The sequence below is a fragment of the Arvicola amphibius genome, chromosome 1 (assembly GCF_903992535.2).
Source record: "Arvicola amphibius chromosome 1, mArvAmp1.2, whole genome shotgun sequence".
In the NCBI taxonomy this organism is placed as follows: Eukaryota; Metazoa; Chordata; class Mammalia; order Rodentia; family Cricetidae; genus Arvicola; species Arvicola amphibius.
Window position 1 is genome coordinate 100,942,780 of NC_052047.1, and position 72,089 is coordinate 101,014,868.

General features: G+C 38.8%; 1 protein-coding gene across 1 annotated transcript; it reads right to left on the bottom strand.

Moving 5' to 3' along the window:
- Positions 1-2,611: 2,611 nt before the first annotated feature.
- On the bottom strand, positions 2,612-45,670 carry LOC119822670 (vomeronasal type-2 receptor 116-like). The gene is given in 11 exon segments (XM_038342155.1): positions 2,612-2,710; positions 2,713-2,856; positions 2,859-2,884; positions 2,887-2,989; positions 2,991-3,499; positions 23,416-23,419; positions 24,025-24,150; positions 24,544-24,771; positions 26,075-26,875; positions 27,606-27,897; positions 45,471-45,670. Coding segments are annotated over 11 exon segments (2,532 nt in total).
- Positions 45,671-72,089: the final 26,419 nt, after the last annotated feature.

The following is a 72,089-nucleotide window of genomic DNA, read 5'->3' on the forward strand; positions in this document are numbered from 1 at the left end:
ACAGTATGTCTGCTCTAATTGCAAACTCAGGAAGGTGTAATCTACTGGTCTTTTGCTCTAACATAACAACTACTAATATTCTGTATTTACCCTTTACCTTAGTTCAGTTAATATAAGATTATAGCCCAGGAAATTAACTGTTTTTATCCATACCCTTAAAAATACAGGGGGAAAAATGAGTCACCAAAACCAGTCTCAGAGAGAAAAAATATTTGACCCTGCCTGGAGTCAAAAGCAAAGCCATCCAAAAAGATTCATTTTTAACTTATCCAGCTAGAACACTAATGTAAAATCAAGCACCATGCCTGCCTCCTAAGCCCATACATACTGTGACCCACCAAGGGTGTGTTCCCAGCCACCAGGGAAGAAAGCAGAAATGCTCAACGAACACACCCATACTTCTGTGTTGTTTTGTTTTTTACAATTAATTCATATACTTCTAGTTACACTTATAAAATGGTAATATTGTATGAAAACTTTTTCTTAGAAATTCTGTAGTGATTTAAAGTTCCATTCTTAATTAATCTTCCTGCTATCTGCAGGAAGCTTCATAGCCATACCCAATCTGAGATGCAAGGTGCTTTCTTGCCAGATCCACTGTTTTGTGATTGTATTAAATACATGTTTGATACTATTTTTACCCCCTGTGGAATTGCTAAACTTGTCTCTATGCCTATACAACTGAAAGCCTTGTGGAGAATAGCCTTTTTTCTTCTTTTCTCAAGGAATAATGAAACCTCTAGAAAAAAAACATTCCTGAGTCAATCAACTTGTTCTACCCCTCAGATCCCTTTTCCGAGCCAGTTTTCACTTGCTATAGATGCCCTTCTCTGAACCCTGGGAGATTTAATGGGTTTAGTGCCCTCAAAAAACAACCTCAATAGCAAATGGTCTTTTTAGAGTCTCAATCTAGGTAAAGTTAAAGCTGACTTTGGATTTGGAGTGTGGCTCTCTCATTCTCTAAACCCAAGTATGCTTATTAAAGTGAAATCCAAAACCTCTGTCTCATCTCAAGAGCCATTTGACATGAGGACAGAAGAAAAACAAATATATAAGAAACTATTTTATTGCCACTAATCTCATAATCCTTTGATTTTGTATTGGCAATTCATTCTTTCTTAAGGTTTAAAATTTACAAGATATATAGTCCAAAACATTTTGTCATGATATTAATGCTCATATAGAGTTCTAACTAATTCTAGAAAAAGGTTTCATCTACCTTACTGTACGTGATTTTGAGATTGAATCTCTGATAATTTTCTACAATGAACTAAGAGCATGCGTAACAACTTTTACAGTCTCCAAAAGTAAATGGGGTTCTACAACAACTACTCCTCCATGACTATGATAGCATCACTATGCTAAATAACACCATCTAAAATCAGTTTGGGGCTACAAACTGCTTAGAACAATTTTGAGGTGGTTAGCCCGAGATGATCCAGCCTAAACAAACTGCTCTGGCCAGGACTGAGACCAAACACTACACTTTTCAATTATGCAGATACTGGATAACAATGATAAAGATACCTCTCCTCAGGACTTGACAATAACAAAAACTTTTCTTTTAGGATCCCCTAAAAATACTATCTTTCTGAGAGGCCCAGGATTTTAAATATAAAGAGCTTTTGAAAATGAGATTTTTGTATATCAAAAAATAAACGACATAACTTTAAGGAGGTTTATTGTGGACCATGGTAAAGGGAAACAGTGCATTACCGTGGGGAAGCCATATCACAAGAATCTGAAGCAACTGTTCTTGTTGCATCAGTTTTGAAATAGAGATTCCTGATATTGGTGGTTTACCTTACTTTCTTCTATATATAACCTTAAGACTCATAGCCATGGCAGTGCAGATTCTCTGCATTTTGGGTAATCTTGTCTGTTGATAACATCATTGATCCCAACAGAGTTGTGATTCATGATGATGTTACATTCTAGTCAAATTTAAAATTTTGAGTAGTCATCACCTGTGATATAGTTACTTCATAAAACAGAAATAAATAATTAAATTTGGTTTTCTTCAATTACAAATGAATACTTTTCCTCAAGATGGTGGAGAAAGAGTTTATATTGGGGGTCATAATGTGAATGAATGGAGGCTGAGAACACAGGTTACTTAAAATACAATATGATGGTACATCATGTAATTTTTAAAGTAATAAAAAACAAAATTAATTACAACAATAGAGACAATTTCAAAATACATTTTCTGGATATATCATATGGTAATTTTCTTGAAATTATTGGAAATACTTGAAATTATATGCTATGACTAGTGTTGGATTGCTACCCTAAAATACCTTGGTCTTGCTTTGTTGGTAACTATGACCAGTTTATATATATAAAAGTATTTATCTGGAAGGCACATATAAGTTATAGCTGGCTTATAAGAAAATTAAGACAACCCAAGAAATTTAGTCTGTATATTCAAAATTCTAATGTTGCACAAATACAGAATATTTAGTCAGTCAGTCAGCCTTGAGGAATGTATAAGTATGAGCAGCAGTTTAACCTATAAACTCTGTTGTCACTGCTCAGAAGCCATAAAATATATAACATGAGTTATCCAAAAGATTGCTTATATCCACTGACCTTTAATCTCTCATAGCCTTTATAATGAGTTCTTATCATGTCTCATGAGAATGATATAACACTTAGGGATGAAGATACAACCTAGCAGCCCTGCACTGGAAGCCAAGATGGAAGAGACCACTCCACAGCTACCATGACCTTCCCCTTAGTACTGTGGTAGACAGGGAGGAAGGTGACCCAGACACTGCAGAACACCAGCATGCTGAATGTCAGATGTTTTGCTTCATTGAAGATGTCTGGCAGGTTGTTCCTGGCCAAAAAAGCTCTACTGTGAAGCTCCCTATGGACAGGCTCCAAGGTATCCCAGGACACAGTAGAAGGCTGTGACTGAGCCCTTATTGCACACAAATGATGATCTGGACCATGTTCAGAGTGTGTCATCTGTGTCTAAAAAGGGGAGGATATGTTCCAAGCCAGATTCCACAGAAGATAATTTGTATAGATGTACATATGGGGATGATAAATTTGAGTGCCCCTGATTTAAGCAATCCCCTCATCCATCTTCCTGATGTAGTGATCTTGAAGGCCAGGACTACAGTGATGGTTTTGGCTAAAACAGTAGACACAGACACCGTGAAAAATACTCCAAATGTGATCTGTTGCAGGATGCAGGTGGCAGTGTTGGGCTGACCAATGAAGAGCAAGGAGCAGAGAAAAGAGAAGGCGAGAGAGATGAGCAGGGTGTAACTGAGAGTACTGTTATTGGCCTTCACAACAGGAGTATTTTGGTGCTTCACAAAAATCCCAAGAATAATTCCTGTAAATGTACACAAGCAAAGTGCAATGCCAGCCAGTGCCATTCCCAAAGGGTTTTCATATTCCAGAAATGTCACAGTTTTTTGGAGGCAGTGTGTTCGCTCTGTGTTGGCATACTGATCATCTGGACACTTCACACACTGATCAATATCTGGCAAGAAAAGTAATATGACATCAGTACAACTTCAATGATTTTCATTCATTGTCTTCCACCCACTGGAAGTAGAACACTGGGAAAAGTAACTCAACTATTCTGATCATTGAATACAATAATAATAGGATACTGCTTTTAGATTTTTACCTAGTTAATACTACATACCCTCTTTTGTACTAAGTAAATAAACTATATTCTCTTCATTTGTCATAAAGCCTTTTCTTATTTCCATATGAATATATCATATAAAAACAAAAACAAAACATGAACATCAAAACTAAATAAAGCAAAACAAAAAAGACAAAAAAGGAAAACTAGTCAGGCATGATGGCACACAGTTTATTCCTTCGATCAGGAAGCAAGGGCTTTGAATCTTTGAGTTTCTAAAAAGAATTGATTACAAAGTGACATGAAGGAGTACTGTGGAGTTCCATCTGGATGGGTGAGTGTGTGCTATCTTGGGGAGACCTGCCCTGGAAGAGAGCACAGCCCCCTCTCCCAGCTCCTGGTGCAGGGGTCTCTTTGGTACACACGTCATTGCCTCTCCCAAGCCTTCCCTAGTGTATTCAAGGTCCTTGGCTCAGGACCAGTGTCCTGCTCCTGCACCAAGGCCATCCACCCAGAGGGGTGAGAGGCTGCCGTCCAGACAGGCCTGAGGATTCCAGAAAGGGAGTGCAGGCTCCTTCAGATTGTGCTACAAGGTTCGCTGTGTGATACTCGACCCCGCCCTGCCACTAAGTTTGCCCTTTTGTCTGCAGTGTCCTGGGGCTACCAGAATCCCTGATTCGGTGCAGAAAAGTTCCATCCAGTCAAGAATAGCTCCTGCTCCTGCACTGAGGAGATCCACCCAGAGTCAGACACAGCAAATATTGGACCAAGACACCAAGTCTCTCCTGGCTGCATTTGAAGGAAGAGAAAGGCAGGCACCAATGCAAGAACTCTTCCAACAACCTGAAAGGCAACATGACATCACCAGAATCCAGGCATCCTGAAACAACAAGAATTGTACACCCTACTCTAGAAGAAATAGAAGAAATCGACCTCAAACTGTAATTTATGAAAATAATAGAGGATCTTAAACAGGAGGTAAGAAACTGCCATAAAGAAATGGAGATGAGGTCATTCTGCAGAGGTTTCTCCCTGCACCTTCTACCCTTCTCTTCCTATCCCATCCCAGCATCCCTAAAGCACAACTCCACTTCTTAGGGGCCACAAAACTGCCCTGCTTGGCCCATATCTGGGCTGGGAGTCATTGGTGAGGGGGGAGTTCCTTTATCTCACTCGGCTTGCCGCTGGCAAGCTGGGCCTTTGTCTGAGAAATCTGCCAAGCAAGGAGCCATTCGCCTGAAACAGAAGACCCAGCGGAGGGAAAGAGGTGAGAGGCTGCACTCCAGGCAGGTCTGAGGATTCCGGCAAGGGAGTGCTGGCTCCTTCAGATTGTGCTGCAAGGAATAGCTCCTGCTCTGGCACTGAGGAGAGCCACCCAGATTCAGTCACAGCAAACATTGGACCAAGACACCAAGTCTCTCCTAGCTCCATTTGAAGAAAGAGATGGGCAGGTGCCAATGCAAGAACTCCTCCAACAAACCGAAAGGCAACATGACATCACCAGAATCCAGGCATCCCGAAACAACAAGAATTGTACACCCTACTCCAGAGGAAATAGAAGAAATCGACCTTAAACAGTACTTTATGAAAATAATAGAGGACCTTAAACAGGAGGTAAAAAACTGCCATAAAGAAATGGAGATGACAAACAAAAAGGTAGACGAAATAAATAAATCTCTCAAAGATACCCAAGAAAAACAAGAAAAAGCAATCAAACAGGTAAAGGAAACAGTACAAGACCTGAAAAATGAAATGGGGGTATGAAGAAAACACAATCCGAGGGAAGACTGGAAAGGAAAATTCTGAGTAAACAAACAGAAACTACAGAGACAAGTATTATCAACAGAATTCAAGAGATGGAAGAAAGAATCTCAGACTCTGAAGATACTATAGAGGAAATAAACTCACAGATTAAAGAACAAAACAAATCCAACAAATTCTTAACACAAAACATCCAGGAAATCTGGGACACCATGAAAAGACCAAACCTAAGAATAATTGGGGTAGAAGAAGAAGAATTACAACTCAAAGGCCCAGAAAACATATTCAACAAAATTATAGAAGAAAACTTCCCCAACCTAAAGAAGGATGTTCCTATGAAGGTACAAGAAGCCTACAAAACATCAAATAGACTGGATCAAAGAAACCATCCCCACACCATATAATAATCAAAACACAAAACATACAGAAGAATAGATATCAAGAGCTGCAATGGAAAAAGGTCAAGTAACATATAAAGGGAAACCTATCAGAATTACACCTGACTTCTTTATGGAAACCATGAAAGCCAGAAGGTCTTGGATAGATGTGCTGTAGACACTAAGAGACCATGGATGCAAGCCCAGACTACTATACCCAGCAAAGCTTGCATTCACCATTGATAGAGAAAACAAGATATTCCAGAACAAAAACAGATTTAAACAATATGTAGCCACAAATCCAGCCTTGCAGAAAGTAATAGAAGGAAAATCACAAACCAAGGAGCCCAACAATGCCCACAATAACTCAGACATCTAGCGACCCTTCACCAGCACAACTAGAAGAAGGGTAACACACAAACTCTACTACAAAAAAACGTCTGGAGTTAACAACCACTGGTCATTAATATCACTTAATATCAATGGACTCAATTCACCTATAAAAAGGCACAGGCTAAGAGATTGAATACGAAAACAGGATCCAACATTCTGCTATTTACAAGAAACACACCTCAACCACAAAGACAGACATCTACTCAGAGTAAAGGGTTGGGAAAAGGTTTATCAAGCAAATGGACCTAAGAAACAAGCCAGTGTGGCCATATTAATTTCTAACAAAGTTGACTTCAAACTAAAATCAATCAGAAGAGATGGAAAAGGTTATTTCATACTCATAACAAGAAAAATCCTTCAGAATGAAATCTCAGTCCTGAATATCTATGCCCCTAATATAAAAGCACCCACTTATGTAAAAGAAACATTACTACAACTCAAGGCAGCCATCAAACCACAGACATTAGGAGACTTCAACACTCCTCTTTCACCAATGGACAGGTCAATCAGACAGAAACCTAACAGAGAATTAAAAGACTTAATGGAGGTAATGAACCAAATGGACTTAACAAACATCTATAGAACATTCCACCCAAACAGGAAATAATATACCTTCTTCTCTGCGGCTCATGGAACCTTTTCAAAAATTGACCACATACTCGGTAACAAAGCAAACTTCTACAGTTACAAAAAATATTAGTATGTTGAGACCAAGGTCCTCCCAACTCCCCCCAGGTCCAGGAAGGTGAGCAACCAAACTGACAAGGCTCACACAGAGCCCGTCCATGTCATAGAGACCAAGCCCATCGCCATTGTCCTTGGCTCCTCGGTCAGCCTCCACCATCAGCCACCTTCAGAGAGTCCGATTTGGTCACATGTTCCATCAGTCCCATTCCAAGTGGACTTGGTGGTCTCCCATTAGTTCTGTCCTGCCATCTCAGTGGGTGAACGCGTCCCTCATGGTTCTGACTTTCTCATGATCTCTCTCCATCCGCTCCTTATCAGAACTTTGGGAGCTCAGTCCGGTGCTCCAATGTGGGGCTCTGTCTCTATCTCCATCCATCGCCAGGTGAAGGTTAAGGCTCACAGTCTCAACATAGTATAGAGAACCCTGATGGCTGTTTGGCCTCAAGTGGGAGGGAGTGGGGGTGTGGGTGGAGGGGAGGGGAGGGAAGGGGGAGGAGGAGGAGAGGAGATGGCAATTTTTAATAAAACATAAATAAACTGGAAAAAAATAAAAAAAATAAAAAAAAATAAAAAAAATATTAGTAATCACCTGTGTCTTATTGGATCACCATGGATTAAAATTAGAATTCAACAACAATGCTACCCCCAGAAAGCCTACAAACTCATGGAAACTGAACAGTCAACTACTGAACCACAGCTGGGTCAAGAAAGAAATAAAGAAAGAAATTAAAGTCTTACTTGAATTTAATGAAAACAAAGACACAACATACTCAAACCTATGGGACATAATGAAAGCAGTACTAAGAGGAAAGTTCATAGCACTAAGTGCCCACTTAAAGAAAATGGAGAAAGCACTCATTGGAGACTTAACAGCACACCTGAAAGCTCTAGAAAAAAAAGAAGCAGACTCACCTAGGAGGTGTAGAAGACGGGAAATTATCAAACTGAGGGCAGAAATCAATAAAATAGAAAACAATCCAAAGAATCAATGAAACAAAAAGCTGGTTCTTGGAGAAAATCAACAAGATTGACAAACCCTTAGCCAAACTAATCAAACGGCAGAGAGAGAACAAGCAAATTAATAAGATCAGAAATGAAAAGGGGGACATAATCACAGACACAGAGGAAATTCAGAGAATCATTAGATTACTACAAAAGCCTGTATGCCACAAAATTGGAAAATGAAAAAGAAATGGACATTTTTTAGATAAGTACCGTATACCAAAGTTAAACCAGGACCAGGTGAACATTCTAAATAGTCCTGTTAGTCGCAAAGAATTCGAAAATGTGATCAAAAACCTCCCTACCAAAAAGATCAAAGGACCAGATGGTTTCATTGCAGAATTTTACCAGAACTTCCAAGAAGACCTAATACCTATACTCCTTAAGGTATTTCATAATATAGAAACACAAGAGTCATTGCCAAATTCCTTTTATGAAGCTACAGTTACCCTAATACCTAAACTACACAAAGACTCAACCAAGAAAGAGAATTACAGGCCAATCTCACTCATGAATATTGATGCAAAAATTCTCAATAAAATACTGGCAAACCAATTCCAAAAGCACATTAGGAAAATTATCCAGTATGATCAAGTAGGCTTCATCCCTAGATGCAGGGCTGGTTCAACATACGAAAATCTATCAATGTAATCCATCATATAAATAAACTGAAGGAAAAAACCATATGATCATCTCATTAGATGCTGAAAAAAGCATTTGACAAAATTCAACAGCCCCTTTATGATAAAGGTCCTTGGAGAGATTAGGGATACAAGGGTCATTCCTAATATAATAAAGGCTATTTACAGCAAGCCGACAGCTAATATCAAATTAAATGGAGAGAAAACTCAAGGCTATCTCCACTAAATTCAGGAACACAACAAGGTTGTCCACTCTCCCCGTATGTCTTCAATATAGTGCTTGAAGTTCTAGCAATAGCAATAAGACAACACAAGGGATTCAAGAGGATTTGAATTGGAAAAGAAGAAGTTAAACTTTTGTTATTTGCAGATGATATGATAGTGTACATAAGCAACCCGAAAAACTCCACCAAAGAACTCTTACAGCTGATAAACTCCTTCAGTAACGTGGCAGGATACAAGATCAACTCCAAAAAATCAGTTGCCCTCCTATACACAAAGGATAAGGAAGCAGAGAGTGAAATCAGAGAAGTATCACCTTTCACAATAGCCACAAATAGCATAAAATATCTTGGGGTAACTCTAGATGGTAGACATAACAACCATAAAAGTTTTTCCTATCATTCTGTAGGCCATGCCTTCAAAAATTATGGTAGTTTCTGCTGCATATGAGTTAATACCAACTTCTATAGAACTGAACTTGTGCGTTCTCCTGTCAACAGGAAAAGGGATTCACTTTTGTGCAAATTCCCACCATGATTTGTTATTTCCTAATGGCTACCATTTTAATTGATCTAGAATGAAATCTGAATGAAGATGCGATTTGTGTTTATGTGATACTCCTTAGTTTTATTACTTATCAGTCATTTCTATTTCATTTTTTGACATATGACTGCTTCTTCAATTAGTATATTTCAGAATTTCAGATGAAATATATTGAAACTTCAGGATATTAACTGAGTTGAGTCAACTTGACACAAAAAAAGTCATTTAGGGAATAGTACTCACAATTGAGAAAATGATTCTTTAAGTTTGTCGATAGATAAGTATTTACTGAATTTTCTTAACTAATGGCTTTTAGTTGTATGTCCAGAACTTTCGTGATGGTACCAACCTGGAGAGGAGGTTCTAAGCAGTACAAAAAATCAGGCTGAGCATGCTATAATGAGCAAACTAGTCAGCAGCACTCCTGCATGGTGTCTGCCTCCACCCCCACATTCCTGCTCTTGCTTTCCTTTATGATGTAAGAGTAATGCAATGGTGAATTCACAAACATATCCTAATGTTTTATCAAGACTAATTCCCATTTCCTCTCATCTACTATTCTGTTTCAACCTTCCTGAATCTTTTCCCCAACTTCATGTGTTGCTTTTTTTAAAGATCACTGAGTTTATTCACTACCTTATTAATGTTCCTGGATGTGGCATCATCTGCTGGACTATTCAGTCTCTCAGGAGCCAAGTGCCCCAAATCAACTGACACAGTGACTCCAAATCACCATTCAATTGTCATATTTTAGGGATGTGAATTCATGATCCCATATTCCATCTACTCAGGGAGCTTGCATATCATGACCTTGTCCAGGTCTTGAGCATGGAACTCACAGCTGGGTGAGTCATGCATACAGCAGTACAATCACCATTTGGAAATTGTTTTTCGGTGCTGGAGAGATGGCTCAGTGGTTATAGAGCACCAGCTGCTCTTCAAGAAGTCCTGAGTTTCAATTCCCAGCAACCACATGGTGGCTCACACAACCATCTATAGTGGGATCTGATGCCCTCTTCTGGCATAAAGGTATACATACAGATAGAGCACTCATACATAAAATTAAATAAATAAATCTAAAAAAAGAAAATAGTTTTTTCTGCGTGTTTCTCTAACTTTGGTCCTTACTATATATTTAATCACTCTTTGATGATGAGCGCTTAGCAATGGTTTTAGGGGATGTCTTATTGGTGTATGAACCCTACCTCATCATTCCTTCATTCTGTTTTCTCCCTCCCTCCCACTTCTTCCTCCCCTCTCTCTTTCTATCCTTATTTTTTTCCTCCCTCCATACCTCTTTCTCTCAGCTCCCTCTGACCTCCAGACTGTGGGCACACGTCATTTCTCAGCCTTCTCTAGAACACTGTGATTATATTTATATGCTCTGTTTCCCACCATGGTGGTCATGGTCTCTATTACTACCTGGAATCCTGAGCCCCAAATTAAATTCTTTCTCATATAAAAACACCTTAGAAATGGTGTTTCTTTGCAATAGACAAAGTGAATATGACATGAATAAATGACCTCCAACATTATAAGCCCCGCCAATCAGATGGTGACAAATCACAAAATTTGAAAGCTGGAGCTCTTAATACAAACTTGTAAGCAGCCTTACAGTTTTCATGGTTTCTCAGGTCGCTTCACAGTTTATTCAGATTTACCTCTTATTCTTTTAGTATGCTTCTCTTCTTTCAAAGTTATTCTCTGTAATCCTTCCTGCTTATCTTGGCTTCAAGAGGACAGCTTTAATGTCTGTATTAAAGTCCATGGACTTTCTTCTGATTTCTTGAGAATTTTACATCCGAGATTAAGAAACTTTCCTGTGGGATGGTATATTTTACTGACATTAGAATACTCCTGTGTCTTAATGAGCTTCCCTGCATGATGGAGTTTTTATCTAGGAAGAAATTGCTACACTAAAGTAAAACTCTTGATAATGTTCTCCCTAGTATTGTTCATAAAAAATGTGCAACACTCTTTTAACTAGTCAATAGAAAGAAAGTTTCCTGGTCAGTTCCCTGCCTATTACTATGTCTTATGACTCAAGTATATTTCGTCTATAACAACAATAGGATCTTATCATCATTTTGGGAAAGCTACCAATAACATGAAAATCACTTATAATCGTTGGGTATTTATGGTACCCAACTTCCCAATCTTCTTTATACAAGGTAAATACATATGTGACATTTGGTAATTTATCTGATAGCCTGGGGTGAATCAGTTAGTCATTGACTCAATACATGAATTCTGCATTGAAATTCTTGTTAGGACTTCAAATTTTTGAAGCTCTACAAAAGTTGGTTTCCTAAGTCATTGTCAAAAACAAAAGTTAGCTTTAACTATCCTTTACTCTGCACATCAAATCCACCAAACCTTCTTGCTCCATTATTTCCTTTCTTAACTTTAAAGCATCATATATTCTATCCACTATTTATTTAAACCCTACTCATCATGTACCCTCTCTAGTTTCTTGACTTCTATGTGTGCTCCAATTTAAAAACATACCTAAAGGTTTAAAGTTAGTATCTGAAAAAAAATAAAGTTAGTATCTGATGTGGGAGAATTATCTATAGTCTGTTATTGTGTTTTAAATAAATACTGATTGGTAAGAATTTTAAAATTAGCTGTAATAGTAGCGGTCCCCTGATTTATTTTTTGGCATGTTGGGTTTTGGTACATAAGAAGAGCCTTAAAAAAAAAACGATCTAATGAATGTTCTCGCTAAGAACAAGAGCAGAGGATAAGATGAACACTTGGAATATCTGCTTACTAATTTTTAACTTAAATTAGCTTTCTTTTTAAACTAACATATAAAACACAAAATTGTACAGGTAAGTGGAATACCATGTGATGTTTTAATACACCAATATATTGTATAATGTTTCAATTTGGTTAAACATATCTGTCTCCTCAAGCACTGACCATTTCTTTATAATGAAAATATCCAAAACCCTTTTTCTTGAAATATTAGAAAATTAGAAATATTGAAAAATTAGAACATTTAAGAGGCTAGAAAAAGAAAAAAGCTCTTTTCTCCAGATTTTCATTATTTGAGCCACATCCGGGAGTTGGATCACCCAAGTCCTTCATGAGCTATCTCAGCTTTCCTTTCTGTCATGTGCAGTCTTCCTTATTAGGCTGGCTACTCCTTCCAGGCAGAAGCTGTTGACTTTGCCTTCCTGTCCTCCCATGCTCCATGCTGTCAGGAGGAGGAGCCATGTTCTATGTGAGCTGGGTATAAAAACCGTCAGGGATTTGCAGGAACGTGCTTCATATTTTCCCAGGAACCTGACTTTGCTCAGAGCATGGCCCCATTGCTGTGGACCATCTCCAAACCAGTCTGTGGTCACCTTCCTGGTCCCAACTCCCGAAGTCTTTGTCACCCAAGTTACAGTTAAGAAATGTGCAAACCTCAGTTCAAGGCAAATGTGTGAAATCTTGTTCTTCAGATATTGGAACTCTGAAGCAAGTAACTAAGTTTTTTTAGAGACTCAGAAAAAATGCATTTTAAGCATGTATTATTGATTTTAAAAATTAAGAATGCTAAAACAGTTATGTTAATGTTTTACACATTCAAGGATTTACTTCAATCCAAATATTATGTCGTTGTAGAGAAATTGTATTTAATGTGAGATATAGGTGGGGTTTTAAAAGACACAAGGAGAGGACTTTAAAAAATGAAAGTTTTGGGGTTTGGTGGCCTCTTAAAATAGCCTTCCTCCTCAATTACTGCTTATTTTCCACCAGGGGGCGCACCGAGCATCGCTTCCCCTTGCTTTATCAGAATTCTCTCTTCCCTGGAGGGTAGAAGACAAGTCTCTAGATTTCATCTCCCAATCTTCCTACTCCAGAAAGTTTGAAGTAACTGTGTCCACCCCCCCCCCCAGTAACTGTTATCTCCTGTTGGGGCAGCTGGCCCAATCCCTGCGTTCAGGGGCGTGGCTGCTCCAGCGGGGTAGCATTGCCCTTGAAATAGGATTGGGGGCCGGAAGGCAGCCCGTTCTTGGCGCTCGCCCGCGCTCTCCTTCTGCTCCGTTGGACCCTCGGTTCTGTGAGTTCCCTTATCTCCCTTTGTATTAAAATTGAGTAATTATAAAAGGACTACTTTTGGTTATTTCCAATCTTCGCCGCGTCATCTGGCGCCCAACGTGGCTACATCCACTTAAAAACCTTACGTGGGTCAAACCGCGACTCTGCGGCCCGGCCGGAGCGCGCGCTCCCCCCTCCCTCCCAGACGAAACCGCGGCTTGCTCCTGCCCGCCAAGCCACCTGAAACCAGGCCTGCTGCCCGGGAGCTGTTTGCCCGGTCTCACGGGCTGCTCCGCGCGCTGCGGGACCAGAAACCGCGGCTCGCAGTGCGTCTGGCTCCGCGCCCCGCGCAGCTCGCGCGCCCCGCCGCACTCCCCCTCCCCACACCTCGGCGCCGAGTCGCCCGCCAAATCGTTTGTGAAGTTCTTGCAGGGAACCGAAGCCCCGCCCCGCCACTTCGCCGCTGCTTCCACAGCTACGGTGCTCTGCGCGGAACGCCATCTTTGGTTTCCTAAACCACGTGAAACTCGGGGCCCTGCGCCATCTAGTGGCAGACAACGGTAATTACAGGTAATTTTTCATTTGATTGAAAATCAACCGTTTGGATTAACAATGTCTGACAATATCACTATTAACGGATTCTATAATTTGTTCAACTACACGATGACTGAATTTTTGAGCGATACAGATGTGGTTTCCTTTGGCTGGATATTTACAGGGCTTGGTATCTTCTTTATTTTTGTTTGTTTCATTACAACGTGGTTGGAAAATAAAAAGGAGATAGAGTCCTTACAGGCAGGAGCTAAAAAACTAAACAAGGACTTAACTGGTTTGGAAAACACTAATAAACAACTTGAAAAGATGGTTGCAGCTCTCGAGGAAAGGCATAATAGACTTTCCTCTGAGATGGCCACTAATAAACAGCTTGAAAAGATGGTTGCAGCTCTCGAGGAAAGGCATAATAGACTTTCCTCTGAGATGGCCACTAATAAACAGCTTGAAAAGATGGTTGCAGCTCTCGAGGAAAGGAATAACAGATCTCTCTCTGAGATGGCTTTATCACTTGAGAGAAAAATGCAAGGTATGGAGTCAGGAACAACGGATCTGAATCATAAGTTACAATCCCTGTCGGTAGGAACTGAAACATTATCTGAGGAGATTCGAACCGTTAAATGTACTAACAAGACTTTATCAAAGAGCTATGAAAGATTGCTGGACAGAATTTCAATACAAGATGGCACCATTCATGCCATGAAAATTCTGTCCAAGGATGAGACGTTATCGGTATTGGACAAACTTCATACCCTTGAATCCTCTATGAAAGCCTTGGAACATAATACTGGACAAGAGATTGAGGCATTGCAGAAGGCAATGGTAAATAGATTTGAAAAGATCGAGGAAATTATGGACTCTCATGAACAGGAGCAAATAGTACAAAAGAAAGTCCCAACCACATCGAATAGAACTCTCCGGGATAGCTTCAATAGAACTCTACCTATCTTCCCAGTGATAACTACAGAAAAGGTGACTGGTTCTAAAAACCCTAAGATCACCAAGGAATATACATGGGAACCTATCCGTATGAATGATCTGAAAGAAATTAAACAAGCTGTTATGAATTTTGGGATGCATAGCTCCTTTGTTAAGGAGATGCTAAAGTCTTGGTCCCTTACAATTAACCCAACCCCTAGGGACTGGTTGGACCTAGTCTCAGCTGTGTTAGAGAACGGTCATCAGTTGAGCTGGAAGTGCATGTTTAGACAAGAGGCCAGGCTTTTAGAACAACAGGAAAGATCAAAGGGAGTTGACATCACCCTAGATCAAATTATGGGTGAAGGACTTTATTCTGATCCTCTAGAACAAGCTAATTATGATGAACACACTCTATCCATATGTACTACCGCAGCCTTGAAGGCTTGGGACAGGGTTCAAGACCCAAGACAGAGAACGGAATCATATATCAGAGTTAAACAAGATCCGAGAGAACCATTTGTGGACTTTTTACATAGACTAACTAAAGCTGTACACATAGGGATATCTGACCCAGAGGCAAGGCAGGTAATAATTGAGTCCTTGGCTTATGAGAATGCCAATGTAGAGTGCAAAAGGGTATTGACGCCCCTAAAGATCAGATCAGCACCCCTGGAGGAATGGGTCTTACATACAATGAATATTGAATCGAATGAGCTTCACGCCCATCACGCCCATCACGCCCATCACGCCCATCACGCCGATAAGTGGGTAGAAGATGCCATTGCCAACGGTACAAGAAGATATCAGAATACCAAATGTTTTAATTGTGGCAGAATAGGACATATGAAACGGAATTGCAGACAAAGGACTTACAGAAATAATAATAATAATAATGCCTTTGCCAGGAATAACAGGAATAGAAGGCCTCAGCCTTCAGGGTTATGTAGGAGATGTGGGAAAGGCAGACACTGGGACAGCGAATGCAAATCATCAAGAGATAGGCAAGGAAATCCGTTACAGGCGGGAAACGCCATGGGGGGCCTCTCGCAGGCCCCCATGGCGAATGTGGTCCAGTCATTTCCCGTTACAACGGAGAACATGCCTTGTCAGGACAATTAGAAATCCCCATGTCTGTTGTTGGAAGCGAAAATAGCCCAAGAGATGAATTACGTGTATTTTGGCAAACTTCTATAAGTGATCAAAGACCAAAGTTAAGAGTGTGTGTAAATGGCATTTTCATTACTGGCCTGCTGGACACAGGAGCGGATGTTAGTATCATTACTCCAGAATCTTGGCATCCGTATTGGTCACTGCAGGATGTAAATGTTCGACTTTTGGGAATTGGGACCCTATCTCGAGTAAGGCAAAGCACTAGATGGGTCGAATGCATCGGTCCTGAGGGACAGATAGGAAAATTAAGGCCATATGTAGCTAATATTGCAGTAAATTTATGGGGTCGGGACCTATTGCAGCAATGGAACACTCAAATTAACATTCCTGCTGCCTCTAGAGCATATATTTCTGAGGAAAACATCAAAGGTATTACAGATGGCGAAAACCAGCCATTCGGGCTGTACAAGAACACAAACCAATGGATGCCCCTCCAGAACCACCAACGGCCCTACCTCTAAAATGGTTGACTGAGAAACCGATATGGACAAAACAATGGCCTTTATCTGAGGAAAAGTTGCAAGCTTTAGAACAGCTAGTACAAGAGCAATTGGATGCTCAACATATAGAAGAATCTACCAGCCCTTGGAATTCTCCTGTATTTGTGGTTAAGAAAAATCTGGTAAATGGAGAATGGTGACGGATCTCAGAGCTATAAACAGGATTATTCAACCTATGGGCTCTCTGCAATCTGGACTTCCTTTGCCTTCTTTATTACCAAAAGGATGGCCTCTCATAGTTATTGATTTTAAGGACTGTTTCTTTCACAATACCTTTACAAGAAAAGGATTAGAGAAAAGTTTGCCTTCACTGTGCCTACTTATAATAACTCTCAACCTACCAAGAGATACCAGTGGGACCGTCCTCCCACAGGGCATGTTGAACTCTCCTACCCTGTGCCAATACTTTGTGAATCAACCATTACAAATAATACGCAAGATGTTTCCCAAATCCGTTGTTATCATTATGTCGATGACATATTATTGTCTGACTCAGACATGGATACCTTAGAGAAACTGTTTGAAGTGGTAAAAACAGTTCTACCTAAATGGGGATTACAGATTGCTCCTGAAAAAATTCAGAGAGGAGATTCTGTTGATTATCTAGGTTATAGAATAGGTTTGCAAAAAATTAAGACACAAAAGGCACAAATTAGGAAGAGATCAGCTGCAAACTCTTAATGACTTTCAAAGGTTGTTGGGAGACATTTCCAGCCTTCGACCGGCTGTTGGGATAACACCTGATATGATAGTTCACTTAAACAAAACCTTAGATGGAGAAAGAGACCTAAACAGTCCCAGAGTAATTAACAGCTGAAGCAGAAAAAGAACTGACAATGATTGAAGAAAGATTGCAAGAAGCATATGTGGATAGGGTGAATCCAGAACTCAGTTGTATTCTCGTCATATGCCTTCAAAAATTTCTCCTACAGGAATTCTAATGCAAAGAGATGATATTATTTTAGAGTGGCTCTTTCTACCTCATAAGCCAAGTAAGAAATTAAAAACCTATGTGGAAAAGGTTTCTGAACTAATCATAAAAGGTAAATTGAGACTTCGCCAACTAGCAGGCATAGACCCAGCAGAAATCATAGTGCCTTTCACCGCTGATGAGATACGAAAATTGTGGGAAGATAATGAACCATGGCAAAGAGCTTGTGCTAACTTTTTAGGAGAAATTAATAACAAACTATCCAAAAAGCAAAAGGCTTAACTTTATAAAGAGAACTTCTTGGATTCTTCCTCGAATTGTCCGTGATGCTCCGATAACTGAAGCCCGCACGTTTATACTGATGCTAATAAATCCAGGGAAGGCAGGCTACAAATCAGAAGACTTGAGTAAGGTGGAACAAAGTCCTTATGATTCTGTCAAAAGGCAGAGTTATTTGCCATTCTTATGGTGCTAAGGATTTTTAAGGAACCTCTTAACATTGTTACTGACTCACAATATGCAGAAAGAGTTATCTTACATATTGAAACTGCCGAATTCATACCTGATGATACTGAGCTAACCTCATTGTTTATCCAGGTACAAGAAATGATCAGGAACAGACTTTGCCCTATGTATATAACACACATCCGATCCCATACGGGTCTGCCAGGTCCTTTAGCACGTGGCAATGCAGATATGATCAGCTATTGATTGGTAGTGTGCTGCAGGCTTCCGAATTTCATGAAAAGCATCATGTCAATAGCAAAGGCTTGAAAAAAGAGTTTTCTATTACATGGCAACAAGATAAGGAGATTGTAAAGAAATGCCCTACTTGCTCTTTCTATAACCAAGCACCACTGCTGCAGGGACTAATCCAAAGGCACCAAAAGGAATGAAATTTGGCAGATGGATGTGTTCCATTTTGCAGAATTTGGAAAATTAAAATATGTACACCATACACATTGACACTTATTCAGGATTCCAATGGGCAACTGCTTTAAGCTCAGAAAAGGCCCGATTCAGTAATCACTCACTTATTAGAAGTCATGGCCATCATGGGTATACCTGCGCAAATAAAGACGGATAATGGTCCAGCTTAATGTCTCTAGGAAAAATTGAAACGGTTTTTTACCTATTACAATATTAAGCATGTGTTACAGGCATACCCTACAATCCTACAGGTCAAGCAGTCATTGAAGATCAAATAGGACGATAAAGGAAATGTTTTTAAACAAGCAAAAGGGAGTGGAGAATACCCCAGGAATAGATTACATAATGCTTTACTAACTTTGAATTTTCTCAACGCTAATGAAAAGGGGACAACGGCTGCAGAGAGGACATTGGATAATGGAAAAGTCTGTTGAATTAAATCAACAGTTTATTTCAAGGATGTGCTAACCTCACAATGGAAGCCAGGGGATGTGCTGCAGTTGGGGAAGGGGTTTTGCTCTTGTCTCCACAGGAGAAGAAAAATCGTGGATACCATCAAAATTAATAAAGGTTCGGTTTTGAAGAGGAAAAGCCCCTTGGAAAAGAAAAATAACAATTCATGCACAAGGATGGTGAACATACTGATGGTAAGAAACCTATAGTACGGGGGCAGGGTTCTCTTCTTATCCCCACAGGAAGACGCTCACCTGCAAAAGACCTGAGGGACCCTGCATACCTTGAATATTGATGAATTAGAACCAATTGCAACCCAAACAAGGATCAGCATTAACATTGGGTAAGCTCGGTGAGTATAAAAATCAATTTTTGTATGTGTGTCAATATGCATTCTTCATAGATATTCAGAGCTGGTTTCTTGGAGTTGGACTCTGGCCCAGTCCCTCTCCAATTCCAAGCTTGTTTATAAGAGATTTCTCAGAGTTTCTGTCTCAGGTTAGGAGTAAAATTATGAGACAGAATATTAATAACAATAATGTTGATAATGGTACCAATATATTTGCCTTCTTTGCCTTCATTCATATCTATGGTTGTTTTTTAATGCACCTTTCATTGAAGATATGCACGTATACGTCTGTATGTGTCCTTGTAGATAATGCTTATCTCTCTCGCAACAAACGACAAAATTTTTTTTCTTCAGTAATCTTTGCAGTTTCCAGGATGAAGACGGGGCCCCGCAACATCAACTCCAACTAGTTATTATGACGTCATGTTTTAGTAGCGCTAATATTTGGCCTGTTTTTTTGGTACCAATTGCACAGAACACTTTGAATGGTGCACATTTTTGACAACGTTCTGGCCTCATTTTTCAAAAAAAAAAAAAATTCAGAGGCTGGATACATTTTTCCTAGACGAAATGTTACCCTGGGTATTCTACCATCATTTGCTTTCACAGGAACCCCTGGGAAGAAAAGTCGCCCCTATGTCAGCTGGAAGCAATCTTGGATGACGACGCCCCCCCTCCCAACAAAGTTTACCCTCAGATTTAGGGACACTAATTGGGTGGCTGGTTATAGGGTGGTCGGGTTGTGGAAGGCTTTATATGGACTCAGGGGTATAATTTATGTGTATATCTATATGTATTAAAAAAAAGGGGGGGGGAGGGAGGGATTAACTGGTGATCTGAAGGAATAATTGATTTTTATGAGTTATTGTTTTTCTTTTTTTTAAAAAAAAAACTATATGAGTGTTGATTCTTGTATATTGATATATTGAACATCTATATGAGAGTATGATACTACCTCTGTTTGAAACAATTGTTTATATTGACCATTGTTTACTATATTGCAATGTACATCTCTACCTCTGATATTATTATGTAATGACATTGTTTTACCATATTGCACTGTACATTTCTACCTCAGAATATTATTTATGTAAGGACCCTGTTTACATTTTGGAAATCATTGTCTTCATTTTTTTTTGCACAGTTGTCTATTCTATTAGCTTACAGTTACATAAGTGTTGAGAATTATATGTTGGTCATATTTATATTTAGGACAATCAGGTTTTTTAGACACATAGAGGTTGTATTTAGTATAGATAGCATAATCTTCAACCTCTTTGAAGAACTGTAGAACATGGCCTTTAATCTAACCTACAGTTTTGTATTTATGAGACACAATCACTCCTGGCAACAATGCTCTACTCCCGAGAGAACGTTGAGCACCAAAGACACTCCACTGGGAGTTGTCTTCTACTTGGCAGAACTGGCCTTGGGGCAAAGAAAAGCCCATACCTCCATTACTGACTAAAGTACGAAATATCATAAGTGGATAAAACAGAATTGTCTTATCTTGCCAAGACAGGATAGGATAGTTCTACTAAAGGTTCCTTGCCATTGTATAATGGTATGTCAGGTTTTTCAGGCCTCAGCCAAAGTTGGTTGCCCTCAACATTGCTATCAAGACTTCGTGTGGTTGCCCAGGTAGTCAATTGTCTCTGTCTTCTGTTGCACATTTTGGAAGTTTCTCGTTTGTGCTTCCTGGTTGCTTTGGTAATTTTACTCTCCTTCTCAGATCTTTTGATGGGGTTGAAGATTAGATAATGGTTAGCTACCTTCTAGATTATTTAGACTTCTCAAGTAGAGTGATTAGAAAAAATTCTTCGTATATACTTCTCGCCTGATATTGTTTACTTTTTGTAATTTATATGATCTGTTCCCCTTGTATATAGTTGTATTTGGTTTCTGAATCTGTCTTATTTAGACAAAAAAGGGGGAGATGTTGGGGCAGCTGGCCCAATCCCTGCGTTCAGGGGCGTGGCTGCTCCAGGCGGGGTAGCATTCCCCATCTTAAATAGGATTGGGGAACCGGAAGGTGCCCCGTTCGTTTGCCACGCGCTCACCTTCGGCTCTGCTGGACCCTTGGTTCTGTAAGTTCCACTTATCTCCCTTGTATTAAAATTGAGTAATTATAAAAGGACTATTTTTTGGTTATTCCAATCTTCGCCGCATCAATCTCCCCAAAGGTGCTCCAGGATGCTGATGGCAGGGGGAACTCTCAGAGAAGAGGGGTGCTGGGCGGTTACTCTTCTCTGGGAAGCTTTGCCTGAGAAGCCAGGGATTCTTGAAGAAGAGGGCAGCGGGGGTGAGACCACCTAGGTTGCAGTCTGATTTCCCAAAGTCTAGGGCAGAAGTGGGGGATGCAGGGGGGAGGGGTGCATCAGTGACGTTGGGTGAGGTCCCTACAGTTTGACAGGACTGTTGTTCCCTCTGGTAGTGTGTCTCACGAAGGCTTATTATGTCAGGATGCTGTCTGAACTCAGCATCTTGGTGACCTCCCTGGTTGGAGTGGCAGGCAATTGTTTGTGTAAGAATCTGGATGAGCATTGAAGTGCCTATGAGGTTTGCTTTTTTAGTAAAACAGAGATTTGGTTTTCTAATGATAAAGCAATACATATTTGATATACAAATTGAAAAAATAGAGAAAGAAGAAAGCTTCCGTTAACAGTTTCGTGTAACTGCTGGGGAAGATGATGTAAACCTGGTGCAGCGGAGTGCAGAGGTCCCTGGAAAACAGAAGTACGATCCACCCTCGTAACCCAAACACTGGGTGCACATCTGAAGGAAGTGAAGACAGTATGTTGGAAAGATTTGGTTCCTCTGCGTACTACGGTACTTCTCCCCAGAGAAGTCTGGAACCAGCTGAGCGTCCATCAGCATGAGCAGACAGAGAGTGGCACCATACACCAAGGGAATACTATCAGCCCCCCAAAGTAGGAAATCTTTGTTACTTGTGAAACACAGATGAATCTAGAGATCACGATATGAAATGAGGACAGACACACTTAGAAAGACGGGTACACAGGCCTCCAATCATGCGGGTCCTTCAAAGACCTGATCTCATGAAGTTAGGAGCAGGGCACTGGATGCCATAGAGGGAGACAGAGAGAAGTTGGATAAGGGTAAATTACAGTCACACAGAGGTGGTGAATTCTACGCTGTGACATAGTGGGCATAGTTGGCCAGCTAGTACTTTGTGTGTATGGATGCCATACCATAAAGAAATAAACCCTTCAAGTGCTGGACATACTAGTTACCATGATTTGATATTACACATGTATAAAACATCAGATTGTTTTGCTAAACAACATGAACTTATACAATTATTATTTGTTAATTATAAATGAAATAAAGAAAAAAATTAAAGAATCATCCTTGCAGCAAAAAAAAGAAGAGCCTTATCTGGGTGTGTCCTGTTTCCTTTATGAATGTATTTAATGCATATAGAAGATTTTTTGTGTGGTCTAGAAGACAAAGAATCCTGTCATAATTAAGTTAAAGATACTTTGACTTGCTTCTTTCCAACACACACCATCCTTTTCTACTTCAGCCCCTTATTTCTCAAACAAGCATTATGGAACAGAAACATGGAGAGTGTTCCTTGTTTCCTAAGTAGAAAAATTTTGTGTCTCTTTTTAGAGTGATGTTTGTTTGTTGTTTTTATTATTTTGAGATTTGTCACCTAAATGACTACACTTCTCCAGAAATATTATCATGAAGAATTTTGGGATTTGTTTTAAGACTTTTCCAGTACCTAATTATATGATCATGCAGTTTCTATTCTTGAATCTATTTATGAAGTAGGTTAGAAACAACAACTTACGTATGTTGAAGAATAATTGCATCCAAAGGATGAAGCCAATATTATCTCCATGTTGGATAATGTTTCTTTTAGTTTTTACTGAATTTATTTTACCAAGTGCTTCACTGAGAACTGTTATGTTAGTTCGACAGACTGACATTTTATATTTTGGAGGTATTTATCTTGCTTTCCTCAAATAATTTATTATATACTAAATTTTACATGATCTGATACTTTTATACTTGATAATCCTAAACTGTACTAGCAATCATTTGTCCTGTTCTTTGGCAAGTCATCCTATGTTCTAGCATATTCTAGCACAAACCCACTTAAAGTTCTTTGATATACTCTCAAAATATATGTCACATCACATGCTTCATCCTGAATATAGTTATTAAACTTTATGTTTAACCCTAAATGTACATCTCCACAAAGTTTCTTCCCTAATCATCTTTGAGTTACAGAGAGTAGGAAACCACAGCTCTCCCACTGGAACCAATATATGTCACACATTGTTATATATGAGACTATGAATTTCTTACACTTCTTGTGCTTTGTTTACATCATTTGCCTGGAGGTTTGCCTCAGTACTGCAATTCTATATGTTGCCCACAATGTCCAGAATATGACTTCAGATACTGTGCAGTTATAGTTACACAGTTGCACGCCATTTGGAGTCAAATCCAGGTCCTCTAAAGGAGCTGCCACTGCTCTTAACATCTAAGTCATCTCTCCTGCTCCCATATTTCATAAGAAAAATATACTATCTCTTAATATATGATCTATTTCAACAATAGTTCTGGGAACTGAAAGAGTGATCCTGTGCCAGATTACTGGTTTCAATATCATATTAATACAGCTCCAAAAAGAATGGGCAGCAATACATGTATGCATATTCCACCTGCAAATTTCTCTGATGGAAGTGACTATTATACTCCTGTCAAAATATTAAGATATCAAAAAGTATTAAGTAAATGACATACTCATAAAAAGCTACCAAATGTGTCTTATCTCAAGGGGGTATGTAGCTGATGGTTATTTATTATAAATACAAAAATCTTAAAAATATACTGTACCAATTGTCTTGTGCTTGATTTTTACTTTATTCCATATATTAAAGCAAATGTGGGTACCTCATCTTGAATTCACACACCTGTTCCATTGGAAATTTCATTATTTGGGCAGGGGCTGCAATCAAAACAGCAGACTGCCTTGCCTTCCTGAAGAGATTTCCTGAATCCAGGACCACAACTTTCACTGCATACAGAGATTGGAGTCTGAGCAAAGGAAATCAGAAATGTGGGGACATATAAAAATTAATCTGTCTACTGAATTTTATGAGAAGAATAGATCATTGAAAGTTTAATTTTATAAATTTATATTCAATTAATTAAGCAATAAAAGCATAAATAAACCTCATAATATATATATATATGCAAATATACATATAAACACATGCTTAAAATCATGAATATACAAGGGGAAGAATGTGGTAGTACTTGCAATAATGAACTTATGAAGAAAGTATTGAAATGTAGAAATTAAGCTTGTAAATATGCCAGTGCAGTCATCTTTTAATTTATGAGAAGGTTTGAAACTCACTAAGGGTGCTTTTGTTTGTTTTTTTAGTCATCTGTGTTCTGTAAAGCTTAATGTGACATGCCACCCACCTCTTGATCTCCTGTGCTCCATTCTATCCTGTCCTCCAACAATGACAATTGGTGACCAGGTGGAAGATATGGGGAAAATGTTCCTACTTTTACTTTATATCCAAGACCTTGAGGAAAATTCCAGAAGTTCAAAATGTCATACTCGACATATAATTTTTCTGAAGGATTTAAGGTTACTGAATCTCCACCAGGATTAATGAATTGAATGTTCTTCAGGATGTGGTTCAGCTAAGAAAGATGCAAGATTTATGATAGGCAAGCTCATGGTTAAAGAAAAAATTGAGTTATGCCATGTGCACATATACATTAAATTGTTTTTCAACATGAAATATCATTACAGGTATATTTCAGAAAAATGATGATTATACTGAAATAAAACTCAACTATTTCTAATACTATGTGAGTAGAATATTCAGATAAATCTCTGATTCATTATTCATTCTAAAGGTTTTCAGCATTGAACACCAAATTTCAGGATGGTTAACTTAAATATGAACATGACACAGTCTAAAATCACATGGAAATGAAGTCCCAGCGAAGAATTGTTTTTTGTTTTTTTGGTTTTTTTTCATGGTTTATTTTTTTTATATTTAAAAATTTCCATCTCCTTCCCTCCTCCTCCCCCCTCCCTCCCCTCCCCCTCCCCCTTCCCTCCCCTCCTTCTCCCCCTTCCCTCCCCTCCCCTCCCCTCCACCCATACCTCCCCTCCCTCCTTCTCAAGGCCAAGGAGCCATCAGGGTTCCCCACTCTATGCTAAGACCAATGTCCTCCCAACTCCCCAGCGAAGAATTGTATGGACAAGTTTGGCCTCTGAATACTTCTATGAGTGATTTTGTAACTTGAGTTAACTGAAGAACAAGGACCCTCTCTGGTTTTAAGCAGATCATTTCTTGAACTGGATCTGGACTGAATATGTTGGAGGGAGCCAGATAAGCAATAGTATTTGTGCAATAACAAATTTCTCTCTGTTTTTGACTGTTGATCTTGGTGTGAAAAATGCTTCTGTTCTGGCCACCTTAAGATTTCTGGAATGACGGATTATAAACAGAAATTGTGAGTCGTATAATCCCTTTCTTATTTAAGTTACTTTTGCTCACATATTTTATCACAGTAAAAAGAAATAAACTTAAGACAATGTTTCTAGCAGACAGTTTTGGGAGATATTTTAGATTACATTGTTTAATAGCTCTCTACGCTATTTAGGATTCTGAGACATCAGTTATTCCTTGTTAATACTGAAGAACGTCATGGGAAGAGATTAGACATTTCCTGTTGAGAACCATAGAAGGGTGGGATACTGTTGGCCTCTTTATCATCACTTCTTGACCTAATTTCTAAAGTATTTCCTTGTATGAAGATCGCATCTTGATTACTATATCCACCCAGATCTACATTTATTTTTGGCAGTAAACTAGTAAAGAAAACTTCTCTTTGGAAAAAAAATATGCCAAGATACTCTTTTAGAGCACCTTTGGGGCCACTTAATTAAGTTCCCTTGGTGATACTGTGCTTCAAAATAAAAAGGCATTACCTTCCAGTGGGGATATTTCATTTTTCCTCCAATTTTCATTGCTTGCTTATCTACTTGTTGCATAAGAATCTTGTGGAGGGTGTGGGCCACAGCATACACAGCATTGTATACATGGTAGCTGCCATCACTCATGGCAGTGTCAAAGTGGTACCAAGGTAACCATTCCAAGGAACCCCTAGCTGAGCAATTTTCTACTGGTTTACAGGAAGCATCAGAGAGTGTGCAATTAAAATAAATCTCCCACAATCTTGCAAGGAAAATGTCTTCTGGGTATTTGGAAGGGGTGACTATCTTTACAAAATCTTTAAAAGTGGAAATCTCACCATGGTGTTGTGAAAAAATAAGAGTGCCATGGAATGAGTCGAGAATGAAATGTCTCATAGCAGTAAATACTTCCCATTGTGAAGTGGTAACCCAGATTCTCCATGGACATATGTGTTCCCATCTTCTGAAGAAGATACCTAAAGATGAGTCAGTGTCACCATAAATAATAATAATTTTTGCTGAGTTCACCACAATCTGGCTATTGTAGACATCAAATTCGTTTGCTGAAAAATGATTGGCTGCTATCATTTCCGTGAAGGCTACACAGACTCTGTTTCTTTCCATCTCTCGTACCAGTTCTGAGAGAAACTGAATGCCTTTCTCTTCTGAGATGACCAGTCCCACCCAGTTCCATCTGAAATGGACCATCAATGATACCATGCCTAAGGCCAGAGATGAGTCCTTGGTGGCCATCTGATAGACAGAACGAAACTTTCCAGGGTCATTCAAATTTGGTTCAAATGGTCCAATGGTCAGCTAAAGAAAAGAGAACAGGGAGTGACATGAAGTTAGGAGTTTCCAGAAATCATGGACTCAATGAGTGTGGAATAGAAACTTAAAGTTTTAGAAAGTATTTTTATTACAGGTATTTGTATTTTAAGTCAACTCTAATACCTGGAGAATATTTCAGAAAATGAGATTAATATTCAAATTTCCATAAACAATTGTGTATATATCATGCCATTAATGTATATTTCACAAATTGCAAGTGGATATACTTATAATTTTAGAGTATAAACCTCAAACACTATGTGTTTTAAAAGGTTGGTTTCTTGGGTCTGTGTGTGCATATCTGTGTGTGCACACAAGTGTGTGTGCCCATGTCTGTATGGTTGCCTATACATTTGAGAACATTTAAAGTCTAGAAGAGGAAACTGGGTATCCTTAATTTCCTCTACATATTCTTGAAGTAGGGTCTCTCTAAAACACTGGGATTCATAACTTTGGCTTGTTTAAAAGACAGGAATTATTGATTCCACAAGGGACATCTTATCTCTGCTCCCTATCTTGAGGACATGGGTAGTCCTGGCATCCAAACTCTTTTCCTCATGATTACACAGAAAGCACCTAGAATCCTGGTCCATCAACAGCACCAAGACTATGTATTTTCAATGACACACAAGTGAAATCTGCATGCTTCTCCTTGGTACTCAAATACTGACATTAAAGGAGAATTCTTTTATTGTTTCCATTCATATAATCTCACCAAAGGATAGTTATAAAGTCCCAGAAATGTGCCAAATAGGGAAGAAATGTCCCGTGTTGGTCCTGTGATTGCAGCCATAGATTTTTCCTCTCTTCTGCAGGTGTAGTTTGGGATGAATTTTTCCTTGCCTGTGAGCCAAAAGAGGATACTCCAAGAACTATCTTCATCCTGTGGCCCAGCAGTGTAGATATCATATCCCAGAGATACATTAGGTAAAAGAAGGGGGTTCCTGTTGATCTCCTCAATGGCAAAAATCAAGGCTATTGCAAATTGGTAGTTGTTAGAATTGATCCTGTGTAAAGGACATAAGGATCATTACACAACAATATTCAAATGCTATTGTCTTAGAAATGAATACAGTAACTGGCATGCACTAAGTGAGTTTCCCTGCACAGAGTCTATATTTAAATCATTACGTATTGTTTGATGGCACTGCAGCATAAGATTGTTTGGAAGTCAGAGGGCTAGTTATGGCCATGTTTACTAACCATTTCCTTCATGAGGATAGAGCAAGCAGACTATCTTCCAGTCATATAGGAGCTAATGCCTTGTATAATATTATACCATTTACTTCATCCATTTCCTGTATGAGGATAGTGCAATAAGACTCTCATTCGTTAAGCAGGCTGTCATTACATGATCCTTGCATGCCTTTGCCTTTGCATGCCTATACTTCACAAAAGCAATCAGTATAATTTGTTGATTCTTGGGATGGGAAGTATGTATATTGTGGGAGCCATACTGAACCAAGAGTTTCTAACAGGCCCCTATGAAATAACAAAGGAAAATTTAGCTCTATGTCCTTGTCTAAGTTTGTCCTCAGTACAGTCTTTCTAGGGTTCGAGCCAGTGCAATGAAAAAGTCAAAGTTGAGTTTTATTACCCACCTTTTCCCCCCTGGGATGTGGTTATCAGTCCTAAGGCAGCTGGTTCTGAGATATCCTTTGTTCACTTTGAACAACATTATCTGCCATAACTTTCTACTCACCTTGGGCATTTTCCCACTGCAATGAGTTTATAGGATGCCATTCTTCTTCACAATCTTGCTTGGCATAGATCATTAGTTTATTTAAGACTTTCTGATCCTAGATATTGCTTCTGTCATTTGTATTCCTCATTGTCATTCTCTTACCCAACACCTTCCCACTTGGGACAATTTTTCGTTCAAGTTCAGGTTAATATGTGGTGTGTCTATGTATGCACATTCATATGTATGTGGTGTATGTATACAACATATGTTTGTGTATTTTTGGTGTGTACATGTTATGTCAAATATGTACAGTGCATGTGGGTATACGTAGTTAGTTAGTTTGTATGTGTTTGTGTATACTCTCATTTAAAATGAAGCTTGTACTTACAGCTACACAGACCACCCAGTAAGTTCCTGGCAACATGTCTCTGCCTCAAACACTGGGTTTACAGGCACATGTAGCCATGCCCTGCTTTAATGTGAGTTTTGGAATTTCTAACTCAGGCCCTCCTGCTTGTCTAGAGAATGTTCTTCACATAGCCATCTGCCCAACTTGAGGACACTTATTTTATAAGGATGAATTACCAATGAAGTAATTTACTTTTGATGATATATGACTCACAGATCCTTCATTTTATATGTAAAGGAATACAACCAAAAATTTGCTTTGAAAATTTCACATTATTTTGTACTATGTATTTTTATTTTTTTTCTCATTTTTTATTAAAAATTTCCATCTCCTCCCCTCCTCCTTCCCCTTCCCTCCCAAATTAATTATTTTATTATATGTGTACATGTCTGGTATTATATATGCTCACATACGTACTTGAAGTGCTCCTTTATATGGTCAGAAAGTGTCCTGCTCTCTCACTCTGCAGGTTTTCCCCATCACATAGGATGTCTCTCTGCACCTGGAACTCCTCTGACAGGCAAGAAACCTCAGAGATCCTGTACCATACCTCGCAGTGCTGGAGTTGTAGGTGCACAAGCATTTGCATGGATTCTAGTGACCGGAACCTAAGTAGCCATCTTGCTTGTTGTTAGCCATAGAGCCAGTTCCCCAAGCTGCGTGAAGTGTATCTTCACTTGCACTCTGCCATTAACATGAAACCACACTGCCGTCTGTTGTACACATCATGGTTGCTTGACTTCTTTCTACTCAAATGCTTAGTTTGCTCTCTTGTTTATATAACTTGTTATTTCTCATTCTGGCCTTTTTATTTAGTTTAGCCTTAGTATATTCATAATCTTAATGTTCTAGATCTCTTTTTTTCCTTTTCTATTAGACTTTAAGTATCCATATTTATTTCTGATATATCAGTGGAATATGGTATGGGAAGTCCTTTTGTTTATGTGTTACTTTTATTGGTTAATTAATAAAGAAGATTCTTTCAGCCAAAGGCCTAGCAGAATAGAGCTAGGCAGGAAAACTAAACTGAATGCAGGAGAAAGAAGATACAATCATAGAGAAGCCATGGAGCTGCCAGAAGAGAAAGACATGAGCCACTAGCCTGAACCTTGCCAGTAGGCCGTGAACTTAATGGTATAATATAAAATAAATGAGATAATTTAAGATAAAAGAGTTAGCCAGAAATATGCTTAAGCTATTGGCCAAACTGTATTGCAAATAACAAAGCTTCTGAGTGATTATTTCATGGTCCAGGCAGCCAGGAATAACAAGCAGTCTTCCCCAACAGGAATACTTTTGATTGTTTCTTTTAATATTGAGTTACTATGATTACATCATTTTCCCTTTCCTTTCTTCCCTCAAATTATCCTGTATACTCCTCATTGATCTGTCAGCTCATGGCTTCTCATTTCTTCAAATGTTTTCACATGACTTAGGACAACAATTGATATTCAAGGACCAGCTCACTAGAAATAATACTTAATAGACACCTTGCAAAGCATTCAAAATATCTGTTGCTTCTACTTGTAATTTTAAATATATTAATGGCATTCTTTCCCTAATAGCTGTGGGAAATCCTTCACTGCCTGTATCTCGTGTGGGTATCTCATGAATAGAATTCCTGATAGAATGAGCATTTTTATATGTGGATTGTCAAGAAGGTGGCTCTTCCTTATCTGTATTGTTATCCTGTACAGAGTTTTGATGAATAAAATAAATACAAAGAGATGCTGTCAAATCAGGGGCTATAAGTTCCTATTAAGAAATGGAGCACAACTTAAGAAAACAGCTGTAATACTATCAACTGACATAAAACTGTAAAGTAGCTTAAGATTATGCTATGCATTCTGCTAATGGATTTTATGGTATTTTTTCCCAGAAAAAAAGGCAATCTTATTTACAAGAATATGTAGCCAGCTGTCTGACTTGTTGAGCCAATGTAAATAGTGCAAAGTAATTTAGTCACGATGCCAGGGACAGTAATTAAATGTTTGCATGGATTCTTACCCTCAGTTTTATTGGTCTTTGTTCAAGATTCACTATGGGAGAAAGATACCCTATATAGCCAGGGCTACAAAAAATAAACTAACTTCATAGCCTCAAGAAAGTGTTAAAAGTTTCCCTTTCTATGGTCAAGGGTTATATACAGGAGAGAAAGATATTTTTTAAGATTTAAAATGCCTTTTAATGTTACTGTATACTATATTCATCCTTCATATTGCTTCTTAAAGATATTTACAATCAACTATGGCATTGCTTTGACTATGTTTGCTTGATAGTTTGATGCCTACTTAATACAAGCTAGAGTAATTTGGAGAAAAGGAACTTCATTTGAGAAAATATCACCTCTAGATTAGCCTGTAGGTAAAACTGTTGGGCACTTTCTTGATCGATGATTGATGTGGGATGATCCAGGCTATGTGTGTGACTGATGCTGGGCTGCTGGTTTAGGTGCAGTAAGAAACAGGCTGAATGGTGGATGGGAAAGAAGCCAAGTGAGCAGAATTACCCCCCATGCCCTCACTTTAACATCCTGCCTCAAATTTCTTCTGAAGTAGGGTATGACCTGAGAATTGTAAGCAGAAGGAAACCTTTTCTTTTCCATGTTTCTTTTGGTCATTGTGCTCACCACATCAATGAGAGCATCTTCATCCATTTATGCCCTGGTCAAGGGTTACATTCAGTATGGAAAAACATAATGTGCTTTTTAATGTCACCGTGCTTTGGAGAGTGCTTTAGTGAGATCCTCTGTGCTTAGGCCTCTGCCCCTTGCCTTGCAGCTCTGAGTTTGGAAGGGCTTCTCAGCCATGCCTCTCACCTTGTGGCTCAGCACTCACTCTCATATCACAGTTGCTCTTTGTAAATGAACAGTCTCAAGGCTAAGAAATGTGGCTTTTGAGAGAGCTGCTTGGCCTGCAAGGGGACCTGATGGTCTGCCAGAGGATCCATCATTCTTTGGGGTAAATGAGGAGTGAGTGCCCGAACCGCGGCAGCTGCACGGAGAGGGACCACCGACATTCTACAACTCCCCCCGCCACCCGCACACTTCCTGCTCTTCCTGCAGGGGTTATTCTCCCCAGATACTGCATCTCTCTTCCTGTCACTTCCCAGCTTGCACCCAGAATCCTTCCCCCCCGTCTCCCTGCCTCATCCTCCCGTCTTTGGGGCCACAAAATCCCACAGCTCAGCCTGTTTGGGCGCTGGGGACCTGGAATTGAGTGCACCCAGGCCGGTGGGAGGTCCCCTCCTTCATTTGACTGCCTGCGGCAAGGTAGGCCATTTGTCAGTGAGCTGTTTGGCCTGCAAGGAGACCTGACAGTCTGCCAGAGGATCCATCATTCATTGGGGTGAGTGAATTGAATTCATTGGGGTGAATTGAACTTCTAAAAGAAGACTCAAAGGGGATTATTCAGAGGAACAAATGGGCAGGCGCCAATGCATGAATTCCTCCAACAATTTGAAAAACAACATGAAAGCACTAGAACCCAGCGAACTTATAACAGGAGGACTTGAACACACTAATCAAGAAGAAGTAGAAAAAATTGACTTTATGAAAGTAATAGAGTCCCTTAAACAGGAGGTGAAAAACTCCCTTAAGGAAATGGACGAGAAGAATAACAAAAAGTTTGAAGAATTGAGTAAATCCGTAAACGATATCCTAGGAAACCAAGAAAAAACAATCAAACAGATAATGGAAACAGTGCAAGACTTGAAAACTGAAATGGAGGCAAGGAAGAAAACACAACCCGAGGGCCAACTGGATTTGGAAAATCTATGTAAACGAACAGAGAATACAGAAACAAGCATAACCAACAGAATACAAGAGATAGAAGAAAGAATCTCAGATTCTGAAGATACCATAGAGAAAATAAATGCACTGATCAAAGAAAACAGCAAATCCAGCAAATCCTCATCACAAAACATTCAGGAAATCTGGGACACAATAAAAAGACCAAACCTAAGAATAATAGGCGTAGAAGAAGGAGAAGAAATACAGCTCAATGGTTCAGAAAATATATTTAATAAAATTATAGAAGAAAACTTCCCAAACCTAAAAAAAGATATTCCTATTAAGGTTCAAGAAGCTTACAGAACACCAAATAGACTGGATCAAAAAAAAAAAATCCCCTCGCCATATTATAATCAAAACACAATCACTCATGGAGACGGTGGGACAGAACTAAAGGGAGATCACCAACTCCAGTTGGAATGGGACTGATGGAGCATGCGACCAAACCCGTCTCTCTGAATGTGGCCAACAGCAGGGGCTGACTGAGAAGCAAAGGACAATGGCGCTGGGCTCTGATTCTTCTGCATGGACGGGCTCTGTGGGAGCCTTCTCAGCTTGGTCGATCACCTTCCTGGACCTGGGGGAGTTGGGAGGACCTTGGACTTAGCATAGAGTGGGGAACCCTGACGGCTCCTTGGCCTTGAGAGGGAGGGAGGGGAGGTATGGGTGGAGGGAAGGGGAGGGAAGGGGGAGAAGGAGGGGACGGAAGGGGGAGGAGGAGCAGAGGGAGGGGGGAGGAGGAGGGAAGGAGATGGAAATTTTTAAATATAAAAAAAAAACCCATGAGAAAAAAAAAGAAAAAAAAAGATGCTCACACACCTGTAAAAAAAAAATTTGGGAACTTGAGGGTTGGGCAAGTCTGGGCCAAGGGAAGACGGGGAGAGAAAAGTGTGAAGGGGAGAATGGGGGGAGCTCGGAGGAATGGGGTGCTTGGGATATAGGAAGGGTGGATATGGGAGCAGGGAAGCATATATCTTAATTTAAGGAGCTACCTGAGGGTTGTCAAGAGACTTGACCCTAGAGGGGTTCCCAGGTTTCCAGGGAGACGCCCCCAGTTAGTTCCTTGGGCAGCTGAGGAGAGGGAGCCTGAAAAGGCCAGTTCCTATAGCCATACTGATGAATATCTTGCATATCACCATAGAACCTCCACCTGACGATAGATGAAGAAAATGACAGAGCCCCACATTGGAGCACCGGACTGAGCTCCCAAGGTCCTGATGAGGAGCAGAAGGAGAGAGAACATGAGAAAGAAAGTCAGGGCTGTGAGGGAACCTCCAGCTGGCGACAGATGGGGAAGGTGACTGAGCCCCACATTGGAGCACTGGACTGAGCTCCCAAGGTCCTGATGAGGAGCAGAAGGAGCGAGAACATGAGGGAGAAAGTCAGGAACGTGAGGAGTGCGTTCACTCATGGAGACGGTGGGACAGAACTAAAGGGAGATCACCAACTCCAGTTGGAATGGGACTGATGGAGCATGCGACCAAACCCGTCTCTCTGAATGTGGCCAACAGCGGGGGCTGACTGAGAAGCAAAGGACAATGGCGCTGGGCTCTGATTCTTCTGCATGGACGGGCTCTGTGGGAGCCTTCTCAGCTTGGTCGATCACCTTCCTGGACCTGGGGGGAGTTGGGAGGACCTTGGACTTAGCATAGAGTGGGAAACCCTGATGGCTCCTTGGCCTTGAGAGGGAGGGAGGGGAGGTATGGGTGGAGGGAAGGGGAGGGAACGGGGAGAAGGAGGGGAGGGAAGGGGGAGGAGGAGCGGAGGGAGGGGGGAGGAGGAGGGAAGGAGATGGAAATTTTTAAATATAAAATAAAATAAACCATGAGGAAAAAAAAACACAAAACATACAGAATAAAGAAAGAATATTAAGAGCTGCAAAGGAAAAAGGTCAAGTAACATATAAAGGTAAACCTATCAGACTAACACCTGACTTCTCTATGGAAACCATGAAAGCCAGAAGGTCCTGGATAGATGTTTTGCAGAAACTAAGAGACCATGGATGCAAGCCCAGACTACTATACCCAGCCAAGCTTTCATTCACTATAAATGGAGAAAACAAAATATTCCAGGATAAAAACAAATTTAAACAATACATAGCCACAAATCCAGCCTTACAGAAAGTAATAGAAGGAAATTCACAAACAAAGGAGTCCAGCATTGCCCAAAATAACTCAGACATCTAGCGACCCTTCACCAGCACAACTCAAAGAAAGGAAACACACAATCTCTACTACCAAATAAAAAGTGACAACTGGAGTTAACATTCACTGGTCATTAATATCACTTAATATCAATGGACTCAATTCACCTATAAAAAGGCACAGGCTAAGAGATTGGATACGAAAACAGGATCCAACATTCTGCTGTTTACAAGAAACGCACCTCAACCACAAAGACAGACATCTACTCAGAGTTAAGGGTTGGGAAAAGGTTTATCAAGCAAATGGACCTAAGAAACAAGCCGGTGTGGCCATACTAATTTCTAACAAAGTTGACTTCAAACTAAAATCAATCAGAAGAGATGGAAAGGGACACTTTATACTCATTACAGGAAAAATCTATCAGAATGAAGTCTCAATCCTGAATATCTATGCCCCTAATACAAAAGCACCCACTTATATAAAAGAAACATTACTAGAACTCAAGACAGCCATCAAACCAAACACACTGATAGTGGGAGACTTCAACACTCCTCTTTCACCAATGGACAGGTCAATTCGACAGAAACCTAACAGAGAATTAAGAGACTTAATAGAGGTAATGAACCAAATGGACTTAACAGACATCTATAGAACGTTCCACCCAAACAGGAAAGAATATACCTTCTTCTCTGCGGCTCATGGAACCTTTTCAAAAATTGATCACATACTCGGTAACAAAGCAAACTTCCACAGTTACAAAAACATATTAGTAACCACCTGCATCTTATCGGATCACCATGGATTAAAATTAGAATTCAACAACAATGCTACCCCCAGAAAGCCTACAAACTCATGGAAACTGAACAGTCAACTACTGAACCACAGCTGGGTCAAGGAAGAAATAAAGAAAGAAATTAAAGTCTTTCTTTTTTTTTTTTTTTTTTTGGTTTTTCGAGACAGGGTTTCTCTGTAGCTTTGAAGCCTATCCTGGAACTAGCTTTTGTAGACCAGGCTGGTCTCGAACTCACAGAGATCCGCCTGCCTCTGCCTCCCGAGTGCTGGGATTAAAGGCGTGCGCCACCACCGCCCGGCTTAAAGTCTTTCTTGAATTTAATGAAAATAAATACACAACATACTCAAACTTATGGGACACTATGAAAGCAGTGCTAAGAGGAAAATTCATAGCACAAAGCGCCCACTTAAAAAAAATGGAGAAAGCACACATTGGAGACTTAACAGCACACTTGAAAGCTTTAGAAAAGAAAGAAGCAGACTCACCTAGGAGGTGTAGAAGACGGGAAATTATCAAACTGAGGGCAGAAATCAACAAAATAGAAACACAGAAAACAATCCAAAGAATCAATGAAACAAAAAGCTGGTTCTTGGAGAAAATCAACAAGATTGACAAACCCCTAGCCAAACTAATCAAACGGCAGAGAGAGAACACACAGTATAATAAGATCAGAAATGAAAAAGGGGACATAACCACAGACACAGAGGAAATCCAAAGAATCATTAGATCTTACTACAACAGCCTGTATGCCACAAAATTGGAAAATGTAAAAGAAATGGACACTTTTTTAGATAAGTACCATATACCAAAGTTAAACCAGGACCAGGTAAATGTTCTAAATAGTCCTGTTAGTCGTGAAGAATTGGAAACTGTTATGAGAAACCTCCCTACCAAAAAGAGCCCAGGACCTGATGGGTTCAATGCAGAATTCTACCAGAACTTCCAAGAAGACCTAATACCTATACTCCTTAAGGGATTTCATAATATAGAAACAGAACAGTCATTGCCAAATTCCTTTTATGAAGCTACAATTACCCTGATACCTAAACCACACAAAGACTTAACCAAGAAAGAGAATTACAGGCCAATCTCACTCATGAACATCGATGCAAAAATTCTCAATAAAATACTGGCAAACAGAATCCAAGAACACATTAGAAAAATTATCCACTATGATCAAGTAGGCTTCATCCCAGAGATGCAGGGCTGGTTCAACATACGAAAATCTATCAATGTAATCCATCATATAAATAAACTGAAGGATAAAAACCATATGATCATCTCATTAGATGCAGAAAAAGCATTTGACAAAATTCAGCACCCCTTTATGATAAAGGTCTTGGAGAGATTAGGGATACAGGGGTCATTCCTAAATATAATAAAGGCTATTTACAGCAAGCCGACAGCTAACATCAAATTAAATGGAGAGAAACTTAAGGCCATCCCACTAAATTCAGGAACGTGACAAGGCTGTCCACTCTCTCCTTATCTCTTCAATATAGTACTTGAAGTTCTAGCAATAGCAATAAGACAAAACAAGGGGATCAAGGGGATTCGAATTGGAAAGGAAGAAGTTAAACTTTCATTGTTTGCAGATGATATGATAGTGTACATAAGCAACCCGAAAAACTCCACCAAAGAACTCCTACAGCTGATAAACTCCTTTAGTATCGTGGCAGGTTACAAGATCAACTCCAAAAAATCAGTCGCCCTCCTATATACAAAGGCTAAGGAAGCAGAGAAAGAAATCAGAGAAGCTTCACCTTTCACGATAGCCACAAATAGCATAAAATATCTTGGGGTAACTCTAACCAAGGAAGTGAAACACCTATTTGACAAGAACTTTAAGTCTTTGAAGAAAGAAATTGAAGAGGATACCAGAAAATGGAAGGATCTTCCTTGCTCTTATATTCGGAGGATAAACATAGTAAAAATGGCAATACTACCAAAGGCAATCTATAGATTTAATGCAATCCACTTAAAGATCCCATCAGAATTCTTCACAGATCTTGAGAGGACAATAATCAACTTTATATGGAAGAACAAGAAACCCAGGATAGCCAAAACAATCTTATACAATAAAGGAACTTCTGGAGGCATTACCATCCCTGACTTCAAACTCAATTACAGAGCTACAGTATTGAAAACAGCTTGGTATTGGCATAAAAATAGAGAAGTCGACCAATGGAATCATATAGAAGACCCAGATCTTAACCCACAAACCTATGAACACCTGATTTTTGATAAAGAAGCTAAAAGCACACAATGGAAGAAAGAAAGCATCTTCAACAAATGGTGCTGGCATAACTGGATGTCAACCTGTAGAAGAATGAAAGTAGATCCGTGTCTATCACCATGCACAAAACTCAAGTCCAAATGGATTAAAGACCTCAATATCAATCTGAACACACTGAACCTGTTAGAGGAGAAAGTGGGAAGTACTCTACAACATTTGGGCACAGGAGACCGCTTCCTACGTATAGCCCCAGCAGCACAGACATTAAGGGCAACATTGAATAAATGGGACCTCCTGAAGCTGAGCAGCTTCTGTAAAGCAAAGGACACTGTCACTAAGACAAAAAGGCAGCCTACTGACTGGGAAAAGATCTTCACCAACCCCACAACAGACAAAGGTCTGATCTCCAAAATATATAAGGAACTCAAGAAACTAGACTTTAAAATGCTAATGAACCCAATTTAAAAATGGGGCACTGAACTGAACAGAGAATTCTCAACAGAAGAAGTTCGAATGGCCAAAAGACACTTAAGGGCATGCTCAACCTCCTTAGCAATCAGGGAAATGCAAATCAAAACAACGTTAAGATACCATCTTACACCTGTCAGAATGGCTAAAATCAAAAACACCAATGATAGCCTTTGCTGGAGAGGATGTGGAGTAAGGGGTACACTCATCCATTGCTGGTGGGAATGCAAACTTGTGCAACCGCTTTGGAAAGCAGTGTGGAGGTTTCTCAGGAAATTTGGGATCCACCTACCCCAGGACCCAGCAATCCCACTCTTGGGAATTTACCCAAGAGATGCCCAATCATATTACAAAAGCATCTGTTCAACTATGTTTATAGCAGCATTATTTGTAATAGCCAGAACCTGGAAACAACCTAGGTGCCCTTCAGTGGAAGAATGGTTGAAGAAAGTGTGGAATATATACATGCTAGAATACTACTCAGCGGTAAAAAACAATGACATCTTGAATTTTGCATGCAAATGGAGGGAAATAGAAAACACCATCCTGAGTGAGGTAACCCAGGCCCAAAAAGATGAACATGGGATGTACTCACTCATAATTGGGTTCTAGCCATAAATAAAGGACATCGAGCCTATAATTCGTAAAAATCCTAGAGAAGCTATATAAGAAGGTGAACCCAAAGAAAAACATATAGTTATCCTCCTGGATACTGGAAGTAGACAAGATTGCCGGACAAAAAATGGGAACATAGGGGTGGGGTGGGATGGGGGGAGGGCGGATGGGGCGAGAAAAGTGTGAAGTGGAGGATGGGAAGAGCTTAGGGGAATAGGATGGTTGGGATATAGGAAGGGTGGATATGGGAACAAGGAATTATATATCTTACTTAAGGGAGCCATTCTAGGGTTGGCAGAGGCTTGACTCTAGAGGGGTTCCCAGGTGTCCAGGAAGACGCCCCCAGCTAGGTCCTTGGGCAGCTGAGGAGAGGGTGCCAGAAATGTCCAGATCCTATTGCCATACTCATGAATATATCTTGCATATCACCATAGAACCTTCACCTGGCATTGGATGGAGAAAATGACAGAGCCCCACATAGGAGCACCGGACTGAGCTCCCAAAGTTCTGATGAGGAACGGATGGAGAGAGATCATGAGAAAGAAAGTCAGAACCATGAGGGATGCGTTCACCCACTGAGACGGCAGGACAGAACTAATGGGAGACCACCAAGTCCACTTGGAATGGGACTGATGGAACATGCGACCAAATCAGACTCTCTGAGGGTGGCTGATGGTGGAGTCTGACCGAGGAGCCAAGGACAATGGCAATGGGCTTGGTCTCTACGACATGGACGGGCTCTGTGTGAGCCTTGTCAGTTTGGTTGCTCACCTTCCTGGACCTGGGGGGAGTTGGGAGGACCTTGGACTCAACATAGGGTAGAGAACCCTGATGGCTGTTTGGCCTCAAGAGGGAGGGAGTGGGGGTGTGGGTGGAGGGGAGGGGAGGGAAGGGGGAGGAGGAGGGGAGGAAATGGCAATTTTTAATAAAAAATAAATAAACTGGAAAAAAAAGAAATGTGGCTTTTACAACCACGAACCACAATTTTTAAAAATGTTTATACAATTAGAAGTATAGGAGATAGCACACAACTCCTTTACTTCTTTCAGTGTCCTGGTAGTTTAGTTTTATAAGACTTCCTATAGAGATAACAGAAAGACTCCTCTTCTGCAGCTGGGAGTTAGGGAATTGACTGAGAGAAAGTGCTCTTTCCTTAATCTTTAACATGTCTTATACATTTATTACATCTGTTTCTTATCATTTATTCAGAAATGGTATGTGACCCTTGATTACAATGCCTGAAACATTTTCTGGGTCTTTATAAGCTGTGAAGAAGAAAGAGAGCAGGGAAGAATTCAACATGAGAGAATAAGAGGAAAATCAGGAAAGTGTCCACTTTTTTCCCTTAGCCCTCAAATAGAAAAAGTCTAATTTTGTCACACTGTAGAGTTTTTCCCCAAACCTTGCCTACAGCCCAGGAGTTGGATCTTCCTAGGTTGTGATAATATATATTTATATAATGTATATTCTCTAAATGCAAATATATGATTAAATTCATAAATATAAGCTTTTCAATCAGTATATTTCCTGTATATATGTTTTATGACAAGGTCAACAATAAATACACTAACATGGGTAGAGACAAGCCCACTAAGCCTCAGCATTATACAAAGAAACTGAGGTAAATAAGGACCCAGTCCTGAGGTGCCCTTGGGTTGTGGGTTGACTCTCAGTAGATCGCAGTGAGGGAACTGCTCTGCTACGTATGAAACCCTGACCCAGAAGCAGGTCGTCTGTGAGGGGTTTAGCACAGGTTCCACATGAACATGCCTTTGAGCATTTGACATGACAAGCCAGAGGGCCGCCCACTTTCCTGCTGCAACCCGTTTCCTGGAACGAATGGCTCTCCACAATTAAAAGAAACAAAGATTAGATATCATTGTTGTTGAATGTGGAGATATTTGCTCCTAAAATTATACACAATTGAAAAATGTTAAATATTCACTGGAATGGTCAGTCAGGTAAGCAATGTCAGGACAAACATATTTTTAATTTAGGGTGACTTTCACATGAGTATGTATTGTAATTTATAATTGTTGCCTTTCCCTCCTTACTTCATCACCTTCCCAACTTTAAGACCTCCTGTTTACAAATCTATGTCAAGTTAATGCTGCCTATATATGAGTTGGTATAGGACTATTCACCGGATCATGTCCAGCCTGCCAAGATCTACATCCAAAGCACAGTGAGTCTATCTCCTCCAGCATATCACAACCCTCTTCTTCCCTCAAGACTTAAGGAACATCATGAGAGAGAGTGGAAAGTCAAACTAAAATGTTTAAGGAAATAAAAATGAAGACATTTAAAATAGCAATAATATAGGTTAATATGTAAAATTATGATTTTACCAATTTATATGTTAAAGGACCAGATTCAGCTTGGGAAGAGTGATTAGCATAGTCCCTTTTCCTTGAATAACACATATTCACAGAGGAACCATATAAAGCTGTGACCTTACTAATCTACTATTAAACATTAAGCTTTTGCCAGCACTAATGACTTTTGCTTGTGTTTAAAAATGCATAATTAGGTAAAAAGTGATAAATGGTTCTTGGCCTCACAGATTTTCAGACACCCTACAGTTTGTTGACGCTGTGCCTCTTGGGCATGTGGTAGTACAGGATGTCATGGCGATTGAAAAAGAAGCTTGGCTTATTAACTTGGGGTTGGGAATTGAAAGACAAAGGAGAAAAGGCAAAGGTTTCCCAACCTCCTTGTTGGTTGTGCCCTAGATGTCATAAAATTGCTCATTAGTTCTTACTCATTTCCTCCAACTTCTTGAACCAAAGCTGATCAACTAGCATTGTCTAGCTGTCCTTTGGGAGGGGAGTTCAAAATATAACACAAGAAATCCTTAAACTCAGAGAAGTATGGATGAATAATCAGAAGTGTGTCGTTTTATACTGAGAAACTCCCACATGACAGAGAGCTTGCAATGTTACCCCAAGGAAAACTCCTTTGCTCGGTCACAGAGACTTAGAATGATTAACTCTCTGAGAGTTCAACTGTACTTGAAACCTAATTTGTTAAGTCAAACACTAAGAATCATCTTAAACAAGGGCAAAAATATTTCTAAAATGTTTAACTATGTACAAACTAATAAGAATCCAGATAAATTTACATGAATATAAGATCAATGCTCAAATGTAGTTGAAAGGATTCCAGCAGAGAAATAGGAGCAGGAAAGTAGTGACGGTAAGAGCTTTGTACCTGTCAGAAAAGTTCTCAACACCAAAGTTTGAATGTGTATGACAGGGTAATATGGTTCTAGAACTATACATTCCATGTGAAAAGACAACTGAATTAAAGCTGGACTAGGTCAAGCTTCCTTATAATGAATGTGAGCTGGGGAGGTTACTGAGAAGGAACATGCTGGCTATACAAGTGCATGAGGAGCTGATTTTTTATTCCTAGGACATGGTATATATTGCTCTTCGTCTGGATGATCTAAAGGGAAAATGGGACAGAGATATAGGAGAACTCCAGAAGGCTCTGATTCTATCAGTTCACATGCAGAGTAGAGAACAACAAGGAGTCTTTCTCTTAAACAAGGTGGAAAGTGAAGAATAGTACCCAAGATTCTCCTCTGAATACCACAGAGACACACAGACTCAGTTACCTAGACACACTCACACCCCCACACACTAACACACCCTGACATTCACACAGATACATGTATATATGCATTCTGAAAAACACATGATCACACACTCAGGCACTTCCATGCACTCAGATACATACACAATCTCATGAATACAGACACACAAATTTGCAGGCAAACACATGCATGAACACACACTCTGACATGCATTCAGAAACATACCCTTCACATGCGTGTACAGAGCCACACACACCCTCACACACACACAAAGATTTTTAAAAGGATAGTGGTAATTGAGAGGAAAACGGAGGCACTTTTAAAGACAAATAATAAATCTAGCTCTTTGGAAAGTGCAAGAAAAAGCACATTATTCAGAGGGAAACAAAGGAAGAAATTGATTTTGGGAAACCAATGCTTTACATTGCTTGAGTGTTGCTCCAGAGGTAAATTTAGATTCTTATTATTTCAGTCAAAAAAATTTGATGCAGAGCTGAATGGAAAAAAATTCTGGGCTCTGTAGGTGATTTATGTAATCCAGCATATTTACAGGTACATGTGAGGTGGATACTGGAGAACCTCATTGACCAGTTAGCTTGGCATATATAGCAGTGAGCAAAAAATCATTTCTGAGATAAGACGGATGTCAGGGAAACATTTAAGGTTTACCTCATGTGTGCTATGACATGTCTGTGTCCACAGTGAAACACAAACACATGTGCAAATACACACACACATTAAAGTCAGTAAAGTGATAAAACATGACTATTTAGGTCTAAAAATAAATGATTCATGATCATAAAGTGCACTGTATATACTCATCTCTGATACAAAGTAAATGCAAGCATATCTAAGTAGTTTATAAAGAAAGAATAGAATGAAACACAATTGTCTGTGGAACTGAAGATTGAGACAGAGGCATAAAGAGCATAGAGATATCTAATAGGACTTAATATCTGCTCAACAAGAGCTTAATCGGGACTGTCGTGGAAACAGCCAACTTTCCAAAACTACTAAATCCATGGAATTTAGAAGAGAAGCTACAATCACCACTTTAGTGAACCTTCAAAGTCTTCAACTGTATGTGTTCTTTCCAAGTTCAACACATCACACTCACAAGTGTTTAAAACAAACAAACACAAAATCATTTTACAACTCTTGGAAACTTGTGTGTGACCATGATTTAAAATAAAAGATGAAGAGAGAAAATAAATAGCTACCTTGCAAAAATATATTATTAATATAGTCTGTACATTTACAATCAACAAAATACTGAAGTCATAATCTGCAGTAAGTCATGGGCTCACTTCAGATCAGAAAACCTGTTGTAGACAAAAGATAAATGCAAAGTGGCCTACGTGGCTCATAAGGCTCTTACTAAGGACATGTCAAGTGGTTAAAATAAGCATGAATTATATAATTTGAAATTGTAGATTTTTGTCAAAGAATTTATTACTTAATATAATAAATTTTATGTAGTTTGACATCATTACACCTTATTTTTCACACAGTGCATCATTTTAATTCCTTGAGAATAGAAAATTGCTATTGGTTCATGCACAACATTAGAGAAAATGTCAAGAACTTTTCACCTGGGCTTATATCTCAGCTTCAGATAAAGTAGGCCATCTGTCCTCTGTTCTGGAAAGCTGTGCTATTACCAAATTCAACACACACCACAAATGACAGCTGTGTTAGATACCAAAGGCATTCAGGTCAGAAACTTTTTTTTTGGTTTTTCAAGACAGGGTTTCCCTGTAGTTTCTAGAGCCTGTCCTGGAACTAGCTCTTGTAGACCAGGCTGGCCTCGAACTCAGAGATCTGCCTGCCTCTGCCTCCCGAGTGCTGGGATTAAAGGCGTGCGCCACCACCGCCCGGCCAGGTCAGAAACTTTTAAATCAAGTAAGATTTCTAGAGAACTGAATCTCTCTAAGGACTGGACCTGAGTAGGAAGCCATTGGAGTCAACATAGCAGGTACCTCAGAGACTATAGCATGCATATGTGACTGGCAGTGTTGCTGAAAGTGAAAACGAGACCCCCAAAAAAGAGAAAATGAAAGAGAATGCAATAATATCTGCCAACATTTAGGTGTGTGTGGGAATTCCTTCTGTCTCTCTTGCCAACTGAGTACAGAAGCTATGGGCAACACCTGTCACATCAACCTCTGAAAAGAGGTGTAAACTGTGCTCATATTGACATCTTCTATGTTCAGCGGAGCAGAAGGATCTGTGGAGGTCTTTCTCATTCCTTTATCAGACAGTTCTTTGATTGCAGTAGTGATATTTTAGGCAAAATGTTCTATTGGCATCTGTATCACAGAGACACTGGACAGAATGTAAACATCACAGCAGTCTGACAAATATAGTTGCTGGCCAGACAAGTGTAAAAGATACAGGGACACAACTTGCAGAAATACTGGTCTACATAATGTTTTAAGTAACTAAATACAGTAGGTTATCTTACCAGAAATGTGGCATATACAGTATCACACAGTTTGTGTAGATATTAGGAAGTGCACAGGAGAAGGATCCCTATACCCTATTTTGTAGAAGGAACAACATTTTATCACATTTTAGTGCTGAATTATACACATGACTCTGGCTATGTTTCTAGTTACATCATTAGGCTGCTGCACAGTGGCTGAAAGAGGGACAGATGGCTTACATCTGGCTACAGAGTAATTTTGTGCTCAATCACCACTGAGAAAAATTGAAGTCAATAGATGAAAATGAAAACCTCTTACCACATTGTAAGGAGAGCAAAGTCAGGGAGAAAAAGATGAGATGGATTAAGGGCACATCGTAGAGAACAGGGCTAGGAAGAGAAGGCTGGAAACACTTACCTTAGAGAAATGTGTGTGCTCTCTGATCCTTCAGAGTTTGGAGAGGTTTGAAAGGTGTAGAGCGGTAAGAAGGCACTGATCACCATGTCTCCATCCTGGTATACATTGTCTGTCCACGAGTACAAACACCTTGGTATACCAAAACTGCACTGGAGCATAAGAAGCTTCAGGGTCAAGAAGAAAGAAATCAAAGTCAGCATTGTCAGTGTTTCTCTGATCACAAATGGAACCTTCAGTGGTGACAAATTCACACTCTCGACAGGGAAATGTGTGATCCTGCATGTGGCTTATAAGTGTTGCAGATAGAGATGGCCACTCAGCTATTTATTCTCTCCACATCAGATTGCTACAGTCCCCTGGAGAAATCTTCAACACTGTCTACCCTCAGGCTTCACATCTGAGGACTTCTGTTCAAGTGACAAACACATGTCAGAGGATTATACTCTCATGATGTTTGTTTATTATGTCATCCAAATCTAAGAAAAGCAAATCCACAGGGACAAACCCAAATGAGGAAGATTAGCTGTAAAATTGTATGCAGAAACTTATGACTCAAACACCATTTGATATGATGCAATTTGATTGTGTCTGGGTATTCCAAGATAGATTACTGGAGAAATGCCCCACTCTGGAAGGGTTCCTCTGCATAAACAAAGCACAGCGCCCACAGTGTCCAAGAGAGTGAAGGTCAGCTCATATTTAGAGGATACGGCGAAGGCATTTAACATTTATTATGATGACCATTAGTATCTGTAAATATCTCACAGATGCATATTCTCATCGCCTTATGGCAGAAATAGACACTCATAAATTCATTCACATACACACATACACATTTAATGTTGTGTGTGTGTGTGTGTGTGTGTGTGTGTGTGTGTGTGTTATAGTGTCAGGCCTTTTCTGACCATAATTGACTACTGCTGAATTGAGTCTGAAGTCCACACCACAGTAAAGATTATACGCCTCAGACTTGTACCTGGTCAAAGCATTTTGGCTAGGGATGTCATATGTTATAGTGGTGGATTTTATTACTGAGTTTTGATAAATAGATAATTTTATGTATAGGTTTATGTTAACTTGAAACAACTTACTTTCATCTGTGAGGAAAGAAACTCAATTAAGGAAATAACTCCATAAGATTATATAGAAGGCAGGCATATAAGGCATTTTATTAATTAATGATTAAAGAGGCAGGTCCCAGCTCATTGTGGTTGGTGTCATCACTGAGCCTCTGGATCTGGGTTCTATGAGAAAGAAGACTAAAAAAGTCATGAAGAGAGAGTCATTGAGTAGAACCCCTTATGTCATCTGTACCAGCTCCTGGCTCCAGGTTCAGCCCTGTTTGAGTTCCTATCTTTGCTTTCTTACTGGTGATCAGTGATATGGAAATATAAGCCAATTAGACCTATCTGTTCTAACTTTATTTTTTGTTTATGGTATTTCATTCATCACAAGCAATAGAAACATCTAGACAAGTTTGTACCAAGTGGGTAATTGCTGAGAGAGATCTGATGACATCATTTTGGGAGGATTGTTGAAAGACTTTGGATCTTTGGGCTAGAATAGACACAGAGTGTTGAGAGCTCAGCTAACAATTCTGTAAGAGTTTGGAAGATTAAAAAATGTTGAAAAGAGTACAAACAATGTAGACCTTGCTTGTGAAGTTTCAGTGGGAGGCAAACTCTACTGTGACTTTTATGTGAAGAAGTTAGGTTTAGCTGAGGCTGAAGAGACAGCTTTGATTAACAAGGTACAAGAATTAATAAAATGAAATATTTTCTTTGCTGGAATACTTAATGATGCCCAGGTGGAGTGGGGAAATATGTGGTGATTAAGAAGAGACCTGCATCTTTGAGGTAAAATATTCTGGAAATTGTTAGTGATTATCACAACATAGCACCTGTGTTGTTGTCATGGCCTAGGTTGTACCTTTGGTTGGCAGCCAAACTTGGCAAGATAAGAGTTAGCTAGGTGGTTTAATGGTTGTATGTTTTAAGGGTTAATGGAAAGGATATAAATCTTGGCACTGAGTAACAGGGTTTTAATCCCTGAAGAGTATCCCCAGAAAGACTACTGTTGAATTTTAGCCAAGGTGCTGCAGCAGGTCCCACTAGTTTTGGCTATACCAGTATCATAGTATAAACTGAATAGGTATCAATGGTATTGTGTACATATTTTAGCTTTCCTAATTCTGCCAAGTGGAATACATATATCTGCCATATTTCATTCCTTTCAGTACCTTTTGGTTACTTTCTGCAGGTAGTGGTGTTTGGTTGTATAAAGAACAAGTAGGACATCTCCTTATAATTTCCTTGGTTTGTTGCTGTATAATAGAAAAGTCCTTTTTTAAACCTTTGTTGTTGACATATGTTTTTATGAAATTCTGAGGCCTTCAGAACACTTCCAAGCAGTAACTGATTACTGCATTACCTTGTGCTAGAGGACCTGGAAAACCTATATGGGCTTGGATGTGTATTATGTATATGGGATAATCCTGGTTATATCTTGAACCTAAATAAATATCGAAGTTAATTTGTACCATCTGATATAAATTTAGTGGTTTCAATATGATTAACAACTCTTGCTGCACATTGCAAATCACTAACTATATTTAGAGGGTCTTTAAAATTTCTTATTGCCATGAGAATAGCATATATCCTGACTTTTTGACAGAATCATGAGGCTTCTGTTCCACTTTACTTAAACTGTATGATTTGTAACCTGCCCTTTCTAATTTATTTGTATCAGTATAGAATGTATGGACTCCAGTTATTGGTGTGTCACATAAAATGTGAGGAAGGATCCAAATAGTTCTCTTTATAACTCAAGTTCTCTCACTTTTGGGATAGCTGTTACTAATCTCTCCCAAAATATCAGTACAAGCTCTTGGAGAGGGTTCCTTGTCTTCCCATAATTTGTTAATTTCATCATTAGTAAAAGGTACTAAAATTTCTACTGGGTCTATTCCTACAAATTGACAAAGTATCAATTTCCCGCTTATAATTAATTCAAAGATATATTTCATATAAGATTTTAGTTTTTTACTCAGTTTGTGTGGTAAAAAGATCCATTTTAAGAGAAGATCTTCCCTCTGCATTAAAATTTTTAACGGAAAAAATTGAAGGATAAATGACCAGAATGCAGTTAAGTTTCAGATCTAAACAATCCACATGTGCTTCCTGTAATTTCTATTCACTTAAAGTCAATTCTCTCTCAGCTTCAGCTAGTAATTCCCTGGGACTATTTACATCTTTGTTTCCATATAAGGTTTTGTTTAAATGAACTATTTGAACAGGTTTTATCCCAGTAATAAGCCATAGGTTAGAAACATCTCCTATCAATCTTTGGAAGTCATTAAGAGTCTGCAATCAATCTCTTCTAATTTGCACTTTTTGTGTTCTAAGGTAATTGATAGAATTTTGCCTGTTAAATTATGGTTATCATTTTCAATGGTATGAATCCTCTCAACCAACTTCTCATTACTAGTTGGTAAAGAATGTATCATTTCTAAAAGTTTCACATTTTTTTACAGAGTGAGGTTGAATATTTATTCAGGGGAGTTATGAAGGGGGAAGGGAGAAGGGGAAGATAGAGAGAGGGGAGAAGCAGAGAAGTAGGGAGAGAGGCAGAAGCGAAGCTGCCTCTCTGAGACGAAGATGGAAAAGAGCAAGTTTCACATTCTTGACTCTGTTATCAAACCATTTCTTTACAGATAAAATATGAATTATTAAACTGATAGAATCTATGGCTAAGAAGGTATAAGTCCCAGGTAGGTCATATACCTCTCCCAGACTTCCATAATAGAAATAAAAAGGTTATTAAATTCTTGGATGGGGATGTTACCTGCAATTATCTTAGAATTGATTTACAAATTGCAAAAACATAAAATTATAGTTAGAAAATTACTTACCTCCACTAAAATCTTGTTTTAGTTGAGAGGTTTAAGGTGTAATAATGTCGTGGGCCAGAAAAACTTGTAGATTTTGTGTACAGAACTCAAAACCAAACTGAACGGAAATTTGTTAAAGAGATGCAGGTCAGGGCAGTTGCACACAGTTCACAGGAGTAAGCTGCAGTAACCAAGTGGGAGCTGCAAGCACATGGGGCTGGAGGCAAGTTGGAGGGCTGCAAAAAGCTTTGGGAAACTGTGTGTGTGTCGTGGGGTGTCAGGAAAGATGGACATGGCAGAAGAGATGCTACACCAGGGCAGATGGGAGTTGGGAGCGATAGTGCTTCTCCTGAGCCCAGGTCCCTACGTTTGGATTCCAATTCCTAGAGCTAGAATTCCAGTCATAGCTTTGGCCTAGGCTGGTGCCTAAAAAGCCTTAGGCAAATGGCTTTTTCATCAATTTGTGTCCCACATTGAGTGACAAAACGAAGCATGATAAATAAAAACTCAGAGAAAGAAATTGGGCTTCAACCCAAATATCCAAAATGCAACTCAGCCAGCAAATGGCTCTTACTTCAACCTCACTCCAAAATAGTGATCCTGCCACCAGGAATCTGAGGAGGGACTGAGACTAAGAGCTGGTCCCTTCCCATCATATAATCCTATCCAGGGCTGGAATTAAAGGTGTGTACCACCTGAGAAACCATCACACTGCTTTCCCAAGTGGTTGCACAAGTATGCATTCCCACCAGCAATGGATGAGTGTACCCCTTACCCCACAACCTCTCCAGCAAAGGTTATTATTGGTGTTTTGGATTTTAGCCAATCTGACAGGTGTAAGATGATATCTCAGAGTTGTTTTGATTTGCATTTCCCTGATAGCTAAGGAGGTAGAGCATGACCTTAAGTGTCTTTTGGCCATTTGAACTTCTGTTGAGAATTCTCTGTTCAGTTCAGTGCCCCATTTTTTAATTGGGTTCATTAGCATCTTAAAGTCTAGTCTCTTGAGTTCCTTATATATTTTAGAGATCAGACCTTTGTCAGTTGCAGAGTTGGTGAAGATCTTTTCCCAGTCAGTAGGCTGCCTTTGTGTCTTAGTGACAGTGTCTTTTGCTTTACAGAAGCTGCTCAACTTCAGGAGGTCCCATTTATTCAATGTTGCCCTTAATGTCTGTGCAGCTGGGGTTATACGTAGGAAATGGTCTCCTGTGCCCATTTGTTGTAGAGTACTTCCCACTTTCTCCTCTATCAAGCTCAGTGTGTTCAGATTAATATTGAGGTCTTTAATTCATTTGAACTTGAGTATTGTGCACGGTGATAGACACGGATCTACTTTCATTCTTCTACAGGTTGACATCCAGTTATGCCAGCACCATTTGTTGAAGATGCCCTCTTTCTTCCATTGTGTACTTTTGGCTCCTTTATCAAAAATCAGATGTTCATAGGTTTGTAGTTTAAGATCCGGGTCTTCTATATGATTCCATTGGTCGACTTCTCTGTTTTTATGCCAATACCAAGCTGTTTTCAATACTGTAGCTCTGTAATTGAGTTTGAAGTCAGGGATGGTAATGCCTCCAGAAGTTCCTTTATTGTATAAGATTGTTTTGGCTATCCTGGGTTTCTTGTTCTTCCATATAAAGTTGATTATTGTCCTCTCAAGATCTGTGAATAATTTTGATGGGATCTTTAAGAGGATTGCATTAAATCTATAGATTGCCTTTGGTAGAATTGCCACTTTTACTATGTTGATCCTCCCAATCCAAGAGCATGGGAGATCTTTCCATTTTCTGGTATCCTCATCAATTTCTTTCTTCAAAGACTTGAAGTTCTTGTCAAATAGGTGTTTCACTTCCTTGGTTAGAGTTACCCCAAGATATTTTATGCTATTTGTGGCTATCGTGAAAGGTGATGCTTCTCTGATTTCTTTCTCTGCTTCCTTATCCTTTGTATATAGGAGGGCAACTGATTTTGTGGAGTTGAGCTTGTATCCGGCCACAATATTAAAGGAGTTTATCAGCTGTAGGAGTTCTTTGGTGGAGTTTTTCGGGTTGCTTATGTACACTATCATATCATCTGCAAAGAACGAAAGTTTAACTTCTTCCTTTCCAATTCGAATCCCCTTGATCCCCTCGTGTTGTCTTATTGCTATTGCTAGAACTTCAATCACTATATTGAAGAGATAAGGAAAGAGTGGACAGCCTTGTTGCATTCCTGAATTTAGTGGGATGGCCTTGAGTTTCTCTCCGTTTAATTTGATGTTAGCTGTCGGCTTGCTGTAAATAGCCTTTACTATATTTAGGAATGACCCCTGTTTCCCTAATCTCTCCAAGACCTTTATCATAAAGGGGTGTTAAATTTGTCAAATGCTTTTTCAGCATCTAATGAGATGATCATATGGTTTTTATCCTTCAGTTTATTTATATGATGGATTTTCGTATGTTGAACCAGCCCTGCATCTCTGGGATGAAGCCTACTTGATCATAGTGGATAATATTGCTAATGTGTTCTTGGATTCTGTTTGCCAGTATTTTATTGAGAATTTTTGCATTGATGTTCTTGAGTGAGATTGGCCTGTAATTCTCTTTCTTGGTTGAGTCTTTGTGTGGTTTAGGTATCAGGGTAACTGTAGTTTCATAAAAGGAATTTGGCAATGACTCTTCTGTTTCTATATTTTGAAATCCCTTAAGGAGTATAGGTATTAGGTCTTCTTGGAAGTTCTGGTAAAATTCTGCATTGAAACCATCTGGTCCTGGGCTCTTTTTGGTAGGGATGTTTTTTATAAGAGTTTCTAATTCTTTGCGACTAACAGGACTATTTAGAGCATTCACCTGGTCCTGGATTAACTTTGATATATGGTACTTATCTAAAAAACTGTCCATTTCTTTTACATTTTCCAATTTTGTGGCATACAGGCTTTTGTAGTAAGATCTAATGATTCTCTGAATTTTCTCTGTGTCTCTAGTTAAGTCCCCCTTTTCATTTCTGATCTTATTAATTTGTGTGTTCTCTCTCTGCAATTTGATTAGTTTGGCTAGGGGTTTGTCAATCTTGTTGATTTTCTCCAAGAATCAGCTTTTTGTTTCATTGATTTTTTGGATTGTTTTTTCGGTTCTATTTTGTTGATTTCTGCCCTCAGTTTGATTATTTCCAGTCTTCTACTCTGCCTAGATGAGTCTGCTTCTTTTTTTTCCAGAGCTTTCAGGTGTGCTGTTAAGTCACCAATGAGGGCTTTCTTGTTTTCTTTAAGTGGGCACTTAGTGCTATGAACTTTCCTCTTAGCACTGCTTTCATTGTGTCCCATAGGTTTTAGTATGTTGTGTCTTTGTTTTCATTAAATTCAAGAAAGACTTTAATTTCTTTCTTTATTTCTTCCTTGACCCAGGTGTGGTTCAGTAGTTGACTGTTCAGTTTCCATGAGTTTGTGGGCTTTCTGGGGGTAGCATTGTTGTTGATTTCTAATATTAATCCATGGTGATCCTATAAGACACAGGTGGTTACTAATATTTTTTTTGTAACTGTGGAAGTTTGCTTTGTTACCAAGTATATGGTCAATTTTCGAAAAGGTTCCATGAGCCGCAGAGAAGAAGGTATATTCTTTCCTATTTGGGTGGAATGTTCTATGTTGGGGCAGCTGGCCCAATCCCTGCGTTCAGGGGCGTGGCTGCCCCAGGGGAGTAGGATACCCTTAAAAAGGATCGGGGCGCCTGATGGAGCCCTGTTTTGCTATTCCCCGTGTTACCTTCCGCTCTGCTGGACCCTTGGTTCTGTAAGTTCCCTTATTTCCCCTTTTATTAAAACTGATTTATTATAAAAGGACTATTTTGGTTATTTCCAAACCCCTCCGACCACCGGTACCTGCCGGTACCCGCTGGTATAGTTCTATAGATGTCTGTTAAGTCCATTTGGTTCATTACCTCCATTAAGTCTTTCAATTCTCTGTTAGGTTTCTGTCTGATTGACCTGTCCATTGGTGAGAGAGGAGTGTTAAAGTCTCCAACTATTAGTTTGTGTGGTTTGATGGCTGCCTTGAGTTCTAGAAGTGTTTCTTTTACATAAGTGGGAGCTTTTATATTAGGGGCATAGATATTCAGGATTAAGACTTCATTCTGAAGGTTTTCTGTAATGAGTATAAAGTGTCCCTTTCCATCTCTTCTGATTGATTTTAGTTTGAAGTCAACTTTGTTAGAAATTAGTATGGCCACACCCGCTTGTTTCTTAGGGCCATTTGCTTGATAAACCTTTTCCCAACCCTTTACTCTGAGTAGGTGTCTGTCTTTGTGGTTGAGGTGTGTTTCTTGTAAACAGCAAAATGTTGGATTCTGTTTTCGTATCCAGTCTCTTAGCCTGTGCCTTTTTATAGGTGAATTGAGTCCATTGATATTAAGTGATATTAATGACCAGTGGTTGTTAACTTCAGTCATTTTTAGTAGTAGAGTTTGTGTGTTTCCCTTCTTCTAGTTGTGCTGGTGAAGGGTCGCTAGATGCCTGAGTTGTTGTGGGCATTGTTGAACTCCTTGGATTGTGATTTTCCTTCTATTACTTTCTGCAAGGCTGGATTTGTGGCTACGTATTGTTTAAATCTGTTTTTGTCCTGGAATATCTTGTTTTCTCCATCAATGGTGAATGCAAGCTTTGCTGGGTATAGTAGTCTAGGCTTGCATCCATGTTCCCTTAGTGTCTGTAGGACATCTATCCAGGACCTTCTGGCTTTCATGGTTTCCATAGAGAAGTCAGGTGTTAGTCTGATAGGTTTACCTTTATATGTTACTTGACCTTTTTCCTTTGCAGCTCTTAATATCTGTTCTTTATTCTGTATGTTTTGTGTTTTGATTATTATATGGCGTGGGGATGGTTTCTTTTGATCCAGTCTATTTGGTGTTCTGTAGGCTTCTTGTACCTTCATAGGAACATCCTTCTTTAGGTTGGGGAAGTTTTCTTCTATAATTTTGTTGAATATGTTTTCTGGGCCTTTGAGTTGTAATTCTTCTCCTTCTTCTACCCCAACTATTCTTAGGTTTGGTCTTTTCATGGTGTCCCAGATTTCCTGGATGTTTTGTGTTAAGAATTTGTTAGATTTGTTTACTTCTTTAATCTGTGAATTTATTTCCTCTATAGTTTCTTCAGAGTCCGAGATTCTTTCTTCCATCTCTTGTATTCGGTTGGAAATACTTGTCTCTGAAGTTTCTGTTTGTTTACTCAGAGTTTCCATTTCCAGTCTTCCCTCAGATTGTATTTTCTTCATTACCTCCATTTCATTTATCAGGTCTTGTACTGTTTCCCTTACCTGTTTGATTGCTTTTTCTTGTTTTTCTTGTTTTTCTTGGGTATCTTTGAGAGATTTATTCATTTCATCTACCTTTTTGTTTGTCATCTCCATTTCTTTATGGCAGTTTTTTACCTCCTGTTTAAGGTCCTCTATTATTTTCATAAAGTACTGTTTATGGTCGGTTTCTTCTATATCTTCTGGGGTAGGGTGTTCAATTCTTGTTGTCTCGGGATGTCTGGATTCTGGTGATGTCATGTTGCCTTCCATGTTGTTGGAGGAGTTCTTGCATTGGCACCTGCCCATCTCTTCCTTCAAATGGAGCCAGGAGGCGCTTGGTGTCCTAGACCAATCTTTGCTGTTACTGAATCTGGTTGGATCTCCCCAGAGCCAGAGCAGGACCTATTCCTTGTGGCACAATCTGAAGAAGCCTGCACTCCCTTGCAGGAATTCTCAGACCTGCCTGGAGGCCAGAGTCTGACCCCTTTGGGTGGATGGCCTTAGTACAGGAGCAGGACAGCTGAACACACTAGGGAAGGCAGTCCAGATGGAACTCCACTGCACAGAATCAGGGATTCCAGGCAGCCCAGGGAAGCCGCCCAGACAAAAGGGCCAATGTGGGGGCAGGGCGGGATGGAATATCACACAGCAAACCTGACAGCACAATCTGAAGGAGCCCGCACTCCCTTGCAGGAATCCTCAGACCTGCCTGGAGGCCAGAGTCTGACCCCTTTGGGTGGATGGCCTTAGTACAGGAGCAGGACACCTGAGAACACTAGGGAAGGCTTGGGAGAGGCAGGGACATGAGAAACAAAGACAAGCCTGCAGAGGGAGCTGGGGGCGGGGGGTCTGTGCTCTCTTCCAGGGCAGGTTGCCCCAGGGTCCGCACCCACTCACCAGTTCAGATGGAACTCCAAGGCACAGGATCAGGGATTCCAGGCAACCCAGGGATGCCGCCCGGACAAAAGGGGTAAGAGTTGTTCTTGTATAATGCACTTTCAAAATATGAGACTTTTACTGATTGGGGTATATGAATACACATGTAACTCAAGGCTTAAATCTCTCATAATGTGTCTCATTTTGGGGTGAGTGAATGTATAAGTATTTTTAAAAGGTATTGTTGTGGCAGTCTTTGTTCAATTTTCCACAAATTATGATTCCATATATTGAAGTGTAAACATAAAAATTAGCATGACTACACATAACATAAGCTGTAGGGACATCATCTCCCACAGCATTGCTCTCTTAAGCCTGTATGAAGATGAATTCTATTTTTGTATTATTAGAAAATTTTAAACTACCACTCTATATATAGAAATGATGTACATCATAAATATTTACATTCTGGTAATTACACATAATTTCATAGGATTAAAGTGGTCTGTTCCAGGCTTATACACATTACATAATTTACTATAACTTATCTTAGAATCTTTGGAAATGATTTCATGAAGAAAATATTTAGAAACACAAGAGACATTTGTTTTATTTTTGACCCTTATTTTTGATTGATCTGTATTATTTGGTGTCATTATCATAATAGTTAAAGTTGAATGAGTAATCAGATATTAAATTTAGTAATACATAAATGTTTCTTATTGCCCAAATTCTAAAAGATATAATTATGCATGTTCCAAAAATTATCTAGCAACTGTAAAAGTATTTCACTCGTTTTTTTTTTTAAGTTCCAGATACTGCACGTTTGTACCTTGCTCACACCCTACAGAGCCAGGTAATAGGGTCCCTCAGATGCCAGACAGGATGTGCAGCATAAGGCCCCAGAGTGCATGGGTACTCCGAAGACTACCTAAAATCGACCATCCTAACCTCTTTTGTACTATTTATTCATGTGTTAGGATGATAATCAGTCTGATTATACAGTTTACAGTGTTTAAATCATGACTATTATATACATATATCCTTTTAAAACCTCATCCCTCTCATTTATTTATGTATTTCAGATATATGATTCTTTACAAAGTGATACATTAAATACAAACACCAACTTGAAAATTTGAGTCTCCTCCTAGCTGTAACCCCAGTATATGCATTGTGAATGTAATGGGATCAAGTTATCAATGTTCTTTTTTGAACTAAATATTGGCTTTGATAACCTCTTGAGTTATAGGAATTACTGTCTCAAGGGAAAAGAAAAAACTGACATTAAATTTTATGTTTTGACTACTTTATATGATACCTTCCCATTGTGGTTTTTATATTAATTCCAGTTCTTGTCTTTTTATATTCCCTGTAAATTTTTTCAATCTACAAAATCTGTGGATTTTTTTCATTTTCCTTCAGTTTTACTCTGAAATAATAGCATATATAACAGTGTACAAAGTTGAGAAATATAAGTAATTATAATGATTTTACAATAAATTGCTATCCCGATAGTGGATTTAAAAAATTCACCCTCGCCCAAACTTCTGTAGTCAGTTTCATGCTACAACATGAACCTACTGTTAGATACATGGGAAGGTAAAAAAACATTACTGTGGGTGGAAGGCAGTTCCTTGTTGACATAGATCAGAGTTGGGTTGTGTTACATAGCACAGTCCCGTAGGTATGACTAAATTTGCATAAAAATTTAATTCCAAAATTAGAGTTTTATTTTAATTAGAGTTAATATTGCTGAAAACAGTGTGTGTGTGTATGTGTGTGTGTGTATACATATATATATATATATATTGAGAAGGGGAAGATGGTATAGAGATGTGTACCAACAACACACTGATATTTTCTTTTAAGCTTATCCTTCAGTTCACATACCTCTCCCACTGTTCAAGGATAAGATACTTATGAGATATAATGAATTAGTCTTTTGTATAATCTATTATTTTGTTATAATTGATCCATTTCTTTATATTTTATTATAATTAATATACAGGTATATGGCTCTCTGGAGTAATTAATTACCTGTAGATCTAATTCCATCACTGCATCCACATGGATTTTTTTCCTCCAGGAATGTACATCTATATTTGTTGTCCTAGCCCTATTTTTGGGATTCATCATTCACAGCCCTATTTTTGGGATATCATGGGTTAAGTTTCTCTGTTACTTCTAGAAGATATATTTCCTATGCTTTTGGATAGTGTTCTTTTCTGCTGACCTTTCTACAAATCTCCCCAACCCATGGGCACATGCCATGCTTTGTATATTATTAATTTGGCCTGTATACCATTAGGGAATTCTTGCCTTCTGCATTCATACCAGGTATGATTTTCTGCAGTGTTCATCTCTTTAAGAATAAGCTATTTTTGAGACTCATAATTACTACACTTTTCTGTGTGTATAAGCAAAATATTAGAATGCAGTTAGGAATGGCTCAGGATTAAAAAGAAGAACCCTAATTTTAATAGCTTAGGTGACTGAATAGATTTTTTTTTGCATCTCTCTGTGCCAACATGTCCAACCTCTCTTTTCTTTTTTGAATAAACTTAAAATTTTTGCTCATGGAAACACCCAACACAAACAAAATAACATTGCATTTTTATGAAGACATTAAAAGTTTCCTCAAATAAACAAGAATTTTGAGTCTTCATCCAAGGAACTATTTTTAAAAAACAATAGTGCTGAAGCTTTCCTTTGTGAACATTACATGGTAAAGAACATAAGTGCAGTGTCTGGATGGTTTTAATCTTACAGGTATAAGCTGTTTTCCTTACTGTAAGCTCTTATTGTAATGAAAAGAAAAAGCCTCAACTTGTAAATCAACACAAAATAAGCTTTTCTATTCAGCTCCATAAAACCCACAACACACTGGGCATGGTAGTGCACAGCTACAATTTCTGTGCTCACTAGGGAGATCCTCAAATAAGAGACAGAAGAATGCCCAGAAACTTCCCAGCATGATGGAGCAGGGTGAAATTTAAGGCATCCCCAGAAATTATCTTCCATCTACCAATGTGCATACATTGATATGTGTGTAATCCACATAAATGTTCATCCAAATACTTCAGACAGAGAAAGATTCAGACAACTTATACAGATGCATACAGATGGGCTTGGATGGCTAAAGCAGAGGGATGGTTGCAGCCCTGGTCTGGTTCATTGGTGCTGTCAGTCCTGGGGATACTTGGTTTAGGGCTATGTGTCTGGATCCTCTGTCGATTCTGCTGCCAGTATCATGAGTGTCACCCGATGGCTACACAGCCTGAATCCATATAAATTTGGCTGCAAATGCTGGATGGGTGGTAGCCATGGACAGGCAATACCTTGGGGCAGGATGCCAGCTAAGACAGAGAATATTAGAGGGCTATTCCCTATGACTGTCAAAGACAGGCACCATTTAAAATAAAAAGGGAGGAGTTGTGATCTGGCTGCCTTCACACCCCTGACCAACAGCGGAACTTCCTTGTACTCTATAATTGACAAGGATGTTTGTGTTCTTTCTGGCCAGTGGTCTTCTGCAGAAGCTTCCCAGTACACAATGCCCTAATCTTGACCTCTGGCTGCTCAAAGGTATAAAAGGCTTTAGCTCAGGACAAAATAAAGGTTGCTGTTCTTCCAACTGAAAAGAAGCTTCTGTGTCTCAATCCTGGCACCTCCCACCAGTCTCGGCATCCAGACTGCACTGGGGCGACACATTTTTTCAAGTGAATTATTACAATGAATACAAGTAAAAATTTGCATGTTTCCCCTTTACCTAACATGATTAAATATTTTATGCATTACAGTTGAAAAACAAATTATTCCCAAAGGCCCTAATGCATTCACGTCTAAGCAACTTGTCATAGATTAATGAAGTGCAAGCAAGGTTTTTTTCTCAGGCAATTCTTTTTATGGGCAGGCTGCATTTTGTGGTTATAAAGAAAGGAACAATCATTTTATTATTTATCTTAAACAGCAACCTCATAATAAAATCATAAAATCATCACAAATCTAAACATTTATTTATGAAAATCATGCATAAGCCTCCATTTTATATCCTCAGGGCACATACCCACTAACCACCAGTTTTTTTTATTAAATCATAACAAGAAATTGATGGCAAAATTGTGTATAAAAACTAATCATTTCCTTTGATCACCATCCCACCTTTAGCAAGAATGGTGTATCAGCTAGTACTAACTTTATTGTTGTTTCTTGACCTCAACAAGTTTCTAGTTATACCTCAGCACATTTCTTGGACTTCTTGATTTTTTTTGTTCTTATGATATTTTTGAGGTTGAAAACTAAAATGTTTTATTGAAAATCTTCCTACTTTGTCATGTTATCAGTATTATTGTTCAGTACAAACTCTCAATATCATGCAATATTTGCACATTATTTATAACTTTCACAAATTTCTCATGTTCATAATGTAAATCTTGTATGGAGGTGCAGTGATCTCTGAGAAGTAGCTATTGATGAAGTATATGCCACATTATTGTTGATGGAAACTTTTACCTTCAACAAGAACATTTTCACATATTCTTAGAAGTCAGCAGCAGATAGACTTTTCTACATTCACTACTCTCATAATTTTCTCTTACATATGAATTCTCTGTTTTCTAAACTTGGAGTCACATGTAAAGGATTTCTCACGTTCACTTTGTTTGTAGCTTCTCCCTTGTATGAATTCTCAGATGTATTCTGAGATATATGTGTAAAGAATTTCCTACAATTACTACACATGTAAGGTTTCTCCCCTATGTGAATTTTCTGATGTATTCTGAGATATGTGTATGTATAAAAATTTTTCCATAATTATTGCACTTGTAAGGTTTTTGTCCTATATGATTCTCTGATGAATTCTTGAGATATAAGTTATCTGCAAAGAATTGCCCACAATCATTACGCTTGTAAAGTTTCTCTCCTATATGAATCCTCTGATGAATTCTGAGATATGAGCCATGTACAAAAAATATCCCACAATCACTACACTTTAAGGTTTCTCTCCTATATGAATTCTCTGGTGAATTCTGAGATATAAGCAATGTGTAAAGAATTCCCCAGAATCACTATACTTGTAAGGTTTCCATCCTGTATGAATCCTCTGGTGAATTCTGAGATATGAGCCATGTATAGAAAATATCCCACAAAAATCATTACACTTCTAAGATTTCTCTACTATATGAATTCTCTGATGTATTATCAGAGATGAGTATGTGTAAAGAATTCCTCAGAATCACTACACTTGTAATGTTTCTCTCCTGTATGAATCCTCTGGTGAATTCTGAAATATGAGCCCTGTGTAAAAAGTATACCACAGGCACTACACTTGTAAAGTTTCTCTCCTGTATGAATGCTCTGGTGAATTCTGAAATTTGAGCCCTGTGTAAAAAGTATACCACAGTCACTACACTTGTAAAGTTTCTCTCCTATAGAAATCCTCTGATGAATTCTGAGATAGGAACCATGTGTAAAAAGTATACCACAGTCACTATACTTGTAAGTTTTCTCTCCTATATGAATTCTCTGATGTATTCTGCAATATGATCCATGTGAAAAGAATTTCCTACAATCACTACACTATAAGCTGCTTTCTCTTCTGTATAAATTCTTTTATGTATTCTGAGATATGAGCTTTGTGTAATGAATTTCTCACAATCATGACTCATTTCTCTCCTATATGAATTCTTTGATGTATTCTGAGATATACGCTGTGTATAAAGAATTGCCCAAAATCACTGAACTGGTAAGGTTTTTGTCCTGTTGAATTCTCTGATGTGTTTTAAGGTTAGAAACCCATGTAAAGAATTTCTTACAGTCAGTATATTTGAAAGATTTCTGTCTTGTTCCTCTCTGATGTGTACTAAAATTGTCTTTCTGGTTGAAATTTCTTTTTACGTTCACTACATTTGTAAACTTCCACTCTGGGTTTTATGCTGGTTTTTAACTTGATTGAAGAGATGAAAACACATTCCACATTCTTTACATTTATACAATGTTCTCTAGAAGCTGTCCTCTATGTCTAATGAGACTGGAGGTCTGAAGGGTTTTCCACATTTTCTACATTGGTGTATCTTCCCTACATGAGATTTGTTTCAGCATGACTGTATGTTTAGAGTCAAATGATTTATTGTAGTATGTATTTTTGTGTAAATGCTTTCTACCTTGAATTTTTTGGCTAATGGTGAAACACAAATTTAACCATTCCTTGCTGTTTTACATTTGCATGGTTATGCTTCAGTGTTTCTACTTTTATGCTTCTTTAGGTTTCTTGATTCAGTAGAGGCATTCCCATGGTTATCATATCCATACTTGGTGCTGTCCAGTCTAAGACCAATTGTATTGTGCAGTGTATATTTAGAAAATTTATGAACAATTTTGCTAATCTCAATATGTTCAGAAGATTTCACTTGGACAATGTGTTTTATCCTTGATCCAAGTCATCCACCTATTTCCCACATATATGATATTTCTCTGAAAATGAGCATAGATAGGGCTAAAATTGATTGATGCATGTTTAGAGATTCAAGAACTGATATCTGCTTAAGTTCTACAAGCTGAGATATCTAAAATTCTTAGGAATGGAACTCTCAGCAGAGACAGGGATTTTGTTCTTCATTACTTTTTCTTTCATGATCAGAAGGAATACAATCTACATCAACCTCTGAGGACTGATACTGGCCTTATCATTCTTACACAAACTACTGTCCCTGTAGAAGCTGGAACAAATAGATTCTTGAGCAGTAATAAATTTTGAGGAAAAATGCTCTCTGTGGGTTTCTCTTCTTTCTTACCATTTATATTTTTGATATGATCAAAAAGAAGAACCTTGGATAGTTTAGAAAACACGATGTAAACCAGGCTGGCCAAGAACTGACCACATCCTCTTGTATAAGCCACTCTAGTGCTTGGATTAAAATCCCACCTTGCTGGAGTGACAGGAATAATTACAAAGATAGCAACAGTAGTGTGAAAAAGTAAAAAGAATGAATAATAGCATCAAAAACATTATCAAAATCATTTTTCTCTATTTTAAAATCACTACATTTTTCAAAATTCAAACAAGGGAAGTTAAATCTGATACTAATACATTTCAATCAATAAGTATACTATAATGCATTTGCATGCTCTGAATATTCAACTTTCAACTTTTCTTTAAACATTAGAAAAGAGGTTTCACAAATCGCACATTATTTATTATAGGATGCTCTTTCAGTGCTCAAACAAAAATGTAACAGAAAAAATTAAAAATTTATGTTCATTAATAGAACTTACTCCATTCTTAGGAATTTACTTCATTTATGGTTGTCTCTAGATAATTCAGACAGTTTACATACATACAAAGCAGGTAAATACTGAGAATAAGGAAGATATTCCTCAAAAAGAGAATTCTTACCGACAAAAAATAGATTGCTATAATTCTCCAGCATCATATCAATGAACAAGGCACTTGATGCAGAACAAGGCTCTTGGAGCATATTCCAGAAATTCCCATTCATCTTGGGAGAAGTTCATATCCACATCCCTGAATTTCAACAGTTGCTGAAAAGGAAAACTAGTCATTTACCATGTGCAGCTGGTGAGAAAGCTTTCCTATGAGAAAATACCAAAGTAATTAGAGATTGTTTGGCGATATAAATGAACCATGTCCATTATTCCAAGAAAAAAATGTTTTCAAGAGGTGGCAAAAATGTTTCAACAGATAAGATAACTGGTTTCTATTGTAGAGCATACACATTCAGATCCCAGCACACACATAACATCACACAACTGATTCTAATTCTAGTCTCCTTGGATCTGTGATGATTTGAAAGAAAATGGTCACCAAATGGAATGGCATTATTAGGATGGATGGTGTCACTGGAAAAGGAGTGACCTTGTAGAAGGGATTGTGTCACCGTGGGTTAGGCTTTAAGGTCTCCTTTGCACAAGATGTGCTTTGTGTAGTAGATAGCACACTTGCTATTGCCTGAATATCAAGATACAGAACTCTCAGCTCCTTCAGCACCATATCTGTCTGCATTCCACCAACTTTTCGGCAATGATGATAATTGACTAAAACTCTGAAAGTCTAAGTTATGATCAATTAGATGTTTTCCTTTATAAAAGTTTCAGTGGTCATGTTGTCTCTTCACAACAATTGAAACTGCTTAAATACAAGTAGGAGCATGGCCCTGGTACTGATTCTGATTTGAACTGTGGGAATTTGGCTCAAGAGGTTTCATATTCAAAGAATTTTAGTATGGGACTTAACAAACATTCTTCAGATATTTTGGTGAAGAATATGACTGCCTCTTCCCTTGTCCAAAAAGTATGCCTAAGGCTATCGTGAAGTTTTAGATTAATTGCATTGTCTAAGGAAATCTCAAAACAATGTAGAATAGACACTGCTGTGTAGTTACTAATTTTAACCCCTATAAATATTTATAATAATAACAAGCAAACTGAACAAGGATAAATCAAAGTATATAATTTAGGGAGAAAATTAGAATCAGAAAGTGAAATAGAGTGACATCTTGGATTTGAAGAGACAAACTAATGAAGAAATGAAATAAAGGGCATGATGACCCCAAGACAAAGTCCCACCAGGCTGCTTCTATATTGTGAAAATGAATTAAAGAAAAGTTTAGGGCCAGTTGTCATAGTGCACACCCTTAATCCCAGTCCTATGAAGACAGAGGCTAGGGGATTTCTAAGGTTGTGACCAGTTTGGTCTACAGATATGACAAGCATAGACATAATTAGGCCATAATGGAAATTATATAAGACACAGAAAGCTGGTGAAGATGTAATTGAACAAGTAGGCCCTGTACCAGGCCCATCAAGCATGCTTTAGAGTCAAGGATAGGAGAAAGGGGTTATGGAAACTTTCTCCATGAATAAGGAGTAACTGTGGTGAGGTGTGCTGTAGTGGTGTCTCTGCATTGGTAGACAGGCCATTGTGTGAAGTTGTAAAAGTGAAGACTGAAATTCCTCTAAGACATCAAGATATTGGGAGATGCCAGAACCATGGAATACCAGTCAAGGAGAGGTGATAACGGAGTAGAAGCAGCCCATAAGAAAAAAGTGTGTTCCAAACAACAAAGCTGTAAGGATCTTGATTCGAAAGAGATTTGACATCAGACATTGAGATACAGAGGTTAACATTTGCAGAGATGTTCTCCAGTTTTGCTTTGATTTAGTTTTTCTCTGCTCTCTTCCCAGCAAGTTTGGATGGTAATCTGTGCCATTATATGTTATAGGTATGAAATCAATACAGGAGACAGACAGATCAGAAACATGCCAGTAAACCACAAACCTTGTGGTAAATTATAAAATAGAAATGGGTTAATTTAAGATGTAAGAGCTAGCTATAATTATGCTTAAAATAATAGGCCAAGAAGTGCCTGTGTGCTTATTTTTGGTTTGGGCAACTGGGAAACAAAAGAGCAGGCACTACCAACAAATTGGCACACAACAAAATGATGCTCAATATTCAAAAATGCCCATCCCCATAAAGCCTAAAAATGCAGCTGAGCAGATCCAGAGAGATGAGTGAGTGGCCATGGAGACCCTGCTCTCATGGCCGGATAGTCCCGGGAATCGGAGTCTAGGCCCCTTCCAATTCCCTAAGCTTTTCTGGCCATCCAGAGGGGTGTCTTGCTAGCTGCTGGCTTTCTTTACCATATTCTACCTTGCCCACAAGCACTCCTTTTCATCTGTGAGGTCCTTGGATCCCCAAACTCAGCCTGTTTGAGGAATAAGCAGTCTGGGGAGTCAGCAGGGAGTGTTCCTGCTGCTGGGGCTTCTTTGTACCACCCCACCCTGCCTCCCAAGCCTGCATTTCTGTCAAGAAACTAGACATTAAACTCTAAATAACACAATTTAAAAAAATGGTGTACTGAACTGAACAGAGAATTCTCAACAGAAGAATTTCAACTGGACAAAAGATACTTACGAACATGTTTTTGATTTTAGCCATTCTGACAGGTATAAGATGGTATCTCAAAGTTGTCTTGATTTGAATTTCCCTGATATCTAAGGGGAGGGTTGGGGAGAGCTTGGGGGAGTGTGATGGTTGAGAGAGAGGAAGGACAGATATGGGAGCAGGGAAGAAGATATCTTAATTAAGGGAGCCATTTTGAGGTTGGCAAGAGGCTTGGCTCTAAAGGGGTTTCCAGGTGTCCAACGGGGATGACCCCAGCTAGGATCCTGAGCAGTGGAAGAGAGGGTACCTGAACTGGCCTTGTCCCATAATCAGACTGATGACTATCTTGAATATCACCATAGAAACTTCATCTGGCAACAGATGGAGATACAGACAGAAACCCACAGCTCAATGGCCCAGAAAATATATTCAACAAAATTATAGAAGAAAACTTTCTCAACCTAAAGAAGGATATTCCTATGAAGGTACAAGAAGCATACAGAACACTGAATAGACAGGATCCAAAAACCATCCCCTCATCCTGTATCAATCAAAACACAAAACATACAGAATAAAGAAAGAATATTAAGAGCTGCAAAGGAAAAAGTCAAGTAACATAAAAAAGTAAACCTATCAGAATTACACCTGACTTTTCTAAGGAAAACCATGAAAGCCAGAAGGTCTTGGATAGATGCGCTGAAGAAACTAAGAGACCATGGATGCAAGCCCAGACTACTATACCCAGCCAAGCTTTCTTTCACCATCAATGGAGAAAACAAGATATTCCAGGATAAAAACAAATTTAAACAATATGTAGCCACAAACCCAGCCTTAGAGAAAGAAATAGAAGGAAAATCACAACCCAAGGAACCCAACACATCCACAATAACTCAGATATCTAACAGCCCTTCACCAGCACAACTCAAAGAAGGGAAACACACAAACTCTACCACCAAAATAAATAAATAAATAAATAAATAAATAAATAAATAAATAAATAACCAGAGTTAATAACCACTGGTCATTAATATCACTTAATATCATTGGACTCAATTCACCTATAAAAAGGCACAGGTTAAAAGAATGGATGCGAAAACAGGATTCAACATTCTGCTGCTTACAAGAAACACACCTCAACCTCAAAGACAGACATTAACTCAGAGTAAAGTGCTGGGAAAAGGTTTTTAAATCAAATGGACCTAAGAAATAAGTGGGTGTGACTATACTAATATCTAACAAAATTGACTTCAAACTAAAATCAAGAGATGGAAATGAACACTTTATACTCATAACAGAAACAATTCATCAGGATGAAGTCTGAATCCTGAATATCTATGCCCCTAATATAAAAGCACCCACATATGTAAAAGAAACATTACTAGAACTCAAAGCACACATCAAACTCCACACACTAATAGAAGGAGACTTCAACACTCTTCTCTCACCAATGGACAGGTTAACCAGACAGAAACCTAACAGAGAAATAAGAGAACTAACAAAGGTAATGAATCGAATGTACTTAACAGACATCTATAGAACATTCCACCCAAATAGAAAAGAATATACCTTCTTCTCAGCATCTCATGGAACCTTCTCAAAAATTAATCACATACTCGGCAACAAAGCAAACTTCCACAGATACAAAAAAATTTAGTAACCACCTGTGTCTTTATTTCACCATGAAATAAAGTTAGAATTTAACAACAATTCTACCCCCCAGGAAGCCTACAAACTCATGGAAACTGAACAGTGAACTACTGAACCACACCTGGGTCAGGGAAGAAATAAAGGAAGAAATTAAAGTCTTCCTTAAATTCAATGAAAATAAAGACACAACATACCCAAACCTATGGGACACTATGAAAGCAATGCTAAGAGGGAAGTTCGTAGTATTAAATGTCCACATTTTAAAAAAAAAAAACAGAGAAAGCTCACATTAGAGACTTAACAGCATAGCTGAAAGCTCTAGAAAAAACAAGCAGACTCACCCAGCAGGAGTAGAAGACTGGAAATAATCAAACTGAGGGCAGAAATCAACAAAATAGAACACAGAAAACAATCCAAAGAATCAATGAAACAAAAAGCTGGTTCTTGGAAAAAATCAACAAGATTGACAAACCCCTAGCCAGACTAATCAAATGGCAGAGAGAGAACACACAAATTAATAAGATTAGAAATGAAAAGGGGGACATAACCACAGACACAGAGGAAATTCAGAGAATCATTAGATCTTACTACAAAAGCCTGTATGCCACAAAGTTGAGAAATGTAAAAGAAATGGTCTTGTTTTTAGATAAGTACCACTTACCAAAATTAAATCAAGACCAGGTGAACAATTTTAATAGACCTATAAGTCATGAGGAATTAGAAACAGTCATCAAAAACTTCCCAACCAAAAAAAGCCCAGGACCAGATGGTTTCAATGCAGAATTTTTCCAAGAAGAGCTAATACGTATACTCCTTGATGTGTTCCACAAAATAGAAACAGAAGAGTCATTGCCAAACTCCTTTTATGAAGCTACAGTTACCCTGATACCAAAACCACACAAAGACTCAACCAAGAAAGAGAATTACAGGCCAATCTCACTCATGAACATCAATGCAATAATTCTCAATAAAATATTGGCAAACCAAATCCAAGAACACATCAAAAAATATCCATTATGATCAAGTAGGCTTTATCCCAGAGATGCAGAGCTGGTTCAACATACGAAAATCTATCAATGTAATCCATCATATAAATAAACTGAAAGAAAAAATCATATGATCATCTCATTAGATGCTGAAAAAGCATTTGACAAAATTCAACACCCCCTTATGATAAAGGTCTTGGAGGCATTAGGGATACAAGGTTCATACCTAAATATAATAAAAGCAATATACAGCAAGCTGACAGCTAACATCAAATTAAATGGAGAGAAACTCAAGGCCATCCCCTAAGATCAGGAACGCGACAAGGCTGTCCGCTCTCTGTACTCTTTCTCTCCATCTGCACTGTTGACTGTGGGAAAGCGTCATTTTTCAGTTTCAAACTGAACCTTTCGTCTCCTGTGTAGACAAGAGCAAAACCCCTTCCCCAACACAGCACATCTCCTGGTTTCCACCGTGAGGTCAACACATCCTTAAAATAAAATGGTTTATTTAATTCAGAAGACTTTTCTATTATCTAGTGTTTCTCTGTCGCTGTTGTCTGTTTGTCATCAGCGTTAAGAAACTTCAAGATTAACAAAGCATATGCAATCTATTTCTGTTTGTTCAGCATATCCTTTATAGTACAATTTGACCTTTCTATAACTGCCTGACATGTAGGATTATTTGGTATACCTGTAATATGATTTATATTATAATAAGCAAAAAAACATTTCATTTTCTTAGATACATATACTGAACCATTGTCTGTCTTTATTTGTGCAGGAATGCCCATGATGGCCATAACTTCTAATAAATATGTGATTATCGAATCAGCCTTTCCTGAACTTAAGGCAGTTGTCCATTGAAAACCCGAATACATGTCTATGGTGTGGTGTACATATTTTAATTTACCAAATTCTACAAAGTGGAACACATCTATCTGCCAGATTTCATTCCTTTGAGTACCCTTAGGGTTACTCCCTGCAGGCAATGGTGTTTGATTACAGAAAGAGCAAGTAGGACACCTCTTTATAATCTCCTTAGCTTATTGCCATATAATAGAAGACTCTTTCTTTAAACCTTTGTTATTGACATGACTTTTTTATGAAATTCAGAAGCCTGTAACACACTTCCAATCAATAATTGATCAATTTCTGTGTTACCTTGTGCTAGAGGACCTGGCAGACCCATATGGGATTGGATGTGTGTTATGTGTATAGGACAAAGCCTATTCCTGATTATGAACAATGAAGTCAATTCTGTATCATCTGGTATAAATTCAACAGTTTCAATATATAAGACAACTCTTTCTGCATATTGTGAATCAGTAACTATATTGAGAGGTTCTTTAAAATCCCTTAGTACCATAGGAATAGCATATAATTCTGCCTGTTGGACAGAATTATAAGGGCTTTGTTCCACCTTACTTAATTCTTCTGATTTGTAACCTGCCTTCCCTGATTTATTTGCATCAGTATAAAACAGACAGGCTCCTGTTATTGATGCATCACGTACAATTTGGGGAAGAATCCAATAAGTTCTCTTTATAAGGTTAAGTCTATTGCCTTTGGGATAATTGGTATTAATTTCTCCCCCCCCAAAAAAAATAGCACAAGCCCTTTGCTAGGGTTCATTATCTTCTCATAACTTTTTTATTTCATCAGCAGTAAAGGGCACTATACTCTCTGCTGAGTTTATACCTTCTAATTGGTGAAGTCTCAATTTACCTTTTATCATTCAGAGACTTTTTCCACATAAGTTTTTAATTTTTTGCTTGGTTAATGTGGTAAAAAGATCCATTCTAAGGTAATATTCCTCAGCATTAAAATTCCTGTAGAAGAAATTCTGGAAGGCAATATAACTAGAATACAATTAAGATTTGGATTCACCCTATCCAAATGTGCCTCCTGTAATTTCTCCTCAACAATTGTCAATTCCTTTTTCACTTCAGCTGCTAATTCTCTGAGACTACTCAAGTCTTTATTACCATCTAAGGTTTTGTTTAAATGAATTATTAGATCAGGTATTATCCCAACAACCAGTCGTAGACTGGAAATGTCTCCCAATAATCTTTGAAAATGATTAAGAATTTGTAACTGATCTCTCTTAATTTGTGCCTTTTGTGTTCTAATTTTCTGTAAACCTATTCTGTAACCTAGGTAATTAACAGAATCTTCTCTTTGAATCTTTTCAGGAGCAATTTGTAATCCCCATTTAGGCAAGACTTTCTTTACTTCTTCAAACATCCTTTCTAAAGTATCTGTATTTGAATCAGATAAAAAATGTCATCTGTGTAATGGTAGATTAAGATAGGAAATTGCTTACATATTATTTCCAATGGCTGGCTGACAAAGTATTAACACAAGGTAGGGTTACTGAGCATTCCCTATGGGAGGACAGTCCATTGATATCTCCTAGTAGGCTGAGAATTATTATAAGTAGGCACTGTGAAGGCAAGCTTTTCTCTATCCTTTTCACGGCAAGCTTTGCTCTATCCTTTTCTTGTAAAGGTATAGTGAAGAAACAATCCTTTAAGTCAATAATTATGAGAGGGTATCCCTTTGGTAACAGAGAAGGCAGAGGAATTCCAGATTGTCAAGGGCCCATAGGTTGAATAACCTTGTTGATAGTCCTTAGATCTGTCACCATTTTCCAGATTTCTTTTTGACAACAAATACAGGAGAATTCCAAGGGCTGGTAGATTCTTCTATATGTTGAGCATCTAGTTGCTCTTGCACCAGCTGTTCTAAAGCCTGCAACTTTTCCTCAGCTAGAGGCCACTACCAAACTCATATTGGTTTCTCAGTTAGCCATTTTAAAGGTAAGGCTCTTGGTACCTCTGAAGGTTTATCAATTGCTTTGTGTTCTTGTACAGCCCGAATGGCTGGTGTCTGTTGTCTGTAATATCTTCTAATATTTTCCTCAGAAACATAAGTTTGGGTGCTGCAAGCCGGGCGGTGGTAGCGCATGCCTTTAATCCCAGCACTCGGGAGGCAGAGGCAGGCGGATCTCTGAGTTCGAGGCCAGCCTGGTCTACAAGAGCTAGTTCCAGGACAGGCTCTAGAAACTACAGGGAAACCCTGTCTCGAAAAATGAAAAAAAAAAGTTTGGGTGCTGCAGGAATGTTAACGTGGGTATTCCATTGCTGCAATAGGTCACAACCCCACAAATTCACTGCAGTATTGGGTGTATTTGGCCTTAGTCTTCTTATTTGCCCTTCTGACCCTATGCATTCAACCCATCTCGTGCTTTGCTTTACCCAAGATAGGGTTCCAATTCTCAGGAACTGAACATCTTGAAGAGGCCAATTTGGATGCCAAGATTATGGAGTAATGATACTTACATCTGCACCCATGTCTAATAAAAACAAAAATGTCATTTATACAAACTCTTAGCTTTGGTCTTTGATCATTTAGAGAAGTCTACCAAAATATACATTTCCTCTGTCCTACTGGAGTTTTTGACTTATCCTCCACATTTAATCCATCATTCAGACCAGTATTGCTTTTTACAGCAGGCATTGGATTTTTTTTAATTTTCCTGACAAGACACATTCTCCACAGTAACTTAGAATGACTGGAACACATTGGTCATGGGGTCCTGTACCATTTCTAAAAATGGCTCATTCCTAGTCCTATTGTCAAATCATATTTTAAACAAAAAAATATTGAGTAGAAGACTAATCCCCAGAAACAAAAATAGTGATGTAGAAGGAACATCATATAAGTCTTGTAAAAACTCACACATGGTGTAAGTAAAGAGGGCATTGAAACCTTGGATGGTTAAATTATCTGACATATTGCCCCTTTAAATTAGCAACTTATGCTATATATTTAGGATATTAAATCTTGCCTGTGGTTCAATAAACTGGAGTAAGTGCAATAACCGTAAATGGCCAGTAGGTGTCGCGGGCCACCTACAAAACTAACCCATAGTGGTGCATGTGAATTCTCGTGGCCAGTCTGAAATCTTTCAGTCTGAAACGCTGAAAGATAAATCACAGTCTGTGTGCTCTGCGGATGTCTTTAGAGCAATGGAATAGGCAAATGCAAA